This window comes from Triturus cristatus, chromosome 3_2, assembly GCF_964204655.1.
Source record: "Triturus cristatus chromosome 3_2, aTriCri1.1, whole genome shotgun sequence".
Classification (NCBI taxonomy): domain Eukaryota; kingdom Metazoa; phylum Chordata; class Amphibia; order Caudata; family Salamandridae; genus Triturus; species Triturus cristatus.
The window spans coordinates 64,881,331-64,953,419 of record NC_140584.1 but is presented as its reverse complement, the minus strand read 5'-3'; positions in this window follow the sequence as shown (position 1 = coordinate 64,953,419).

The following is a 72,089-nucleotide window of genomic DNA, read 5'->3' as shown; positions in this document are numbered from 1 at the left end:
TATATAAAATCACCCGGTAGCACGTGTCCGCCTGAGAGAGTGCTTTCTGAGAGCTTCCCCATCGAACAAGGCACATGGCAAGGGTGCCCATTATCGCTGCTTCTCTTCGCATTGGCAATGGAGCTGTTAGTGGTTTGATTGCGTTGTGATATGACCCGTTGGGGCATAGAAGTGTGTGGCCGCCTCCACATTGTCTCGCTATACGCAGATGATGCACTACGTCACTCACCCAGGGAGATCAGTGAATGTGATGTTTGACATTGTGACATTGAATTTGGGCTGATATCAAACCTATGAGTTAATTCTCAGAAATCGATGATCTTCCCCCTGGCTGGGCTGGTGTATGTGGACCAAGTGACCTCCCCCCTGCAAATGGGCTCCGATGGGAGTGTGATCCTTTCCATTACCTGGGTATAGCCCATGCAGTGGAGGCCTTTTATCTCCCCCAACATGGGGAGGTTGCTCGGAAACCTGGAGACATCTAATTGTTTTTGGAACCACCTACCTCTGTTTGTAATGGCTAGGGTGACCCTGAGTCGGATGGTGCTATCACCATGCTACCTCTATGTCCTGCAGAATTCACTCTGTCGTATGCCGAAGTCTGTCGTATGCCGAAGTCCACCTTCACTAAGTTAAACTGTCTTTTAGTGTCCCTGGTGTGGGCTGGTAAGAGAAGCAGGGTGAGGCTAGAGATCCTGCAACTAGACACCGAACTTGGGAGATTGGGGCTTCCAGATCTCCAGATATACTATTTTGCCGGACTACTGCATTGCACGGCCCCGTGATGCGCAGATAGCCAGAATGGAGAGAAGGCTCTCTTGGCGGAGTGGGGTGCTAGCACAGACCTTTCTGGGTATATGATGCACGGAACCTGGATGGATGCCCTATCAGTGTTTGCCAAGTAGCAGATGTCTGGGAGCAGACAGTCACATATGTGCTGTGTAGGGTTCTGTAAACCAGGTTTCTGCCCCTTAAGTGCTTCCACCAGATCAAATCTGTGATTGATCTGATGCAGTGGTATGAGGAGGGCTGTTGTACAGCTGGTCATCTGCACCCTAATGGCGTTTTTCTCACATTTGAGACGGCAAAGAGACTCTTTAAACTAGTGGCTGGCCAATTTATACAATAAACCAAGATATCTCACACAGCGGGCGATGTCTGGGTCAGATTCTCAGCAGAGCCTGAGAAATCACAGACACTGCGGCTGCTGCTAGACCCAGGTTCCTTAAAGGTCATGATAAGCCGCTTGTATAAAGCCCTGAAGGCTGACAGCAAGACGGACATGTCTGATGTCAGGACGAGAGATCTGCCCAAACCTCTCACGTATCCCAAATGGGATGTGAAACCAGAGGCATTTTTACACATGACGTGGGAGTGTTGCAGGTTGTGGAGTTATTGGGAGGAGTTATTGCGGATGCCACAGGAAGTTACTCTTGTCTGATTGGAAGCCTCGATTAAATACTGTCGGCTGCATGTACTCCCTCCTCCTAAGTGGGGGACGCTCACATAAATCATAGGTTCACCCTGTTGGGTTTAGTGTTGGCCGGACAGAGCACAGACATTCACCCGACCCGGCCCAGTCCACCAGAGGAATGTCAGTGTTGGCAGATGTGCGTGAATGGGTATTAGCGGAGGAGCAGCAGTTGCAAATTGTGTGCACTGATCAAATATGCCAAGAGGGATTTGGAAAAATGTGGTACTATGCTGGAGCGATTAGATGCAGGGGGTCCCTATCCTCAACTGCCTGCCCCTGGGGACACACAAAGCTCAGTGGTGGTGATAGAGGCGCCATATTACTCTAACATTTTTAGGGGTGCATCATAATTAAGGCTCCCTGTTATCCGTTTTTACGGATTTATACAGATAAATACAGACAGAAAACAATGTGTTTCCTGTCTGCATTTATTTTTAAAAGTGGATAAATACAGAAAATTGTGCTTCTTTTAAGTGACTCTCCGTGCTGCAATTTCTTTAAATAATGGCATATGTCAACATACATTTATGGTATAAAGCTAGTATTTACCAGTGGATGTATTGTTGTGTAATATTTGTCAGCTTAAATAGCTAAAACACGACAGACATCAAAGTATGAGTGCGCGTCTATCAGGAAAAAAGATATGGAAATGTACAGTTTTGCAACTTCATTTGTACCCAAAACAAGAAATAAATATGGATAAATACAGATCAAATGGCCCAAAAATAAATATGGATAAATACAGACGGAAATGGACAAAAAATAAATACCATAAAACCGGGAGCCCTAATCATAATCATTGTTAGTCCGCACCCATATATTTAATGGCATTGTATTAATGTGTGGCTTAGAAATGTAATACTAAAAGACGCATATAATAGTGCGAATGGAAATGTCATCATGTCATTTATGGTGCTCAATGTAGTGTTTAATCGACAATGTACTTTAGACAACGCATGATGAATTGGTTCCCGTATAATGTGATGCATTAGGTTTAAACATGCACCATATTAAAGTCTGCACGCGTAGTTTGCTTATTCATATATGAACTATAATGAAATCAATGTATATAGTGTGATTCTAGAAATGTGTGTTTAAATTGTGTAAAGGCCTGATCGCATATATGTCTAAAAGAAAGGCCTGTTCATTTCTTATGTTAGCTAAATATTGTAGGCCGAAAATGGTTTCCCTTGGTAAGGCTTTGGGTTCCAGAGATGTTAGAAAATCTCAGAAAAGTGGAAAGTTTCTCATTCCCATGTTTCTGTTGCAGGTGCAAGGACACCTAGCTTGTTAGTGAAACTAACACTTTGTTTCAGGAGTTGGGATGGCATGAGAAGCCAACATGGGAGTATACTGGAATGCAGGGATGATACTTTTGGCGGAGAAGGTGCCTGGACACAAGGCCAAGCTAACTGCCTCTGGATGGGATACAAGTTTCAGTGGGAAAGTACTGGAAGAAGACCTGGCTGGAGAGGTGTGACAGAGGGCGTATTCTACGTTTTTGGGATTTTGAATTAGGGACAGTGCCCCGTGGGTTGAGGAGTTGAGGTTTAGATGGGAAGCTAGAAGGAGCATCTTAGAACGAGCTCTTGACAAAGTGAGTGAACTTCTAAGGAAGTCTTCACTTCTGACACCTTTTATCCTCTTGCCTGGGGAAAGGCTAAGTAGGGATGTCATCTTAGAGATAGAGTAGAGATGGACTAATTGATTTCCTTTTTAGGTTAATGACGTCCAATATAGGGACTGGAGTTGTTATTGGCAGTCTAATGCTTCTTGAACTGACTATTCTTCTTATTCTGAGTCGAATGAGACTCCTGCGTAGAATCTTGTTTGTATTAGTGCCCATTTATTTTCTTAACCTCATGCTGAGGTGCTTGTATGTGCAATCATTTTTGGCTTTGTAATAAATCCCTAAAATTTGAGATTCGGAGTCAGTGGTCCTTTAGAGTTTAAATTCGATTTGTTTGATTATGTGCTAAAAATTGGTTTTCCTCCCCTGTACACTTTTTAGCAGATAAAAAGATCCTGGCGATCTGAGAGGATTCTTGGTAATGGTAAGACAGATAAGAATCCGACTTTATCAGTTGGTAGAAGAGTAGGATGGTTATCTCTCATAGTGAGGGGAGATCTAGATTAAGATAAGAGATTACCGAGGCCCATAAAACTCGAGCGATGGTGACCTGTTGGGTGGTGAGCGGCAGATGACGGCAGCTGATGGAAACTGACAGAGAGCAGCGGTGGGGCGAAAGCAGCAGTTCATGGTAGAGTGAATATGAACTGGGTGTTGTGTTTTGTAGATTGCGGTGTTGAGTTGATTGTGCGATGTCTTGCGGAATTGAAATGAGAGTTGAGCGATTGTGAGATCAGGCTGTGAGCACGCGCAGCCCGGGGATTCTTAGGCTCGATGAGTAGTCTGAGAAGTTGTGGTGTAGAAGACACCCAAGGTGGAATTTGTTAACCATTGAGAGGGGAGTCGTGAGACGTCATCGATTACCCAGACCGAGATAGGGGGAGCGAATATGTGAGTAACCGACACTGGTAGTGGGTTGCTGTATGTGGAACTTTGAGCGCTTGAAACCTATCAGTTGAGGCGATTGTCTGGTCATTTCGTGGACAGACAGTTGCCAGGTTGAGGTCAACAATTTCGAGAGACTGTCATAGGCATTCAGAGAAGTGATTATCCGGTCATTTCGTGGACAGATAATTACTTCAAAGTGTGAATGGGACGAATGCAAGGTTGAGAAGCGAATTGTGAAGGAGGGTAACTGCTGCGAGCGGAGGAAGTGTGACGTCAGAAGGTGTCGCGCTGCGATAGGTCGGTTGGTGTGAGTCGGGCTGCTATTGGTGGATTGACATCAGGAAGTGAACAAAAATATTGTGCGCGATTAAAAATTAGTTCATCATGAAATGCTTTAAAGTTTTATGAGAATTGTGTAGCGGTGATAGACATGTAGTTACTCATGGAGGAGAAGAGGCCCCTCCCGAGGATACTCCAGCACATTATATGGCACCGAATGTGGGATTGCATACTATAATTTGGCTTGAAAATTGGCATAAAATGACTCACGGAGAGGGAGAACTGACTTTCTGCCGATATGGTACTTTCAGGTTGGATGTGTTATATCAGTTGAAATCCGTGATGTCTTCTTTGCGACCTCTGCCTAGACCGACCCAGTTTGAGGCACTACATGCATGGATCAGAGCAGCGTATGACAGGAAAAGAGGCAGAAGTCAAGAAAGGGTGAAGAAGTTGATCAGGGCATTCCGAGATGCAAGGTGGGATGCACTAGAGAAAAGGTGGAGAGTGGAAACGATTGAGGGGGATAGATTGCACCCACTACTAGAGAAAACAGAAAGTGCAAAGGCAAAGAGCGTTGAAGAGGATGTTAGTGATACGGATGACAGCTTGGTAGAGAGGTTGTTGTCGGAAAAACCCCGCCTCCGTTCAATCCAGATTCTTATGAAGGAATGTCGACCCCAGCAGAAGGGACTAGTGGATTACAGACTCAGCCACATGTGAGAGTAGTATGGAAAATTTCTACAGGAATATAGGACATGAGAAGCCAGTCTTTAGCAAGTACAGAAGCTGCGAGAGGTGTGAGGTTACCGGATGCTTTAAAAGTACTGGTTACCATTGGACCCATTGTGTCTGTCTATGACCCAGATCAGGCGAAAATTGGCAGTCTAGCACAGTCAATTGCAGGAGAAAGCATCACTGCTGAAGGAAATGGCACAGAGTGGAAGGGAACAGGCTCCGAGACCAACAGAATAGAGCACACCATTACCAGCCACCGCCGACTCCTCTCGAGGACAGGTGGGTGTGAGACCAGTGAGACCAAAGTATTTAGCCGAGTCAAGATCGGACCTGAGAATGTGGGTATCACCTGCGAGGAACCAGAATGGTAGAATAACAGGGAATGGTGAGCCAAATGAGTCAAGGAACAGACCAGGTTCTGGGAACATGTCAGTAGAGGAGGTCTAGAGATCAGAGCTGCGAGGGGGATGAAAGCAATGCAACAGGTTGTCGAGAACCATTGAGAGGTGCCATGAGGGCACGAATGTTAGGTGTAGTGAGATTGAAAGCAGAGGTAGATGAAATAATAAATGGAAATTTGGCTCTGGACAGAATAGAGATTTATGAACAAGATGAGTTGCTTTTTGTAGCCAAGGATGTGACTCGTAAGGCAAGGACTGCACATGACAAACTGACTGATTTGGCCAAAAAATACGAGGTAGATCTGTCTAAGACGAAGTCATTGCAAGGGAGCCATAGGTTGCAGTATAGTGATCAAGAATTGGAAGAAAACATGGTCATAGGACTAGGGACACACATCAGAGACCTAATTGTAGGGATGCGCGCATGGATTATGCTTGACAAATGGGAAGAAAGGTGGTCTGAGAAGAAGAGTTCCAAAAGGACTGTAGGAGAGACGCCACCTCCAAGTGGAGGGACGCTAGGTGTAGGGAATTACCCTTTACGGGAGGTACAGAATGGAGGGTATGTGCATGTGCCTTGGAGTAGGGGTGATTTGGCTGCATTTACGAATGATTTTTCTCGGCTGAGGGAGAAGCATGTAGAATGGTACAAGCAGGTTAATCGCTTTGTCAAACTCTCGAAAGTGTTGTGGATTGATTTGAACACGTTGTTTGATATCGTAGTTCCAGGGGATTTGTGGTCCGCATGCAAGGTTGCTGTTGAATGGCCGACTTCGGAGCCAGAAAGGGATCTGGTCACAAATGGTCCGTCACCCCTAGTTATGAAAATGTTTGAGCAAGTGATTATATGCTTAAAATTGAAGATCTCGCCGCCAGATATTGATTGGGTTAAGATAGATCGGACTGTTCAGGAACCAAAAGAGACGGCGCATGAGTATTACAAACGCCTTTTGCAAGCCTTCAAACAGTACAGTGGATTAGATGCTTTAGAGTCTAAGGACATGGGACAGTTTGTTTCGAAATTTGTTTTGGGACTGAGGCCAGAGGTTAGTCTCATGATACAGCAACATTTGGGGCCATATGTAGGAAGCCCAATACCCGTCGGTAACGGCCGATTTTCGGTAAATATCCCGTTACCGACCGGTATTCAGGCTTTTGGTATGTAGGGGGCACATTTCAGGAATCGGTAATTTTACCGATTCGGTAAATACCGAATCCTGAAATGATATGTAGGGGGAGTGTGTGGTTGTTGTGGGGATTCGTTATTTACCACCAACTAAAAGTTGGTGGTAAATGACGAATAGCTGTAAAAAATCATTATTTTGCACTTTGAAGTATGCAATGTGGCAGACATACGTGCCCTTAGGGCATGTATGTGTGCCACATGTGCACACATGCAGGAATCAGGGGTGCAACAGGGTGTCACTGTGACACCCTGCCACCCTTGATTGTGCTCCCCCCATTACCGAATCGGTATTTACCGATTCAGTAATGGTAACTGGCTTCCCATTGATTCCTATGGGCCTCCTGGCCCATAGGAATCAATGGGAAGCCAGTTACCATTACCGAATCGGTAAATACCGATTTGAAATTACCGACCCATTCCGAATCGGTAAATATTACCAATGGATTACCTACATATCATTTACCACTTCATAAATACCGAATCGGTAAAATTCGGTATTTATGAAGTGGTAAATGTTAGGCTACCTACATATGGCCCTTGATCTTTTGGCAAAGCAAGCCAGTGGATGAAACCTTGCGGTATGCCCGATACTGCAGTGACGAGATAGATTAGAAACACAGGAAGTTGAAAGATAAACTGATGCTTGTCCAAATGCAAACGGCTCAAGACAGGGAAATAACCAAGGAGGAACTCAGAATGTGCAAGGTCAGGGAAGGGTAAAATCTGTTGATCCCAAGACAGGAATGGATGTGGCGACATTGAAGAAGACCACTGCGTGTCATCTTTGTCACCAGATTGGACATTGGAAATGCGAGTGTCCTTTGAACCCAACTAACCAGGTGCAGCAAGTGGTAGAGATAGTTCAGGTACCTATAGCTGAAGCGGTCACTACAGTGACTAGACCAAGGTTGTTGAAAGGAGGGACGTTCAGTCTGCAGGTACAAGTTCCTCAGCCACCGAGGGTTCAGCAGGGAACTCGGATCTACCAACAGATGCCTCTGTTTGAAGGGTATGATGAGTACAGCCCTGACCCATTAGCATGACGGTGCCTGAGGGGGGGAGGAAGACTGCACACTTGGAGCAGTCTTAGATGTAGACCAGAGGGGATCGTTTGTGGAGGCAGATGTTGACGGTCACCCTACCACCTTTTTGGTTGACACTGGTGCTGCCCGTTCTACTGTAAGATCAGCAGTAGTCCCTAACCTAAACCCTCTCGGGACAATCGATCCAAGTTGTTGGAGTAGCAAATAAGAAAATGACTAGTCCGTTAACAGAGCCGATTCCTGTGTTAATAGGAACCTTCCGAGATCGCCATCAGTTTGAGGTGTGTGACTCGAGTACAGTCTGTTTGTTGGGAAGAGATTTACTGTGCAAGTTAAATTGTACCATCTATTGTACCCCTAAGGGAGTTGAAGTACAGACAAAGGATGATGATGCAACCTTTAAGGTTTCCAATCAGCATTAGTGTATAGAAATGTACCCAGCGCTGACAGTGGAAAAGCTTCCACTTGATCTGAGAGAGTCTGTGTCACATGAGGTGTGGGACTTCACCGGAGAAGACATTGGGTTGATCAAAGGTGTAGAACCAGTGAAGAATCAGGTTAAACCGAATGTAGATTTCCCTAGGACGCCTCAGTACAATTTTTCACCTGAGACTATTGCAGGGATCAAACCTGTAATCGAGTCCATGATCAAGCAGGGAATTCTGAAAGAGATTATGAGTAGCCCATGTAATTCACCTATAATGGGACTAAAGAAACCGAGCGGGAAATTCAGAATCGTGCAAGACCTGCGGAAGATTAACACGATAGTTGTTCCATGTTGTCCAGTGGTACCGAATCCATCTGTGATACTGTTTCAGATTCCATGTGAAGCTGAGTGGTTTACGGTGATTGATCTGTGTCAAGCATTCTTCTCGATACCACTCCATGAGGAAAGCTAATTTCTTTTTGCTTTCCAGCTGGAGAATTGTGTGTTAACATGGTGTTGTATCCCTTCAGGGTATACAGAGAGTCCATCTATCTTTAATCAGATCTTGAAGAAGAGTTTTGAAAGTCTCTTGTTGCCACAGAACTCAGTTCTCATGCAATACATCGACGACTTACTTATTGCGTCAGAAATGGAAGACACTTGCAGGATCGATACTATCGCTCCACTGAATCATTTGGCAGAGAATGGACACAAAGTGTCGTCAAACAAATTGCAGTATTGTTTGAGTGAAGTACAGTATTTGGGTCACCGAATTGAAAATGGCAAGAGGAAAGTGTCACCAGATCGCATTGAGGCAATTATGAACATGCCTGTGCCTACCACACAGAGAGAGGTCAGAATGTTCCTGAGGATGGTTGGCTACTGTTGCCAATGGATTCCCAACTTCTCTTTTGAGGCGAAGCCTTTGCAGCGGCTGACGCACGAGGATGTGAGTGATCCGGTACCATGGGACAACGACTGTCTGATGTCGTTCTTAGAGCTGAGAGAGGCCATGTGTCGTGCTCTGCCTTTGGGAATGCCTGATTACAACAAGGATTTCTCATTGTTCTGTTGTGAGAGAGAAGGTTGTGCATTGTCAGTTCTGACTCAGAGTCATGCAGGCATCCATAGAACAGTTGCTTACTTTTCAGCTACTTTAGATCCAGTAGCTTCTGCATTGCCCGGAGGTCTTAAATCTGTTGCTGCAACAGGTGTTAGCATTGAAAGATGTGAGAGTATTGTGATGGGGCACCCCCTGACAGTCTATGTACCACATTCTGTTGAGTTGTTAATGACGAGTACCAAAACACAGCACCTCACGAACAACAGATTAACACGTTATGAGCAAGTTATACTTGCCGCAGAGAATGTGACCCTGGGAAGGTGTTCTGTTTTGAATCCTGCGACATTGATGCCTATTCCAAATGCAGATGATGAAGATTGTGAGGACCATGATTGTCTCAAAGTGACTGAACTATGCACCAAACCGAGACCAGACATTGTCGAGAAACACTCCCAGATCCTGATGAAATTTTCTTTGTGGATGGTTCATGCTTAAGAGACAATGTTGGTCGACTAAGAGCAGCGTTTGCTGTATGTACCATCACCGGAGTTGTTGAAGCTGCTTGTCTAGAGGGAGTACACTCCGCACAGGTGGCCGAAATCATTGCCTTGACTCGTGCCTGTTTGGCTGCTGATCAGATTCGGATAAATATCTACACTGACAGTCAGTATGGGTTTGGTGTGGTTCATGACTTCAGGCAGTTATGGTCACAGAGGGGTTTCATGACATCTTCAGGTTCGCCCATCAGAAATGGGGAATATGTGAGACAGTTGTTAGAGGCATTACAGTGTCCCAAGGAAATTGCAGTTGTCAAATGTTCCGCTCATGGAAGGGGGACTGATTTTGTCTCTTTGGGTAATAACTACGCGGATGAAGTTGCCCGCTTCTGTGCAAAACAAGGATGTATTTTTACAGGAGGTTACACTGGAGAGAGCCAAGAAAGAACCGAGCTCAGCATGATGTTAGCCATGGCAGACACTTGGGAGGAACTAAAACGATTGCACGATGAAGTTACTGAACATGAACGAGATGGCTGGATAAGGTCAGGTTGTGAGAAAGGAGATGTGGATGTGTGGGTCTCAAGTGATGGTCTATCTGTGTTACCGGAAAGTTTGTTGAGCCCAATGGCAAGATTGAAACATGGTGCAGTACATCTTGGCAGAGATGCAATGGTGCGAGTGTTTAGGCAGACATGGTACAATCCGAAGTTTCGTGCGGTTGCTGAAGCTGTATGCCAGAGGTGTGTTACGTGCCAACAGATGAATGCAGGAAAGAAGACTGTGGTTACTTTGAGTCACATTGGGAGGTCAGGAGGACCTTTCAATAGGATGCAATTGGATTTCATTGAGATGCCCAAATGTAATGGGTTGAGGTACATTTTAGTTGTGGTGTGTGTTTTCTCAAGATTGGTGGAGGCTTACCCAACATGCAGATGTGACACTCTCACTGTAGCTAAGCTGTTGTTGAGGGAGCTTATCCCGAGGTTCAGTTTCCGACCTCTTTGGAATCAGATAGAAGGACACATTTCCACAGCGAAATCATGAAGTTGCTTTGTGCTGCATTGAATGTGGATCAGAGCTTACATTGCAGCTACCAACCAGAGGCTTCTGGGATTGTGGAGCAGGTTAATGAAACTTTGAAAGCACGATTGGCAAAAGTGTGTACATCAACGTCCTTGAAATGGCCTGATGCATTGCCTTTGGTCTTTATGAGTCTTCGAAGTGTTCCAGACAGGAGAACTGGGTTGTCCCCACATGAGATTTTGATGGGGAGGGTGATGCGATTGCCAGCAATACCAGCTACCGCTCTAATTAACATCACTGATAACTTGATTCTCGATTACTGCAAAGGACTGGCTAATGTGGTCCATTCTGTGTCTCAGCAGGTGCAAGCAGCAACTGTTCCAGCCTCGAGTGACCTGTGCCACGACTTGTGTCCAGGGGACTGGGTGCTTGTTCGTAAGCACGTGCGGAAGAGTTGTCTGGATGTTCGGTGGCGCGGCCCATACCAGGTGATACTGGTCATGAACACAGCAGTGAAGTGTGGAGGGTTGACGAACTGGGTGCATGCCTCCCATACCCACAGAGTTCCAGCACCCTTGGAAGAAACAGCCCCTCTCGTGAATGAAAATCCAGCTGAGGAGGCAGGGCAATCTGAGAGGGCAAGTCAAGCTGTGAGGGTGGCTGACACAGCTGGTTGTTCACTGGATCGAGCTGAAGGGGGTTGCGTCAATCAAAACCCCGAATTTGACTCGGAAGGAGAAAGTATTGCTGTGGGTGGAGTAGAGTCAAATTCAGCAGAAGAAGGAAGTAGTGCACAGGGTACCCAGGGAGAGAGCAGAAGTTCGACCAGAGCAGAAGAGGTTTGGCCCGTGAGTCAGAGGCGGCTGAACCTGAGGTTGGCACCTGAGAGAGACCTTTCCCCAGTTTCTGAAACATCTAAATCCGAACAGAGTGACGCAGAACAAGCTCGGGGAGGCCTGAGGAGGTCCAGGAGAGCAAGAGGGCCGTGTCAGATACACCACACCGGAGTAGATGTACGTTAAGACTGATGACAGGAGTAGTGAGTTCGGGGAGGTTGAGGTTCGTGACTGTGTTCAGCAAGATCCCGAATGTAAAAATCGACGTGGGATTGGTGGTCCCAGGTCCCGAAATCGAAGTAGTACTGACCCTAATGGTTCTGAATCCCCCACTTCTGAATAAAGTCCGCGAACTGATACTGCAAAGATCGATCTTTCCAATGTTTGGGTTTGAGGTACCGACCCATGAAGTGATCATTCTTCGTCTTGAACTCTTGCAACATGTTTTAGAGATTCTGGGAGCTGATCTTATTTTGGACTAAAAGTGAACTTTGTTGTAAATAAAAGTCTATAAAGAAGATAACCTAGGCCCAAGTGGAAGAAGAATAAACTTAGGGACTTTCCGCAGTGAAGACGAAAGAGGGCTAGGGAAGTCTTTTTGTGGACTGTGTAAATAAGGAACTGAAATTGCAAAGGGGATTACCAGCTTCTCGGAGTATTGTTCGAACTGGTTAGCAAGCGACGTATGGACGAGAAAAGAGACTCTTAATTGTTTGCAGCTGAAACCAAAAACTTTTGGGAACTTTACGATATCATGGATGCTGGAGATACCCATCGTAGGTCCAAATTAGTAGTAGGTACACTTGTAGGTGGAGTGAGAGTCTCTATAATCACAGTAGTTGTAGTTTTGTATACTGTTCCACATGAGCAGGGAGCGGAGGTACAGGGGACACCTACACCTACCACTCCAAGCCAAAAGTAGGTCACCATATGATCTGAAAGAGCTTTATTAATCGAAGAGAGTCGTAGATTTCATATAGATTTGTCTAAAGGTGATTTTAAGCTTAATGCGTATGCAAGGCTGCTATATAAGTACGTGGATGCGATAGATGCGAAGGACTGCGATGTGTGTATGCAGTTACCAGCTTCAGTGGACGAGGATATTAGATATCATCATCTTCCACTGTCGTATGGGATTTCAGGTAGTTTATTGCTTAGTATATTTTATGAAAGAGGTGAATTTGAGTATTTTTTTTCCAATTACGATGCAGTGCTTCCTGAAGTTCCAGCTTACAAGCATCTGAATAAGTATGACTATTACAAGTCAGAGGACAGGCTTAGGAAGTACTTCATACCGACTTTGGAACTCATCGGCATAACCTGACCTGCTCATTATCAGATGTAGAGAAGAAGTTTGTAGATCAGGTAGAAAATAGATATACAAAACTAACACAAACACAAGACACAGGAGACAGTCCAATAGATTGGACTGACGAAGAAAGATCTCACAGAACTAGAGGGAGTTATGGTCCTATAGCATTGGACAAGGAGCAGAGAGGAAAGTTGTGTGTGAGACGTTATCAGACCTATTATGAAAAGGTTCTGGTGGGACAGAACATGTGTAATCATATTTTCACTACAGAAGATTCTGCTAAGAACTTTTTGCAGGGCTCTGTACAAGTGATTCCAAATGTTTATGTGTGTGGAAAGAATGCCTGTGTCAGGTTGCCTGCGAATTGGTAGGGTACGTGCTATTTAGGGATTATTTTCCTGAAGATTTACCATGCAAAAGATTTGGAGCTTTTAGTAGATGGACACCATCCGAGAGTGAAAAGAGCTGAGAGTGCAGGAGCAGTGATTCGAGATGTGTTTGGAGCGATAATACCAAGTTTTTGAGTGGTCTTGAATAATGTGAAGATCAGACGATTGGCGACTGTGGTTGATGAGTTGTCGATGAATACAGCAAAGTCACTGTTACTTGTGGATGGAGAGATGTTGTCGATAAGAACGATGGTTTTGCAGAACCGCCTTGCTTTAGATGTTTTGTTAGCAAAAGAGGGCGGAGTCTATAAATTGCTGAAGGTCCAGGAATGTTGTACATATATTCCACTTAGTTCCATAGGTTAGGATGCGCCTTAGCGAGCGCATACCGCCATGGAACTTTTTTCGGTCCTGAAGAAAGCTTAGCGAACGTGCAAAAATAAGCTGAAACATGTCGACCATTTGTTTATATTCACTTTATCAAACCGGATGGTCCTGGTGAACCTAACCAGCCAGCTAACATCCGTCACTCTCTTTTAACGGTCACTGGTTTCTCCACCATTAAACTTCATTTTTGGATAGAACCCGTCACCTTTTAAACTGCACTTCACTCCCAAACACTCACATCCCTGTACCTGCCCCAAAAAGACCAGCTCCGCTGTAAACCAGGCGTCGTAGCACACCAGGGAGGCACTCGGCCTCCTTGGTGGGAACCCGATGATGAAGCATGTCACCAACCAGGTTGGTGAGTGAGGGTTCTTTTAAAAGAAACACTTTTTTCCTCTGTGCTACCCTAACTTTTTAAGTTCTCATAGTTGCTCTTTTGTTGATTCTGTGTACATATATTTCAGACAACAGTAAGGATTTGGAGAAATATATAAGTTTTTTTTTTCAAATTCAACTTTATTCGACAATTCTGTCATAAAAGCTTGTAAAAAACACCTTATACTAATTTTACAGTATGAATAAGATAAAAAATTGAGACAATAAATACAAATATTTACATAATAATAAAACTTATAATAAGATATTAAATGAGAGACATTTGTCGAATGATACTTAAAAAGGTCTGGATACAAACCTTCAGACCAATACTATGATATAAAATACGTGCTATAAAATGCCTCCGCATCCCCAATATTCCTAGCTGAAAACAGCTATCTCTTAAGATATGGGTGGATGTTGTTTTAGCGCCTTGGCTCGAATGGACCCTGCCCAACCTAAGAACTTGGCCAAAGCTATAGCAATATGAGGGGACGCGTCTGATCGAAGAACTCTGAGTGCTTCCTCGTGCTTTCTGAAACCCAGTATTCTACATATGGGGATAACCCATGCCCTTCGAGGTCCAGTATAGATAGGGCAGAAAAACAGGAGATGACTTAGAGATTCCTTGTTATCTGGGCACCATGGCCATTCTTCTTTTGAATATCCAGCCCATCTGCTTGTAAACGACCTTAATGGGAGGGTGCCAGCCCTCAGCTGGAAATATAGTTTCCTATCGTGGGGTTTCGTAATCACATCCCAGTATTTTTCTAATGCCGGTCTTTGCTTAAATTCTAAAAATTGGCCTGTTAGGTGCCTTGTGGATCTGCTCATACAAGCCTCTGCCATTACCCAGTCCTAATACATATTCTTCAGTGTTTTTTTTTATGGGAAGACTGCATTTTGGGGATCATTCCACAGTTCGCTCAGACCCATCCTCTCAAGAAGCAATCTAATCTCTTTTAGGCAAGGGATTTTGTGGAAGGTGTTGGCCACTATTACATCCTTGAGACCATTGGTGTAATGTTCTAGTTCTTCTATGCACCAAAGTCTTCGCCAATATAATAGTGGTCATAGCTTTGCAAAATCATTTACGGCCTTCCTACCCAAATCCAACCGAAGAGGGTGCGTTGGGGTACTCACTGGGACTCCAACCACTTTACGTAGGAATGAATTCTCTACCACAGTCAGTTGGTTCAGATTTGCGAATCCCCATAGCTCTGCTCCATAAAGAACAGAGCTCAAAACCTTTAGCCCATAGATTTCTAACACCGGAGCAACGGGCTTCGTACAGGAGGTTTTAAACTTCCCTAGAAGCACCCCCACCTGTTGTTTGAATTTAAGAGTAGTCAAATTGAGTTGATATTTCCAGCTCATGTCCTTCTGTAAAGATACGCCTAGATATGTGAAGGCATTAACTTGCTCAAGCATAATGTTGTTCATGCTAATTTTGCCCCTGAATGATCTATGTTCATTGAATGACATGAATTTAGTCTTCCCCGTATTTATTTCTAGGCCACGGATTCTACAGAACTCTTCAAACCTCTCTATAGTTTTCTGCAGACCACTGGGTGTCTTTGAAATTAATAGGGTATCGTCCGCAAACACGAGGACATGAATGTGAACTCCTGATAGTACTGGGGCGTCGGAGGGGACCTGGGCCAGGTAGTCGGCCACCCCGTTGATGAAGAGCGAGAACAGGGTGGGTGCCAGCACAAAACCCTGCCTCACTCCCCTGGCAACGGGAAAGATCTCCGTGACCTCGCCCCTTGATCCCCACCGCACCCAAGCGTGGTTGTCCTCATGTAGGCGGACGATTAAGGACAACAGCTCCAAAGGCATGCCCAATTCACCTAGTACCTGCCACAACTTACGGCGTGGCACAGTATCGAACGCTGCCTTCAGGTCTACGAATACTGCATATAATGCTCCCCTGCCCAATAAAACAGTCTTCCAATAGATTGTCACAAAACGGAATACCTGATCTATTGTACTTGTGAGGGGGCGGAATCCTGCCTGCAATGGGGTAAGTATATGGTGTTCGTCTATCCATAACTGGACTTTCTGCAAAATCAACCGTTCTATGACCTTTTGAATGGAATCTATAAGGCTGATCGGCCTGTAATTGCCTGCCACCGATTTATCGCCCTTTTTGTAGACGGGTATTATTTCCGCTCCCTTCCATGAGGGCGGGATTCGAGCACCGCATGCGACTGCATTAGCGATTATTTGTATGTAACTACACCACAGCGATTTATTGTACAAAAACACATCAGCGGGTACGCAATCAGACCCTGCGGCTCTACCAGGTGTCACTGTATCTAGTGCCCTTGTCACATCGCCCAGAGTAAATACCCACTTGATGAAGGGTTTATCATTGAAGGGTCTACTTTCTAGTTCGTCTGGTGGTAATGCGTACTAGGGTTTAAAGTACTCCACCCACTTCTCCTGGGCAACATTGTTCTGTGGGGGATCTGGGCATCCACCCTTTGCCCATTTAAGTTTATCCCAGAATGCTTTCAGGTTTTTATCCTTACACGCTTCCAGTAAATCACCCCAGCTATCCTGTTCCCATTGTTTTTTAGCGGCTCCGACAGCTTTCCTACAGTTGTTCCTTGCCCAACGTACTCTATCCCCATCTCTGTTTCCTAATGCAGTACCCAACTCAACCCTGGCCTTGCGGCAATCCTCGTTGTACCACCTGTGGGATTTTCTTATGTTCGGTTTCCTAGACCTACCATACCTAAGAAAATAAGACTTCAGGCGATCAAAGAGGGCTACATGCTCCTCCATCACCATCGTCTTCCATTCCTGGCTATATATAAGTAATATTACTACGATTCATCATGAGATAGAGGATTTGACTAAAGAGGGGGTTTGGGAAAAGGTTGGTAAAGGATTTAGTCAAGTGGGAAGTTGGTTTGCCAATTTGGGGAAAGGATTCCTTGGCTTTGTTTTAAGACCCCTCATAATCGCTGTGGTTTGTGTGGTTTACTTGTGGGGATTAATCAGAGCCTATAAGTGGTACAAGGGAAACAGAGTTGAGAGAGCTCTTAGAGCGTGTGAAATGCCAATGGCCAGACTGCAGGACAGTCAATATCAGAATCTTAAGAATATGGAGAGACTCCGACGGGGGAGGATGGCAACAAGTACTGTTTAGGTCGGTTCTTTCTCCAAGGGAATTGTGAAATGGTGTGACGACACTAGTCATCAAAGTGGGGAAATGATAGAGCGCCGTGTTACTCTGAAATTTGTAGGGGTGCATCATAATCATTGTTAGTCCGCACCCATATATTTATTGGGATTGTATTAACGTGTGGTTTAGAAATGTAATACTAAAAGCAGCATCTAATAGTGCGAATGGAAATGTCATCATGTCATTTATGAAGCTCAATGTAGTGTTTAATCGACAACGTACTTTAGACAACACATGATGAATTGGTTCCCATACAATGTGATGCATTAGGTTTAAACATGCACCATATTAAAGTCTGCACGCGTAGTTTGCTTATTCACATATGAAGTATAATGAAATCAATGCTTATAGTGTGATTCTAGAAATGTGTGTTTAAATTGTGTAAAGGCCTGATCGCATATACTTTTAAAAGAAAGGCCTGTTTGTTTCTTTTGATGGCTAAATATTGTAGGCTGAAAATGGTTTCCCTTGGTAAGGCTTTGGGTTTCAGAGATGTTAGAAAATCTCAAAGAAGTGGAAAGTTTCTCATTCCCGTGTTTCTGTTGCAGGTGTGAGGACACCTAGCTTGTTAGTGAAACTAACCCTTTGTTTCAGAAGTTAGGATGGCATGAGAAGCCAACATGGGAGTATACTGGCATGCAGGGATGATACTTTCGGTGGAGAAGGTGCCTGGGACCCAAGGTCAAGCTAACTGCCTCTGGATGGGATACAAGTTTCAGAACAAAAGTACTGGAAGAAGACTTGGCTGGAGAGGTGTGACGGAGGTCGTGTTCTACATTTTGGGGATTTTTAATTAGGGACAGTGCCCCGTGGGTTGAGGAGTTGAGGTTTAGATGGGAAGCTAGAAGAAGCATCTTAGAACGATCTCTTGACAAAGTGAATGAACTTGTAAGGAAGTCTTCCCTTCTGACACCTTTTATCCTCTTGCCTGGGGAAATGCTAAGTAGGGCTGTCACATTAGAGATAGAGTAGGGATGGACTAATTGATTTCCTTTTTAGGTTAGTGACTTCTAATATAGAGATTGGAGTTGTTATTGGCAGTCTAATGCTTCTTGAACTGACTATTCTTCTTATTCAGAGTCGGATGACACTCCTGCGTAGAATCTTATTTGTATTAGTGCCCATTTATTTTCTTAACCTCGTGCTGAGGTGCTTGTATGTGCAATCATTTTTGGCTTTGTAATAAATCCCTAAAATTTGAGATTCGGAGTCAGTGGTCCTTTAGAGTTCAAATTCGATTTGTTTGATTATGTGCTAAAAATTGAATTTCCTCCCCTCTACACTATTTAGCAGATAAAAAGATCCTGGCCACCTGAGAAGATTCTTGGTAATGGTAAGACAGATAAGAATCCGACTTTATCAGTGGGACCGACCCCCCACAAGAGCCCTAATACGTGAGCCCACACAGATGGTGGGATGTCACTTGTTTGAGCTACAGACACAGCAGCCATGATCTGAACGAACTGTGTTCATTTCTGTCTCCTGCAGCACGGAAGACACACCCGCACCTACGAAATCGTTTGAAGGAGAATTTGGGATGCACACCACTTATTCTACTCCCACCCGCTGTTTTATCTTGAATACCTTTGCTTTTATCTCCGTACTTTTAAATGTTTTTACATTCACACTCTCTCTATTTGCAACCACATTACTTCAGACATTCTTCTAGGATAGATCTGTGACATCTCTTTCATGCACAGATATGACTCCTCAACTATTTTTCCAATTAATATTGTTTTGTGTTAAGGTGGATTTCTGGCAGCTCAAAGTCTCTTTTGTATTCTCTTCTTTCTGCATTGCACTAATAATTTGATGAGTTATGTTGCCACACTTGATGGTTAGCTCTCTGAGTCGTGTTACAAATTGATCAACTGACTTTTTCCAGAGGTTGCGAATAGAACTTCTGCCTTTGCATGGCTAAGTGTAGAGATGTTCCAAAATGCATAGCAAGTCTTTTTTTTTACTTTCCTCATAAACATTTTCAATGGTAGCATTGCTTTGCCCCACAGCAACTGTCAAGGACTTAAACATGTTGACCTTTTTTCCCAGGGCATTATTTAGAAGAGCCCTTTTCTTTGTAGGCCTTAAATTTAAACAAAACAAAAGCCTCTTAATAATTTTCTTAAATGTTGGTCAAATTTTCCTATTCTGTGGGTGGTGGACCACTTTGGGCTAGGAAATATGGTAGTGGCATAAAAGTGTGCATGTTTGAAACACTATAGTTTTTTTAAAGTCCTTATTCCACCTCAAGTAGGCATGGATCTTTACTATTGCTGTCCCTCATGCTCTTCTGACCCAATTTAGTCAGAAATCCATACATCAGCCTCCAAAGCACAGGCTCTTTCTTTTACTGTCACTGAGTTCCGCGGGATAATCATTCAACTCAACTTGGGGCGGTTTCTTTATATGGGCGTGGGGGCGTTGCCCCCCTGTTTCTTTGCTATATTTAAAAATGTTTTTGTTTAATCAGTACTATTCCGTCTTTTTTTTACTGCATTGCGTGCTGCGCGGCATCACCGTCACCGTGTGGGAGGGCAAACCCTCTACTCCTAACCTGCTTGGTGATTGGCAGGTGCGGCCCGGGCCTTCTTGGGATGAAGTGCGCATGTTGGGTTGGGCGCCAGCCTTGCTCTGCCGTGCCAGACATGTGACCTTCAGTCCTCGCCAGGCTCTGCAATGTAGGAGACCGGGGGATTGCTGCCGCAGCCCCAAGGCTCCAAATGAGCGTTGGCAGCCCCTGACCCGGCCAATGGCTGGGTCAGGGGCTGCCAACGCTCAGCCAATCCTTGAGCTGCTTTAGTCGCGGGGGTAGGATTTAGCCTGAGGGAGGTGAGCTGCACACCCGGAGGCAGCATCTCACGTCACGAGTGAAGGATAAGGAAGGAGTGAGGGCCCCCATACCTCGGGACAGGAGGCTGAGCAGAGCCGGGAGAGCGGAGCATGGGGCCAGGGCTGTTCCGCTGCTGCTTTGCGGTGAGTGCGGCGTAGACCCCGTAGGTTGTGAAGTCAGCTCTGCAACACCTTACGAGCGATCACAAACTCAGAGGCATCCAAGATCGCTATTTAAAGGTGCCAGATTAAAAAAGTGGTATCCTCGGTATGTTTATGTGGTAAGTTTGCGGTACAGGTTAGGTATTGCTTCTTCTGCACGAAGCGCCTGGAAATGTTTCAGGTTAGTGTGCACTACACAAGGCTACTGACATGCTATTAGGTACTTGTTAATGGCTTTCTTTGCGATGATGTTTACCTCCCCACTGTGACCCCCTGCCCCCAGTCCATTTCTGCAGGTCGCTGGCCCCTTTACTAGCGAAGCTGCTGCTATTGTTACCCCCGAAATAGATCCCAATAACGTTAAACCCCGAGGGAGCAGCTGCCTGCGGGGAATGCGCAGGCCCGAGACCAGTCTGCTGTGCTGCACTGGCTTGTTTTATACCGTTGTTGTGCGAGCCAGACCCTTACCGCTTGGAAGCGGTCAGGCAGCTCGCACACGCAGATGAACGCTGTTCTGCAAGAAAGGCTGGAGGCCATATCACTGGAGCATACATTGAAAATGTGGTGGGTTGAGGGTTGACTGCAGAAACGTTCGTAACTTTATCCGCCTTTCATCTTCAGACACATCTATGGAATTAGTGAATAACGACTATGTTGTTGACCCTCAGAGGCACGTTGTGTCTAATTAATAATAGCAATAGCAGAGATATTCACACAAACTAATCTTCTGTTGTTAGTATTGACCAATGGCATTGCCCCCAACGCCCTTTATCTTCTTCACATTGAAGCGCAGCTACGATGTGTGCACCTTTCCGGACGGCCCGCATGGGCGTAGGAAGTGTGGGGGACGCGGGGGATATATCCCCCCCAGATTTTGGAGTGGGGGGGACACGGGGGACAAGGGTGGGGGGGACGAGGGGACAAAGGAATTTCCCCTCTCCCTTCTGTTATCGCAGGGCCATTAGCACGCGAAAGCGCTACCTAATGGCCCTGCACTTGACCTGCCTGGAGTCAGAGGCCACCCGCCCTCTGCCTTTTGTTATGCTGCAGGAAGGCTCAGCCGTTCTGGGAAGGGCAGAGAACGGAGAAAAAATAAACGCTGTCTCTTTTCCTTCATGGCAAGGACCGTGTCCACTACTCCTGATCTGCCTCTGGCAGCCCTCCTCTCTTTATTCCTCCATCTCTTTCTGTCTCTGTCTCGCTCCTGCTTACGTGCTGATTTCAAGAGGCAGCTCTTAAGGTACTCTCTCTTGCCTCTCCTTTTCTTTATTTGTTCCCCTGTGAAATTGATCCAAAAAGGCTGAACACTTTGGCTGTAAATGTCCTCATTTTCTGACCGTTTTCTATTGAAAAGAAAAACCTCGGAATGGAGAGAAAAAATAGTTAAATACCTAAATAAAGCAATACAGAGTGGACAGCAGACAGGCCAGACTGTTATTTACACCCACACACATTAGCGCCACTTTACAGAGTTTGCCAGTGAAAGCGCTACTTTCTTTTTATCTTCTTTCTTTGAACAACATTGTTTTCCCAGGGTGGGTAAGTGCGCCATTCCTAAAGGGACTACAATACCTGGTTGATGGGTAGAGTGGAAACGTTTAATATGATCGTTTTCAACTTTTTAATTATTTTAGCTTATAAAATGCGGCTCTGTGTTTGGGGATGTGGTCTTTTTTAAACCAAACTGCATACATTTTGAAAGGATATAAGCAATGGACATTGAAAGGGGTCCCTTCCTGGTCCTGTAGCCATGTCTTGAACTTTTCAGACAAAATCACTTACTGATTTCTGAATAATGAGTTTAAAACCGTTAAGGTAACCATGTTTTTTTCTGATTACAGTTCACATGCTTTGCTTATTCTTGCATTCCCTGTGAGTGTTTGCTTTTTCCAGGGTGTTATTCATTTTTTTTCAGGCAGCATTTTACTGTTGTCTAGTGCATAATTTGAATTTAGTCGCAGCACAGTTGTGCTGAAGGCAGTGCGAGTTTCTCTCAGTGGGGCAGTATGGTGTTCAGTGTGGGAGAGAATGTGGCACTCTGGCCAGAGCTGCTGAATTTGGAACTGGAGAACCATGTTCAGACCTTCATGACCAGTTCACCATACCACAGGTGGACCTGTCCACCACAATCCATACTGCAGTTCACTTCCAGTCTTACGGGCAGGCATATGAAGAAGCACATCCTAGATCGACAGTGAATCTGTCACTGAGGTCACAAGACCCTTGAGGCCAGTCCACCTCACCCATTGGTACCTCCATTGGCCTTTTTCCAGCACTAGCAGTGCAACTTGCCAGGGGTTGGCAATGTAGGATTTGCATGCACACCAAACTTAGGGGGTGATTATAATGGCAGTGGGACCGCCACGTCACCCCGTCGGTGGCGGTCCCACCGTCATTGGTGACTGCATCACAGCCCGCCATATTGCGGGTGGTTACCTGGCGGTCGGAAAGACCAACCACCACGCACCCGACGGGCTTCTTGAGCCCGCCGGTGTGGTGGAGGGGCTCGTGGTTCCTACAATGCTGGTGGTGCCTACCATGCATCGCAGCAGGGATTACGATGTCCCTTACCCGCCAGCTTATCAATGGCGGTTCACCTGCCATGGAAATGCTGGCGAAAGGGACATTGGGGGCCCGTAGCAGGCCCCTTTACCCCTGGCCCTCAGACATGGGTCCTGGGGGGCATCTATGATGCCCCACAACATATCACTGCACCATGTGGCAGGCACCGATATATTTAACATGTTCCTTTTTTTTTTACTTTGCGGCGGATGATGCAGCCAGCAGCACCTGCTGCAATGTAAAAGATAGGCATTGCGAACACTGTAGTGGCAGTCGCATTGTAATGCCTATCGTGGGGCCTCCACCTTGAAGGCCAGCAGTCCCATTCCCCGATTCGATGGCGGTGGTACTGAAGTCCGCCTGCCATCGTATTAGGCTCCTGAGGCTTGAGCCGGGAGCGAGTGGTACGCAGTCACTTGGTATCGTACCCTGTTATTTTATGTGCTATCTTGTTAACGCGTCGTTTCTTAAACTTTGTTTACTCTGATAAAGATTGAAAACATTCATTTTTAACTTACCTAATTTCACCTGTGGCATTACAAGTGCTGTTGAGTCGCTGTGAGCAGTGGGCGAGGCTTGGGGGCTTGGGGCTTCCACTTCCTCCGGACGGTCGGAGTAGTTTCGGCCATCTTGGATTGGGGGGAAGCAAGCTTTACAGTCACCCAGGCCGGATCCTCCCAGAGGCCTATAAATGCAGGCGCACCTAAGGCAAACCCGTCTGCGCCGGTCCGACGCCAGGCGCCGGGCTCTCTCTCACATGCGCTATTGACCGAGTTAGGTACTCGCGGGATGATCTCATTGCCCTGGCCTCTGCAGGAACACTCTTATCATTGTGATCTTTGTTCACTTGATTTGCCTCTAGTACAGAGGGACGTCTGCCCATCAGGGTTTAAGGAGTTTAGACTCCTTAAACTTAACTGCCGTTCCCTGATAAAGCATCACGCTGAAGTTTTTGACCTTCTGCTTGAAGAATCCCCTGATGCCCTCTTCCTTACGGAGACCTGGCTCAGCCAAGATATCATGGCAGTACCTTGGCTGGCTCTTCCACCTGGCTACGTGTTAAAAACGCTGAATCGTGAAGGGGGAAGAGGGGGCGAGGTGGCAGTGGTAGTCAAGGAGGCCCACACTGTTAGCCTGGATAGGGAAAGTATAGTGGGTTGTGAATGCGCCTCCTTTAAAATTGGGCTAACTCACAATTTTACACTGACGGGTCTTCTGATATATAGACCTCCCGGGCCGGCCACCGGCTTTAGGGAAGATCTTTTAAATAAAATGGGACACTTCGCCAGCAGGGCAGCAAATTTCACTATCCTGGGCGATCTTAACCTCCATTTTGAAAATGAAGAGAGAGCGGAGATCGGTGTTTTTTTGGCAGATCTAGAAGCTTTCCAATTGAGGCAGCATGTGATCGAAGCTACGCACGTAGCAGGCCACTTGCTGTAGCCTGTTTTTTCCAACCTTCCTCGGATTCAAATGTGTACTCCAATCCCGCAGGCCTGGACGGACCACTTCCTGGTCTCCTTCTCCTTACTATTGCAGATTAGGACAGACCCTATCTGCCCTACTAAGCTTTTTAAACGCCCTTGGTATCGGCTTGATCCTCGGGTCCTCTCTGTCTGGCTATCTGGCCATTTACCTCAGATATCTTCGGATGTTGACGTGGCTAACCAGTGTTACCACGATTGGCTGACGGCCGGCTTGGATAACTATATCCCAGCCAGATGGAGTAGGAAAGGTCGTGGACCTTCTAATCCATGGTTTGACGACACTCTGTCCCTAGCAAAGAAGGGCTGTAAGCGACTGGAGCGTGCTTGGAGACGCTCTTATGATGAAACAGCAAAACTTGACTATCGAATGGCCCTTAAGCAATATCATAAGGGTATTCGAAGAGCGCGGGTGGATTTTGTGGCCAGCAAAATTCTGGGTAGCTCCAACCCTGCCAAGACTATTTTCTCTTTGTTGGGGGACATGAAGAGTACAGGTGCTATTGGGGCTTCGCCTGTCACTTCTAACCGTCAATGTGATGAGCTAGCCCAGTACTTTGTTAAAAAGGTGGAACTGATTTATCTGGCTCTCCCTAAGGCAGCTCCACTGCCAGAGGAAGATGGCTTGCGGGGGGGAGCTGTCATGGAGGGTCGTAGTTTGGCGACACTTCCTCCCCTTTCGCCTCAGGAGTTTGAGGCACTATGTTTAAAAATCAAATCAGGCTCCCCGGCCGATCCAGTAACCCCTACCCATTTTCACCAGCTCTATTCCTCCATATCAGCCGTGGGCCTGGATCTGGCTAATCTGTCGCTGGGGTCGGCATTAGTCCCTCGGGCATGGAAACATGCAAAGGTCGTCCCCTTGTTAAAAAAACCTTCTTTGGACGTTGCCAATCCGGCCAACTATCGACCTATCTCCCAATTGCCTTTTCTGGCTAAAGTTGTGGAGGCTCATGTGAATTCCATTCTGGCCAACTTTGTCGAGCAACATGCTATATTTGATTCTACTCAACACGGCTTCCGGCCCAGACATCGCACTGAATCCGCCCTCCTAGCTGTGTCAGAAACCATTAAGAGCAGTCTTGATATTGGGGACTCAGCGGCCTTGGTCCTTTTGGACCTAAGTGCCGCTTTTGATACGGTGTCCCATAATATACTTCTCAAGCGTCTGCAGGATATCGGGATCAGGGACTCAGCCTTGGCCTGGATTAAATCATTTTTATCGGAAAGATCTTTCCAGGTCCTGGCACCCCCCTTTTCCTCACAGGAATTTGCACTACACCAGGGGGTTCCACAGGGCTCCATTTTGAGCCCTTTATTATTCAATCTATACGTCAGCCCTCTGGCAGTGCTGGCGAAAGAGAGGGGGCTGTCGCTGGTGTCGTATGCAGACGAAACCCAATTAGTGATATCCTCTTCTAGGAAATGTACCTCCAGTTTAGATAATTTTTTTTTTTTTGAAACCTTTATTACAGAATGCAAAAGATATACAAAGATGGGCCTACAACCTTCAGGCCGGCCGCTAGCAAACACTGAGAGCATAAAATACAGTCATTAAACACAAGCGGCAAGTGATAAAAGGTCCCAGAAGTCGAGGGAAGCGTTGGCGGCCACACCGGCCGGACCCCCCAAATGGCGGTTCCATTTTTTATAAGAAACCACAAACAAATCCACAAGGCAGCAAAAGTCAAAGCAGCATTATGAGCTCCCCTGGGGAGGACCCTACCGATCCACAGGAATAGGGGGGGGGGGACAGGCCGGGACAGAAACAAAGTAGACACAATGCCCAGAACCAAGGTGGCAAGCAGACTAGGGAGACTGGGCCACTGCCAAGTCAGGCGTCAGCGGCGGGGTACAAATCCCGCCACGATAGGAGTTCCAGGGGCCCCACACCTTCACCCATTTCCCAGGCTTACCTCTCGCCACATACACTACCTTCTCCCGAAACATACACCAATCCATGTTGTCCTTCCACACCGAAACCGTTGGTGACCTCTGGGAGCCCCACAATTGTGCTATGTCACGCTTGGCCACCATATATCCCAGAGTTACCCACCACGTCTGCGGCACCGTATAATCAGTCGGCTCCCACACATTTAGCAGACATCTTCTAGCCTCGGGAAACAGCGCCACATGCGTGACCGCTTGCAACACCGCATGTACACCACGCCAGAATCGCGCCACCTCCGGGCATTCCCACAAAATATGGATAAAGGTCCCTAACAAACCACACCCACGCTTACACAGTCCATCCACGGCATATCCCATACGCATCAGACCAGGCCCCGAAACATAGACCCTGTGGAGTATTTTGAGCTGAAGTTTAGATAATTTTAAGGACGATCTGTTAGCTATTTCTGATTGGATGGCAATTAATTGCCTTCTGCTTAATTCTGGCAAATCAGAGATCCTTCTATTTGGAAAGGATAGGGAGCTGTGGTCAGATCTATATTGGCCGGATCGTCTAAAACCTGCCCCACTTCCGAAGGAAACTGTAAAAAATCTTGGGGTATGGTTTGATCAGGGACTAACCTTTGAGAAACAAACTAAAACGGTTGCGGGGGTCTGTTTCGGACTCCTGTGGGGTCTAAAGCCTTTGCTCGGGTTTTTCCCCTCCTTCAGTGCGCCAGACTATCGTCCAGGCATCTGTCCTTTCAAGACTGGACTACGGCAATTGCCTATATTTGGGAGCTACAAGAGCCAGCGTTAAGCGCCTCCAGAGGGTCCAGAATGCAGCAGCGCGGATTTTGGTCTCATTACCCAAGTATTGTTCAGCTGCACAGGTTCTCCCTAAACTCCACTGGTTGCCAGTGGACAAACGGATACAATTTAAAGCACTGTGCATCTCACACAAGATCCTGTCTAAACAGGCCCCGCCAGGCCTTCTCCAGCTGTTGGAGGCTTACACACCCAAGCGCCCTCTGCGTTCCGCTAACCTAGCTATGGTCTGCACCCCTCGAGTGTGGAAGGCTAGGGCAGGGGGGCGCTCGTTCCGCTGGCTGGCGGCAAAATTATGGAACTCACTCCCGACCCCTATCAGAACCATTTCTAACCATCTGCCGTTTCGTAAGGCTTTGAAGACTTGGCTTTTTCCCACTTCTACTATTTAACTGCCTCGATTTGCCTTGGTTCTCGTCTCTGGTCCTTGTGCTGCGCTGGGACGCCTCGTTGCTGGGGCAGCCAAGCGCATTATAAATCTGCAATAAATAAATAAATCGTAGTCAGCCCCTATGTTTGCATATTATGAATACGATTCAGCGGGAAATAAATTGATGTTTGCAATTTAATTGACTTTGGTTGGCCTCTTATTTATGAGATTTCCCTGTTGAATGTGCCTTTACATTATACATTTTTGGTTGTATGAATTGATTGCATACTACACTCTCCTACAGGTATTAATTTGAGTGTCATTAGGAGTGTCTGAAACCAATTGTTTTCTTAGGAATTGTTTTCTTTACTAACCTTTGCAAAGGGCCCTAAACTTCACAGCAACACAAGTCACATTTCTTTTAGTAATTTGGGATCCGTTTGAGCTACAAAATTGTTTTGGAGGAAATCGTTAGATTATGCAGCAGATGATGTATTATGTGGCAAATATGATACAGCCATAGTTAAGTGGAAAACATTTTTCCACTTAATTTTGCCCCAACATTGTAGTTTGTAAGTTCCCCAAACCCAAAAGTCGAGTTTGGGCACAATTTGCATTTTAAAAGCAGCCCTATAACACAGGGCTACTTTTAAACTGACCTCAGGCTTCAGCAGTGCACACATGCAAGCGCAGAAAGGGCTGCTGGCCTCTAAACTGCCATGCCTTATTATATTCTAGGGACTTAAAAGTAGTTCTAATCCCCCTGCCCTATTATGTACTAGGGCCTTATAGGAGAGGTCATGCCAATCATAGGGGTACCCTAACCCATAGTGCACCCTAGTGTTTGTAGGTGTTTTCACTGTATTTTTAAGTGCCTCTTTCAGAATAGCACTGGCTGTTTAGGCAGAGGCCAGGGTCAGTCAGTCAGGTACCACCAGTACCAGTCAGCAAAAAGTTGGGGAGTGCCCAGGGCGGCTTTGCAACACTATAGAAACACAAACTCAGAATGTAAAACATAACACCATGGTTGGGGGGGTTCTCTTCAATAATCAGAATTGATTTCTATCCTAATGAACTCATTTTCCAACATTGGGATAGGGAAAGACTGGGGAAAAATCCTAACGTTCTAATCTATACATTGAAGTTTTTATGCAGCTCTTTGATGACGGTTAATAGCTCACTGTTCAATGTTAGGAATTTAACTTATAAAGTTCAAATACCAAAAGAATATCTCAGACAAAAGCAGTAACTCACTGACCTATTGAATTAAAACTTTCACTAGACAAGCCTTCGATCTCCTCTCTCAAAAAAAGAACATTAATCACCAAAGTTATCTTCACATTTTTATTGTTGCCTGAAAATTGCTGGAGACCTGGAATGCAGCAGCAGGTACTTTTCAAACCCTAATGCACTTGCAAACACGACGCCCCCACCCTAAGTCAGCGGCCTTTGTTTGCTTTGTGCATTAAGATGCAAGATTCATATATATGTTTTTTTTAAACATTTGGTCTCATTACTATATGAATGTAAATAACAATAAAGCATACATGCAAACTGTGACTACATGCCTGCTTTTCTCAATATTTCACTTCGAAAGTATGCGATTGTATTTGTTTAACGGGCGGTGATTTGTATAGGGTCACTGGAAAGTACACAAGGTTGTCCCTGTCCCCCCCAGAATTTTTGTGTCTCCTACGCCCCTGCCCGCCTTAAACATTCACAGGGCTCAACTTGATTTCGGTGGAGTTTTACTAACACGACGGTGAAGGCAGCTGCTCTATTTAAAATCGAGATGATACCACAGTGTCAACCTAGAATGCAACTGTCGCAGCAGATAAAAAGCGCCAGTGCACTTCAGTCACACAGCACCACATTGTCTCCAGCTTCATGGCGCTATCTTGTAGTGAGGTGCTAATTGCGTATCTCTCAGGAACACATTTACCAATTCCAACTCTGCTAAAGTTACTTCGACACAGGTTAGGTGATCAGTTATGTCATCGTGAATGAGTTCATTTGTGTTGTGAACTAAGCCAGCGATTCTGCTGATAATTGTGCATTTGAGGTCCTGAGTGAACCGAATACTGATGATATTGATAAATCAGCAGGTGATGTCATACATGGGTCAGTCAACACAGTTGTTGACAATTTCAATAGTTTGGGGAGAGGTTGTGGTGTAATGGCCAGAGCTGATGACTTTGACCTTAGAGAACCATGTTCGAGTCTCGCTGCCCGCTCAACAAATCCGTGATTCTGGGCAAATTACTTAATCTCCTGTGCCTACAAAAAATGAATGTGTCCTTGTGTAATGAAACTGGTGCTCATGTAAAGCGCTCCGGGTCAAGTTTGCTCTTTATAAAAAGTGCAACAAAAAAATATGATCCAAATATCAGTCGCAATTGTAAAGCAAGAAACATGGGCTTACAGTAGACCTTCATCTGATGTATGACATAAAAAACGGGCCCTCCTAACATTCCCTAAAAAAAAGCTAGCTCGTTTATAATGTTGTTGTGTTGTTTATCTGTATTTTTTTCTGTGCATTCTGTGAGCCATGCCAGGTGGTTATGAGGGGCTTTGATTGAGAGCTCTGGCGCTGAGGCTGAAGCTAAAGCAAAGTGTATGAACTGTAATTCTGTGTGATTTTGGTGCACAGTTGTCAAATTTTTTACAAGGCGAAAGGAAATACATTGCCTAAATGTGAGTGAGTGCGGTGTATGTTTGGAAGAAGTGACGTGTAATCACTAAATTAATTTGGTTTAAAATACACCATTGGGATTCTTTTTTTGTCATTTGTTTCTCGGGAGGGAGACCCACCCAGGACCCACCCAGGACCCCACATTTGTCCATTAAACTTGCTTGTGTTGCTCGCTATTTAAAAGCCATACCCAACTTTTACGCTCACCACTTTCACATGGACCACTTTCACATGTCACCAGCCGCTACTGCGATTGTGATTAGCCATTAACCAAAACACCATATTTGTTGTCAGGAAAAATGATTAAACAAACAAAAACAATATATGTGTACTAAGATAATAATCACTTCTGAAAAGGTAATTCAACTATGAGGAAAGCCTAAACATGATGGTTCTCTTCACATTTTTAATGTGCTACACTTCACTTTTATCTGTGCAAAGCCTGGAGCTGTGTAATAATAGTCTGGTTTTTATATCTATGAAAAAAGGTTTCAATGCTTATGGAGAACATTCACCTCCCTCCTCAATGCTAATTCAGTAGGGAAAGGTCCTTGATGCTGACACAGTGAAAGGAGACCAGGGATCTCCATTAGGTAGAAACCTTTCTTTTATGACGTATAGTTTTATTGTGAGCTGAGACCGGGGCAGCCATAGATTCGCTATGAGGCAGAATGTGGATGCAAGCCTGAGGAGCAGTAATTGGCTGTCATGTTTTTGGATTGCTGGGGAAGCCTGTTGACATGTAGCAACCACGGGAACCGTAATGCAAAACATGGCTCGCTCTGATGAGACTGGAGGCTTGGGGTAGCAGCTTACATAGCACTAAGAATCAGCCTCACCTTGCCACAAAATAGTCCCTGGAGTCTTTTGATGTCACTGGGGCTGAGTGACTTAGAGCCAACAAGACTTATGCCCAACAAGACGCGGCACTCTGATTTCAGTGGCGTAACATTAGCCCCTGTGATGCCGGGAGGCCCAAGCTTCAGGGGACCTCCTCCGGCACTGTGCTTGGGCAGCGGGTCCCCGTCTGAGAGAACCTGACTGGGTCAGGGAGAGGAGAGGGCCTTCATGTACGTTGCAGGGATTCGCCTTAAGTTTTGTTATGCCACTGTCTGACCTTTTCCCACAACAATCCACCAACGGCTTCCTGTGAGTGCAGCTCCACAAATGATGTGTCTACCTTCCTGGAAAGACTTAAGGATTGTAGCCAAAAATGAGGTAACCAGCTCCAACACCACCTTCATTGAAAATGTAGTCTTTTTCTGATGACAGAAAAACGCTGTGGAGCCACCATGTCTGCCCAGCTGTAACTGCTATTGTCAGATGCCACAGGTCAGGTTGCGGTGCTAACTTACATACACTACAAGTTTAGCAATGGCAGAGTGTTATGGAAAATGACTGAAGTCATTTACAATAAATGAATGTGCTTAAATGAATTTAGTTACATTTAAAATAGTAAATGAATGACAGTAACTGTGATCAGTGGGCTGGAATGTGTATAGATCGGTGGATAAAATACGCTGTAATTGCTGAAGCAGCCCATGCAAGCAACTACCGAACTATAACATTTAATAAAGGTGCACTTATGAGGGTCCGGGTAATGCACTTAAAAAAAAAAAGAAGGCAATGTTACAGGAAGATCAAGGGATGTGACTTCCTGAAAATGTTCCTTACTGTAATGATATGGAAACATTCTAGTCCACTGGAAAAGTAAGCTAGTGAAAAATGTGAAAACATTCTATCTTTATGCATGAAGGGTTCCCACTCTCAAACAAATTGCACCAAAATAGAAAGACTTTTTTAGTTATAATACCTTTATCTGTAGCTTGTTCCATTGGGAAAGCAATTAGTGGATCGGAATGTGCTAATGCTGCCCGGGTTTTCATGCATTGCTTTAATAAATACAATCTAATCTACCAAATCTGACAGATTGTGTCACATGCTGCTTACTCTAATGTACATATCTATCAGTGCCTGACCTAGATAGGATCGCTTCAGGTGAGTGTAGGACTTTTTCTCCACGTATACGGGAAGTTTCATTTTGGTGACATTCCATGTTGACATGGCTGACAAAGGAATTTATTTATATGCCTCACGGGCAGAGGCAAGAACACGCTATTTTGGAATTAGTTCATGGCCACGATATTATCGATTTTATAGAAGAGGATTGTTATAAAATTAAATACCACGAACAAACACTGTGGCAAAGTACTAGAGCAGTGCTCAGAATCCTTTGTGTACTTTTTTGTTATTTTACTGTTCAAGAATATGGGAAGCAGAGTTCCACCACGCTTTACACAGAAATGGAGATCATAATATAACCTCTACACCCCAGAACAGGACTACCGGTGATTTCAAAACGTTCTATGTTAATTTTATGTTAATATTAATAAATCATTATTTTACATACAACGTGCTACTAGACTTAAGATATTTAAATATTATACGTTTTGTCCCGCTGATGAACTTGAAAGGCCACCAAAACGTACAATTCTCTGAACTTGAGGTTATGTATAGATCACAGCAGTAATAGCTTAAATTGCTCCCTAATGGACTGAAAAACTGTCTCATTCACCATCGTTATCTCAGTTATTTATTCATATCCTATTTGGAATCATAAGTTGGCAGTTAGTGATACAATACAAAATATTTCTTTAAAAAACACACAATGGGGCATAAAGCCCTTTTTCGTGCTCACCCACACTGCCTAAGCTCATGGAACCTTGTATATGCAGTTTAGTTCCACCATTAATATATTTGGCTTGAGTGAAAATGTAATTACATGCATGAGATTCGTAAGATTCCCAAATTTCATTTACAGTGAATTCACAATATTTCTGAGAATAATGTACTACACGATTTCACTTTTTTTTAAACCCCAGTCCAGGCCTCACAGAAATAAAGTCTTGCATGTAACAGCGTGAGACAGATTCACACAGAAAATGCCTTGCTGAGAGACATGTTGTGCTCGAACCAGTGTCCTGCCAGTAAGTAGCTCGCAAGACTTTTTTCTAAAGGTGTGTGCTAGATTAAAAATAAGCATTTGCAATGCAATAGGTCTCGCATTTGCAAGAGTTTAAGCTATTGGCATTGTAAATGGCCATGCCTTTTATTTATCTGTTTTGATAATTAACACATAAATAAAAGGCATTTTCATTTACAATTCCAATAGCTCAAACCCTCCTAAACGTGAAACCTATTTCATTTCAAAGAAGCGGCCGCCATTGTCCCGGGCTGCTTGGAAAGTAAAGGTGCACATGGCGCGCTGAATGTTGCAGGAAAGCATGTCGCTCCTGCAGTCGGAGAACCTCATTAAGAAAAATAGGGCCAGATGTACGAACATTGCGATTTGCGAGTCGCAATTCACAATGTACAACAGTGTCTGAGACACTGTTAGCGATTCCTAATGGGGTCGCAAATTGCATGCCTCATGCATATTAATGAGGCACTTGCAATTTGCGACCCCATTAGGAATGGCTGGCCCTCCCAGGTATGGTGGCATGCTGGGCTCAGCGGACCTCCATGTCTGGACCTGGTTTTAAATTAAGAAGTTTTCTTTTGTTTATTTTAAGTGCAGCCCGTTTTTCTTAAAGGAAAACGGGATGCATTTAAAAGAAAATTAGGAACGTGTGATAACTACCGCAAGAGTAGCTTATCGCGTGGCAAGATGGGGGCTGCATGAATGCTGTGTTTGCAGCTTCCACCCCGTAAACTGGAGATTTAATATGAACACGGAATGAAACTGACCTATGGAGTTGAAATCGGGCTCTTCTCAGGCCAATTCGTGCACTTGGTGTCAGGCACTTTTGCGGGACTCGTCGACCGCACTGGTTTTCAGCTGAAGCAAAAGGCCACCATAAGTGGTAAAGCTGCCCAGAGATCGGGCAGAGAGCAGAGCAGGGTGCGTGACCGGGGGAACAAGAGGTCCTTCCTCTTCCCGGAAGATGCCGGCTGGCCATGGAGGTGAGGACGCTACTCCAATGCTCAACGAGAAGGAGGAGGAGAGCAAACCCGGACGTCAGACGCTGGAGCAGCATCCTCAGGAGACGGCAGGGAAAACTAAACAGAGCAAAGTCCCAGGGATGTTCTCAGGACGAGGTCTCCTGGCAGAAAGAAGCTAAGTGGGAAAGAGGGGCCTGACAGTAAAGAACAGACTGAACAGGCTGAGCTGAGAGGAACTCCTCTAACTGTGAGTAATGCGAGCAATGCAAAAAACGAGACTGTGGTTCAGACCCATATAAAATGTAATGATAAGCTGATAGACATCTTTAGTGCACTGCCTGATATTTCTACGGGGTTAGGCGACATGACAGGTCTTCTTGAGGGGCACAAAGGGGAAATAGATTTGCCTACGGAGCCTAACATCATTTTGGGCAACTTTAAAATCGCAGGGTCACCGGAGTCTGACAAGTTTTATTCCCTCACCAACGAATCTGAAATCTCTCTGGGCAGTGAGCTGGGGAACTCGGATCTTGATAACTCCAGAGAGGGGACGGATAGCTCCAAATCCGAGCCCATTACTCAGAAACGACACTCTGCAATGAAAAAACGAAGAAACATTAATGAGAAAATCTCTCATGTTAAGGGGGACGAGTCAGATTTTGTCCAGTCCGGCCAGATGAATTGGGATTATTCGGGTATTCTTCTGGAATCAGAGGCCAAAGGAGCAGAAGAGGATGGTACGCAGAAGGAGACAACAGCATCATTTTCTGGCCCGAATGTTAGCTCCGAATCTTCACCTTCAATGGGTTTGATCTACTCTACCCTAAAACAAATGCAAATTGAAGCCCGACAGGAACATAAAAGGGCCCACATGGCAACAATGAAATTGCAGGGGGCCATAAGGAAAATCAATAAAGCTTGCTCTGAGATCACGGAGCGGACCTCCGCACTGGAAGAACAATTAGTGGCACTCGAGGCTGGGGCTGAGGCTGGTGGGCAACATACAACTGCTAATGAGGCCAGAATGACAGACGTCATGTGGAAGCTCGAGGATTTTGAGAACCGACAGCGACGAAACAACTTGAGGATGCTCGGGATCCCTGAAAATGCGGAAGGAGAGGATATATTTGTGGTTTTGTCTTGAGGTTACTTAAAGGAGCTTTCCCGGAGCTGAAGCATTGGGACTGGGACTCAGAGGTGCAAAGAGTGCACCGATTCCCCCTCATACTGAGAAAGAAAAAGGGACAAGGGGCTCAAGACGATAAACCAAGAGCTATTCTGATTTTCTTTGGTGACTTTTTGTTGCGTCAGGCAGTTTTTGATAAGGTCTGACTAGAAGCCAGGTGCTCAGCGGAGGGGCAAACGTTTTTTGTCAGGCCAGACTTCTGCCACACAACGGTGGAAAGAAGGTGGCGGCTCAGACAGCTGACCACTTCCTTTCAGAAAGCTGGATGTGAAGTATATTTATTGAGTCCTGCCTGCCTGAAAGTTATATATAAAGGGGCGATCAGAGTGTTCAACTCAGACATTCAGGCCCAAGAATATTTGCAGGAAATTTCGGGTACAGGGAAATAATGAACTCCTTTTTCAACTCCTTCCGGTCAAGATGAATTGTTTCTTCTTGTAATTCTCTCCATTTTCTCCGCTTATGGATTTTATTGGTTTTGTGGTGGGGGTGGAAGCTGCATCGGGCGACTGCAGGTGCAGAAGGCATCACAAGGGTCTTCAGACCTATTTTGCCGGGGTTTTGAGGGTGGGTAGGTGGGGCTGGCGTTGGATCCTTAATCACGGGCTTAGTGTGTAATGGGATTGGATTTCTGGACATAGAAAATTGGCTCTTTCTCATGGGGATAAATGGGTAAGGGCACAGTGAGGATTGCTTCCTTGAATATCTGCAGTTTAAATATTCCATTGAAAAAACGCAGAATTAATGAGGACATCTAATATCTGAGAGCAGATATTGTGTGTCTTCAGGAAACTCACATTGAAGCTGGCCGTGAGAAAGTTGCTGAATTGGCTGGATATCAATTAATTACTAGTACTTCCAAAGGGACACAAACACGGGGTGTCGCTATCATGGCCCGGAAATGATTAGCTAAGTTTTCACGTACAAGCGCTGACAAGATGGGGAGATGGGCTATTGATCAATGTGTTATGAACGCTTGCTCTTTTACTTTATGCTCTTTGTATGGATCTGTACTGGATGATCCTGCTTTTTATGACTGGTTGAGTACCAAATTAGTTGGCTGGCCTCTGCCTCTTATCATCTGTGGTGACTTTAATATAAATATAAAATAACAATCCGGCCTTTTTGGTGAAAGAGCGTATCAGGGTCGTAAGCCCAAGGTCTATAAGTCTGTTGCTCACTTATGCGCGCTGCATGGTCTATTGGATATTTGGGCTATGTCTAAATGTGGAGATCCTGGATACACTTTTTTTTTTCTGCTCCCCATCAAGTTCATGTTAGACTCAATTATTTTTTTGTTTCTCCTGTAGTTGCACAGAAAGGTCAGATTTATAAGTACCCTGGGTTTATGTCCGATCATAACCGCCTTGTACTTGAAATAGCTATACAAAATAATCCACCTCGGGTTTCTCGTTGGACTTTTGACAGGGTTCTGTTGTCGGATAGTGGATACATGCAGCATATGAAGGCCTGGATTCCCCCGATTTATACTGGAAAACAAGGGGAGTGCTCAACCAGACATCGCGTGGGACTCTCTCAAGGCTGGGATATGGTGGGAGACATCTAGTTACCGGTGGGTGGAGCAGAGGAAGAACAAGACATTAGTGCATGCCTTATTTACGGAGTTAATGGAAGCCAAAGGTCAGTTAGTCATGGTGATGACGACCGGTGGGGATATCGAGAAAGCACAAGCCAGAGTAGCTGTGGGGAAATCCGCAGTAACAGAGATGTCGACTAAAAAGGCAGCCGGTAAATATATCGCCTGGCAATGTAAGCTTTATGAGAATAACGAAAGGGTGGGACATCTATTAGCTAGACGTACAAGAGAGAGTATAGTCCAAGGAGAAACCTTAGAAATAAGGGATCCTATCTTGGGCACAATTACCGATCCTGTAGCTATCCGCTCGGCATTCCAGATATTTTATCAGTATTTATATAACGAAGTCTCTCATTTTGACGATTTAGAGTTTATGGATTATATCTCGGATTTATCTTTTGAAAAACTCACTTCGGAGGAGGTTGAGTCTCTCCAGGCCCCAATTTCAGAGGAGGAAATAAGGGGTGCGGTCAACTCCTTGCCAAGTGGGAAAGCGGCCAGGACGGACTCAATCCAAGGGGAATTTTATAAAGCCTTTTTTACATGTGTTAGTGAGTTGCTGAAAGAGATAGTCACTAACGCCCAATCGGGTGGGGAGGCTCTGGATTCCTGGAGATATGCTAATACAGCGTTTTTTCCTAAAAAAGATAAACCCACCACTGAGCTGGGTCTTATTGTCCAATCACGTTAATCAATAGCGATATAAAAATCTATGCCAAAATATTTGCTTGTCGCTTATCTAAAGTGATCAAGAGACTGGTTTCCCCTGTCCAACATGGCTGTGTTTCCGGCCGCAACACCACAGATCATATTAGGCGGACAATTGCACTGTTTGATGCCTCAAAAATAGCCAGAGACCCTATGGCTTTAATCCTGCTGGACGCAGAGAAAGCCTTTGATAGGGTCTCCTGGCCTTTCCTATGGGCTATATTAGACAGAAACTGATTAGGTAGTGGATTTATTAAGGCTGTCGAGACAATGTATCGTAACCCAGTCGCTCGAGTGGCTGTAATGGGAGATATGTCAGAGCCGGTTTCAATATGTCATGGAACCCGTCAAGGGTGTCCATGCTCACCTTTCTTATTTGCGCTGTATATCGACCCCTTATTAGGAAGATCGTTCTGGCTTACGCTGACGATCTGGCCATTACCACTCCTAATCCTTTTTATGCCCTTATGGATATTGAAAGGGAAGCTGCTAGTTTCAGTCGGCTCTCCCGTTATGTGCTTAATCAAAGCAAAACTCTGGTAGTAATAAATGGATCAGGTCAGTTAGACGATCCTAGGGTGGTCCCCAATGCAAAATATCTAGGGGTGGTGATAACAGCAGATGTGGGGAACATTGTTGATTTAAATTTAGGCCCATTATTACGGAATCTCAAAATTGATTTCACCCGAATGAATAACCTCATGCTCACATTAATAGGGAGAAGCAATGTGATCAAAATCCTGTTTCTTCCCAGACTATTGTACTTCTTCAGGGCCATATCATTGGAAGTAGAAAGCCCCTGGTTTAAATACTTAAATCAGAGGGTGTCTTGGTTTTTATGGGTCGGGCAACGCCCCCAAAGAGCTCTGAAATTTCTGACTTTGCCGAGAGAACGAGGGGGCTGGGCGGTCCCTAACTTTCAATTATATTATTGGGCGGCAGTACTCCAACAAATGACGACACTTCTAACCGCTGATGGAACTAGCCCAGAAGAGGGAGATCTGGCATCAATTTATGAATTGATAATGGGCATTGAAGCTTGAGGATGTCTTCTACAGCAGATTGAATATGGATATTTTAAAAGGGCTAGATTTAAGTTTTTTTTGGGAGCATTTAAGGTTTGGACAGCCGTTCGGAAGAAACTTGGGATCGGTAGGCTAAATAAATACACCCCTTTAGTGGACAACACTCTGCTCCCAGATATTTTCAGGGATGGTTATATGTTACAGTGGGTTCAGAGGGGGGTGAGGGTTATTGCAGATCTGGTAGATGAGGGAGGGATCCTCTCCTTTGAAATAATAAAGGAAAAATGTGGTATTTGCAATATTCATTTTTTTAAGTATTTACAAAGTAGGGATTTTTTTGTTAAAAAAAGAGGGGGAAGTGTTGGCTTCAGTCGGGTAGAATTTGTTGATTTAATGTTAAAATCTTCTCTCTCCATCACCAATATATATAAACAACTAAATAAAGAAATGATAGACGACTTGGCAAAACACGCTGCTCGCTGGTCAGAGGTTCTATATATGACAAGGGATTGTGAAGACTCCCTTTTCTTAGCGCAAACTTCATTTATTGCTGCTAATTAACAGATCCAATGTTAAAAAACGTGGTTTAATCTTTATATTACTCCGGCGAAGATCGTTAAATGGGGGGGGGGTCCAAGGGTGCTCACTTTCCACGGTGTGGCTGCTTCACAGATGATCTTATTCATTTATTTGCAACTGTCCCAAGCTGGAAAATTTAATAAAGGAGGTTGGCAAAATACTTGAAGCTCAGCTCGGTTATCCAATCTCTACCTTACCAGGCTTATTAGTTTTAGGAGTAAGCGATATGGAAATCCAGTGGGGACATCAGATATTCTTTTTTATAGCCATGTGTGGTAATGCTATGTCTGATGTCATCAACTAAGTAGAACCCGGAATGTAGAATGTAGTGTGTTGTGAGTGGGGAGGTTCTGGAGGCGACAGTTACTGGGATGAAAAAGTGGCTGGGACGTTTACTGAGTTGTACTTCGAAAATAAAGAAGACTTCTGAATCTCTTCTAATACCTGGGAGCTTCGTTATTACACTGGCGACGAGGATGGGATCTACAAGAGAGAGAAACCCTCGATGGACTCTTCGAGTTTCGCTTGATTTCTTGAAGAAATTTCTCCCTGAGGTGAGATTCAACCTTTCATGCGTCCTAACACATCGCGCTGTTACTCTGCCTGCTTCGCTTGGTCTGCTTCGCATTCTCTCGCCTTTTCATGACTCACAACTTGCAAATTCATTCACGGCTGCATTCTGGATTTAGCGCGTTATGACAACAATTACATCTTCATAACGTATTTACAATTACATCGTCATAACTCACCCTGCTAAATGTTCCGGTTTTCGTTTCATCGCGCATGGAGTTGCTGTGAGTCCGTGATGATTTGATTTTGACTTTCAAAATTCTACCCTGCGCTGTATGCGTCATACCCAAGTTCGTGTGACTCTCTCTTAAAGGCATTTCTTACATGTCTGGAGTCTTCTTCTTTACACTTTGCTGAAGGTATAGACGATTGCTATTGGCATTACCTTTAAGACATTTCTTAAACCGGCAACTGGCAAGAACCAATACAAGTCGTGGGAGCCCTCCACGTGACCTCGCTAATGACTCTGTTCCCTTCTGTATCCTAGCAACACTACGAAGGTCGCTTCACCGCTTGTCTTTATCCTTTGCTGACAAGCACAGCTGCTCGCTCTTTCCTGTGTCTTCTGCATCCCAACAACACCACTACAAGTGATTTAGTTCGCTGCTTGTCTTCATCTTTCGCTGACAAGCACAGCTTCTGGCTCTTTCCTGCGCTGTGTTTGTCAGGGAGTTTCTCTGGTTCCTGGGGCAGATCCTTGTATAGTTCTCAGAGATTTAAAAAATACTGATGTCTCAAAAAACATTAGGAGCGTAGAAGTCCATGATAAAAAAAACATTTGTGCGGATAACTTCAAAACGGATTTACAATCTGAGTTTTCTGAAGTCTTTAATGAGAGTCTGGGCTGTCTTTCAAATTATGTTCATAAAATTGTTTTGAAGCCAGGTTCATGTCCCGTTTCCTGCAAGGTACGAAACGTTCCCTTTGCTATGAGAGATGCTATGCGTCTCGAACTTGAGAAATTAAAACGTGACGGTATTATTGTTGAGACCGAAGCTTGCCAGTGGTTGGCTCCGGTCGTTCTTGCACGCAAGGCCTCCGGTGAGGTGCGTCTTTGTGTGGACTTGCGCGCACTTAACCGTGCTGTGATTGCGGACAGGTACCCACTTCCCAATATTGCCGAAATGCTCACACAGTTAGAGAACTCATGTGTGTTCTCCACTCTGGATTTGCGTGCTGCTTACCATCAGGTAAGAATTGACCCGAAATCCATGGATCTGACAGCCTTTGTCACCCCGTTTGGGACTTTCAAATTCACCCGCCTTCCATTTGGGCTCGTTTCTGCCGCCTCTGTTTTTCAGAGAGTCATGGAAGATGTGTTGAAAGACATAAAGGGGGTTAAAATCTACCAAGACGACGTGCTGATCCATGGCTCTTCTCAAACTGAACACGATTCAAGACTTAGGAGTGTCCTTGAACGCTTTAGCAAGAGAGGGTTGACGCTCCGTGAAAATAAATGTAGGTTCAACCTTAGTGAAATAGAGTACCTTGGGCACAAATTGACTTCTGATGGTGTTAAACCTAAGGAAGGTTTAGTCAAGACCATAGGTAATTTGCCTGTTCCTCAATCTCGTGAGGAACTTGTAACCTTTCTAGGCATGGCTGAGTACTATAACAAATTTGTGCCCCATTTCGCCACCCGCACTCATGCTCTCAGATCACTCCTTAAAAAGGGTGTAAGATTCAGTTGGACAGCTGAGTGTCAAATTGAATTTGAAGAACTCAAGGAGGCTCTCACGTCAGCTCCTTCCTTGCAAAGCTTTGACACTTCCTTAGATTCTATTTTAATCACTGATGCTAGCTCCAAAGGTTTAGGGGCGGTCCTCAAGCAACACAAATGCGGGAAAGAAGTAACAATCATGTTTTTGTCTAGGGCACTTGTTGGTCCAGAATTACAATATTCTGTCATAGAAAAAGAAGCGCTTTGTATTTACTGGGCCATCAAAAAGCTTAAGAAGTTTCTGTGGGGCTCTTCTTTCCTTGTTCATTCAGACCATAAGCCTTTAAAAGATTTGTTTGGCAAGAAAGATCTCAACGCAGTCTCTTCAAGAATCTGCAAGTGGATCATTGCTTTGCAAGATTTTGACTTTCTTGTCAAATACATCCCTGGTGTTGACAACAAAGTTGCCGACTGCTTATCACGGTTAGTACCGGTAGACCATGGGATAGGTGACACTGAAGACTGTTGGGAATTTGACACATTCAAGGTGTGCGAAATTGTTGATGGCGTTGTTTCAGAGTTAGAGTGGCGGGAGTCGTTAAGGAATGATGAAACCTTACTTGAGGTGTGTCAATTTGTGTCTAATGGTTGGACAGGCATTAGATCCTTATCTGAGGATGCTAAGAGATTTTGGAATGTGCGACATGAACTCTCCTTGCACAAAGATCTCTTATGGCGTGGCTCTCGTTTAGTTCCACCTAGTTCTTTGCAAGGAAAGATTGTTCGTCTTGCACACGATGGTCACCAAGTTATGTCTAAGACTAAGGAGAGGGTTCGGATGCACTTCTGGTGGCCTGGGGTGGATATTATTGTAGAGAGAATGGTTAGGGATTGCTTGGAATGTAGAATCTCTGACAAGGGTTGTAAAACGAGAACTCAACCCATGATTATTCGTGATCCTCCCTCTAGGTGTTGGCAGGTCGTTGCCTTAGACCTGCTGGGACCAATTCATTCCAGCTCTGGCCAGAGTTTTGTTTTAGTTCTTGTTGATATGTACTCTAGATGGCCAGAAGTAAAAATCACTCAGAGCTCTGAAACTAGAGACGTGATCAAATTTTTGGAAGAAATATTTTGCAGAGAGGGTCTTCCTGAGACTTTGTTAAGTGATAATGGTGTGCAACTCGTCTCAAAGGAGATGGAAGAGTTTCTCTGCAAAAGGGGTATTGTTCATAGAAAATGTTTCCTCTATCATCCTGAATGCAACGGGATGGTTGAAAGGTTCAACCGTGTTTTGAAGGAAGCTATACAATCTGCTAAAGAATTAGGGCATGACTGGAAGAATGCTATTCAAGAGAAAGTTTTAGCGTATCGGTTAACCCCTCATTCCACAACGGAAAAGGTTCCCTTTGAGTTGTTTAGAGGGCGTACTCCTAACACTCAACTATACCAATCCTGGATGAGGGGTAATGGTTCTGAGGTTTGTATTCCTGAAGATCCCCAGTGGAGGATTCGTCAAGACACAAAGTCTAACAAAATGAAGGCAAATTTTGATGTTAGACATGCGGTTGCTCGTACATTAGTCAATGTTGGGGACAGTGTAAGGGTTAAGTCTCCACTAAAGAGTGGGGGTAACAAATTCTCTATTCCTCACAAAGTGGTCAAATTGTTTAAGAATGCTGTGAGGCTTGATGATGGACGTATTTGGAATCTCAATAGAATTGCTCCTTTACGTAATGTTATCCCTACTGAGGCTCCTATTCAAGTGTCTTCCCCTGTCCAGCATTCATCTCCTCTGCGTAGGAGTTCTCGCACCTGTTCCATTCCTGCTAAGTTCCAGGATTATATTTGTGACTAATGTTCTTTCTCTTGTTGTTTATTGGTTATGTTCGGGGGGAGGTGTGTGGTAATGCTATGTCTGATGTCATCAACTAAGTAGAACCCGGAATGTAGAATGTAGTGGGGAGGTTCTGGAGGCGACAGTTACTGGGATGAAAAAGTGGCTGGGACGTTTACTGAGTTGTACTTCGAAAATAAAGAAGACTTCTGAATCTCTTCTAATACCTGGGAGCTTCGTTATTACACCATGACTATTCTTAGACTGTGCTTGGCCACAGCCTGGCTGGATACCGAACCACCCACTGGGCAGCAATGGCTGGGGAGACTTCTTGCTATATATCAATCCGAAATAGATGTTTATGAACGCAGGGGATATAAAGCTAGGAAAAGGGGTAGAGAAATTTGGGTCCCAATTAAGCAGTGGTTGGAAGGGTTTCGGGCAGAGTAAGGTTATAGTAACTGTAGATTTACCGGTTGCTCTAACAGCTGGACCTGTGCCAGTTTCTCGTGATACACTATCTCTTCCTGTCCCTACATATGTAATGTAATTCTATCTCTCTTTTCCTTTTTTTATTGTATTTTTTCTTTTTTATGGATCCAACTTTAGGGTGGGGGGTTGGGAAGAAGGGTGGAAGGAAAAATAAATCAAATTTCTTACTTCTGAGAGACTTTGAAATGTTTGTATTGTTTACGTGATGAAATACAAATTTGAAATTTAAAAAAAAAGAAAAAAAAGAAAAATTAAACATTTTCGGTTTTTATTTTTTAAGAGCAGGCACTGCCTGCCCCAAAAAGCTATTTTCCTCTGCATTCACAAAGGGGAAGTGGTCCCCTGGGGACCCCTTCCCATTTGCATGTGCTTTATCACCCTCTTGAAGAGAGCTGTAAATTGCGAGTGTTCTGCGACAGCAATTGCGGTCGAAAATCATTCTTACATAGGCCTCTGGCTCGCTATTATGAAGGGACACCCTTGGAACGCCCCTTCCTAATAGTGACTCGCAATTCCTATTTAGCGAGTCGCTAAATAGGGATTGTACATGGTCCTATTGGATTTTGCATGCGCAAACGGGTCGCAAACCCATTTGCGCATGCAAAATAGGGTCGTACATCTTGCCCATAGTGCTTACAGACTAAATAAGGCATACTCCGTAACAACAGAAGTAAGAGGGCCAGTCCTCATGGGTTGGAGGTTGCAGATGAAGACAAGGCAGTACTAAGGAGGGACTAACAAGCCTATTAGTGAATCAAAAGCTAGCATTTACAAAGGACAATGCGAATGAAAAATATGGGCAGAGAGTGGGAGGAGCTTCAAATCCATACTCGAATACAGCATGCCTCGCAGAGCAGCCCATGCGCTGCCCCGGCTGGACCTGAAAAATGATGTGAGATGATGGGAAACCACATTTTACTAAGAAAGCATAATTTCAAAAAGCTTTCATGGCATTTTATTATACACTGCTATTGTAAATACCTGTGCACCTCTTGTTGAGAAGGTTCTGTGTTCTGTAGGCATTTACCATCATACCATGGGTACCTTACTTGTCTGCTATCAGTTATGTTGTACAACTTCACATGGAAATTTACTCTATATAGAATGGCTGGAAAGACTAAAATCTGAGACTACCGGACCCGCCTCAGTACACTAATTTCCCCTTCTGAAATCTACTTACCCTGCTCACCTATGTTTATGCTCAATAGCAACTCTATTGCAAATTCCCCCTGTGTGTCTCATATATACTTTACAACAGTTATCTGTCAATATTTCTCATAAGAGAAGGGAGATGGACAGGAGACTCTTAGAATTTAGAATCACTTGGCACTGCTCAATGAAGTATGCTCTGTGTATACATTATGCCCAATGGATTTTAATTACCCATCTACATTTTAATATCTCATCCCACATACATAATACCATTCATTCCATTCTGGATTGGACTTGGCACATCAGATGTTTGAAAATAGCAAATTTTTGATTTATGATAATTTCAAGTTCAGGATAGAATTGCATTAATCCAATGTCATATGGCTAATCTTATGCGTAACGTTGTGTTGGAAATGGACCTGGTATCCGGGCGTGTTCCCCTGCCCCGAGTGCCCAACTGCGAGTGCCCCTGCTATCCTGACCTTTATTTTGGTCCTAGTGTCATGCTAATCTAAGCGTGTTTGTTGAATTCTAGGTCTGTCCCTGACTATATGAGGTCCTGGACCTGTTCAGTGACCTGGGGACACAATAAGTATGCCTTCATTGTGGGCAGAGGACTATTATCACTATCCTGGATAAAGCATATAAAGCAGGGTGGCAACATACTGTGTTTTGGAAGATTATTAGTGTGACCACACCTTTTTATCTCCATCACCAGGAGTGAGATATCCAGCGCTGAATGTGCAAAGTTCCACGGTGGATGCTAAAAACCATGAGCTCCCATGCCTTGTGTGTGTTTAGTACATGTGTGTGTAGTGTGTGTAGCACATGTACTAATAATGAGTACAGAGTACGAAATTATAACTACAGAGGCCAGTGGGGTTAAGTTTTGATAGCCCTGATCTGCATTCTCTCCTAGAAAGTTGCAGTCTGCTGCCTCCATTCCTATGGCATGGGAGAGTGGGGATGGAGATCCAGACACTGAAGTGGGAGAATGGAGACGGGGCTACCCTTAATAATTCCATGAGGCCTTTTGTTGGCGCATGGCTGCTGATGAGTTCTTCCTGAGCATTGCGATTTGGTTGATGGTAGGGGTGGAAGGTGTAACTGTAGTTTCTGTTATACAAGGTGAGGAAGTTTCTGGACCCTGATTACTGCTTCAGCTGGACTGATGACAGCCAGGTGCAGAAACTCACATTTCATTGAGCTTGTACTGTGGGTGCTCCAGTCTAGAGACAGTCCCAGTGCTACCTGCTGTGTGAAGCATCATTCTACATAAAGGATGGCACTGTAGGAGGAAAGTCTGTGCCAGAGGAGAGAGGTCCAGTGTGTCACAGAGACGGAGGGAGGCCCATAGATAGCTAACTACCTAAGAGCCAGCACTGTAGATGGTCTCTCTGGGAAACCATTTCAAGTATAGGTGTCTCTCGAACGGATCATGGCTCGTTTCACATGGATACTGCATAGACCCGATCAGGGCTGCATTTACCTCGACTGGCAGAGGTGAGACAAAACTACCAACCCTGCTGACCAATGAAGCCACAGCAGTGGGGCCTCCACAATGCATTCAGGGGCCATGGCCCAAACATAACTTGCCCAGCACTTCCCGTGACACTCTTTGCTTGCTGTGGCCTCCACCTACAGAAATGCGGCATGACCATCAGACCCACTCAGAGATCGATGAAAAACACTATTACATACCAGGGGCCGTATTATGTATTGGTATTGTTTGCGCCCAGCGTACCTTTGAAAAGGTGCGCTGGGTGCAAACAAAGCCAATGCGTACCATTATGGTGAATGCGCAGCCCTGCGGGCAGCAGCAAACTTGTGCCGCCCTGGGGCGGCGCATTCATGTGAAAACACGGAGCAGCTGCTCCGTGTTATCACAGTGCAGGTGGCACCCGCCTGAACTTTCAAAGGGGATTAGAGATCCCCTTGCAGGCGAGTGCAGTCAGTGACTGCACCCACCTGCAAAGGGATGTCTGGGTGGTCCATGGGACCCCCTTTAGCCCCTGCAGAGGGCTGCTCTCAGGGGGCGCACTGACAGTGCACTACCTTTTAAATGTCGCTTTTGGAGCGCTTCTTTGACTCTGCGCCCGCCTCTGTAATATGGCGCGGGCGCAGAGTCAAAGGAATTCCCTCATTTGCATAGGGCACGCCCCTATGCAAATGAGGGAACACCCTCTGTTGATAGCGCCGGCGCTTTAAGTGTGTCAGCGCTATCGGTATTATAGAATGGGACGCACAAGCATCTGCGCCCCCTTCTATAATACTAAAGTGCCCCAGGGGCACGCAAAGCGGGCGCAAACGCCTGTTGCGCCCGGGGCACCTTATGCAACACGGCCCCAGATGGGCTTTAAGATGGTCTGTAGGAAGCAAGAAATAGCTGAATATGGCGGCTGAGCAGCGGTGGTTTTTTATGGTATGAATGACTGCTTAAGCCAAAATTCTCTTTTTTTTCCAAAACTGAAGCGTCACACTTCATGAAGCCTGAAAAGTAAAAGAAAATAACCTACATAAACTTGGAAATCAGCAGCTTCTGCATGTTCCAAGATTAAACCCAGTACGGGCAATGGCGTAGCACAGGGTGCTAAAGGTCCTGATCCAAGCACGCTAAATGCTTCCCAGACCCTAGTTAGGCAGGAAGAACAGCCATAAATGCGGTTCAGTGGTCACTACTGGACCAGGCACTATGGCACTGACAGATGGGTCCGCTCGAAAAGTCTGGTGTGTGGGTTTTTTTATGGTCATATGGGCCGCGACTGGACCAAAAAAAACAGCCCACATACTACCTCTATCAAGCTGGGGGCCTGACTGCCTGTGAGACTGCCCGAAAGCCCTCTCCAACAATCTTAACTGGCACATCATACCTCTAGTTCAATGTGCCACTGGATCTGCTGTACTGTTGATAGCTATACCCTTGAATTCAGGTAGGAGAATGCCGATTTTTAAAGCCCAAAATTACTTTATTTCAGCATTCTCTGCCTATAATTGCCCCAACTTCAGCGCAGGACAGTGAAGAAAATACATTCTCCCACATTTTTTTTTTAATTAGCTCTCTTTTCTGCTTTGAAACGTCAACCTGTATTCAGGAACACCCCAGGTCCTATGTAAGTGGTAGCCACACTTTTATATGTTGGAGGCCGAGAAACTCTGGTTCCGTGTGAACGCAACAAACTAAAACAAGCATTGGCATAGCCAATAGGTCTCGCCTTTGGAACCTTATAAGTGTTTCGTTGTTTAGTTATCCAGCACAATATCCTTGGTGCAACAACATCAAGTGTTGCATGGCTAAACACTTATAAGGTCCCAAAAAACGAGACGTATTGGCTATGCCAATGCTTGTTTTTTTTTAACATCCCACTAACCTCGGTTCTTCTAAGTCGCCCAGCCATTTCCCTGCATTCTGGCACATGCAGCTGTGTGTTTCGTGACATACTTAGGTTTTACCTGCCTACTGGTTAGATATTTCCTTTGGCAGCTCGTTCATTAAAGTTTGTTCACTGTTTTCACCACATAAACTCCTTGAGTATGCATGCATGGTTCTTTTGTATTATATATTACTGAAAAACAGCTTCAATTTGGATTGGTTTAGGTGCTGAAACTACTAAAAATAGTAAATTAAATTCCAGTCATCTAAGCCACACCAAATGAATACAACACACCTATGTCATGAAAGTGTGTGCCAGGAGATAATGTATTAGTACAAAGGAGAGGCACAGTTCATGTCAGTTACAGCTTTCAAATAGAAGCATCCAGGTGTTTAACAGTCACACCTGCACTAATGGGGGAACATGCAAGAGCTGCATTAAAAGAAAGCAATTCACTTCAAACAGAAGGAATGTCAGGTTTCAAATAGCCTCTCAACAGGAATGCAAGTGAAATTTGTAGTCTGAAACAGTGGCAGCAGAACACAGAACAATTATGTTCACCATCAGTAAGCTCTCGGCCACTCTCCAGGGTAGAGAAGTGATATCAAAAGAAGTGAGAATCGTGCGCTTTTGACTGCAGAATGGAAAGCAAACTACCGAAACTGAATGATAAAGCAACCAAGTATAATGTGATGACCGTCATTCAGAAAAAGTACATTTCTGTGCCTTTGACAGTGTTCTGTTATTTAATAATACACCTGTCACAGTTCCGAGTCATTCGGTTGTCAGAGTGCAGCACGTTGACACATCCAAATATGTGCTCTATATGTAAGAAAAGTCATTGCTGTTAGAAAGTATGAGGGTGAAAAGATTCATTTACAAATTGCTAAACCTGTGTCTTCGTTAATATATTTTTTGTAATTGCGGTTTGCACAGTGACCGTACTGCCTCTTGGGAATATTAGAGTGCCAACATAGGGAAAGACACTGAGGGAAGAAGGGAAGGGCGTACACTAGTCAAAACACAGATGGACGCAAACTTTGCCAAATGTTTCAGTGATAGGCCAGACCTATTGGCTTTGCCAGTGCTTGTGCTTTTTTATTTACCGGTCTGAGTTGGATCAATAAATAAAAAGGGAAGAACATGTGAAAGTGTTTTGTGTGTTTTTTAAAGAAACGGCATAGATTGTAGAAGCAACGCAGGACACAGCAGTGAGATGCAAAACAGAGGGTGCAAGGGAAAGCCAACAACACCGAGTGAGAGCAACGCGGAGTGCCTTGCGCAGAAAAGCAAATGGAGGAAGAGAGAGAGGAGGAGCTGGGTAAAGAAGCAGACAGGCGAGAAAGCTACACAGGGGCGGAAAGCAGACAAGGGTGATCGCATCACAGAGTGGCTGGAAGAAGCACGCAGGCAAGAGAGCGCGACACGGAGCGCAGCGGCTGGACAGAACAGAAGTACAAAATGGAGACGCTAGAAAACACATGCACTCTATTGGCATGCTTAACCAAAAATGAAACAAGCGGCCGCACCGCGAAAGTGATCGCGATCAAACATCAAAGGGGCCGTGGGGCCGCGAAAGTGAAAGTAATCGCGGAAAAGCATGGCGCGCGCGCCCGCGCACATGCACTGTGGCTCTAGGCTGGCCTGGTAGCACTTTTTGGAGCCCTCTCAAAAAGTCTCGCCAGACCAGCGCATGCGCTGGGTCAGGCGAGACCTAAAAATGCACGTTCAAAAACAAAAATCTGGACATTATAAATAGCTATGCAAGACATCTTATGGTGAAGTGTCCACAGATTTGGGGGTTTACTTATTGCCATTGTCAGGGCACTGTACATATGTAGTCAAATGTATACTATGAATCAGCCGTGGAATTTTGAAAAATGTGCGAAATAAACCTTTTTTCATACGCAGTCGAGGGGACATTTAGGCAGTCCATATGGCGCCCAGAGGATATTTTATTTATGTTCTTCTGTGGCCCATGCTACAGCTGCTGCCAGATAAAAGAACACTATACAGTTTAAGCTCGGGTAGCACAGTGCTACATTTCACATAAAGTGATTTTATGCAACAACAAAAAAGATCCCTGTCCCTAACACAAGCGCATATAGCACTTGTTCTCTGCTGGGGCCGGGAAGGAGGGTGGTGTGGTCGTATGTTATCTCATGTTAAATGTGTCATACGCAGGGGGATTTTGATCACAGGCGGCTGAACTAAAGGTCAGCCCTGGTTTCACGCCCAATGATGTATCTAATCTCCAGTGTATAAACAGGGAGATCAGACGAGAGCCGCTGCTAAGCGCCCACAAGCTGCTTTTCCAGAGCCCGGGTGTCATTTAAGCTATTTGGAGACATTTCTAATACACCTAGTAATACTGCTGTCACACTCCCTGTCAATGAGGGCTGGCTTCCAGAGTTGCACTGCCTGTGAGGACAGCATGGTAGCAGGTGTAAACCTTGGATCCTGTATGGGACACTTATTTTGGAGATGTGAGGGAACCTTTGAAAGAGAGAAAGGAGCCCAGAGAAAGTACATTTGCAACAGAATTACAAGACATGAGGAGTGTTTCAGTGTGAAAGATAGGGATATGAATCCAATAAGATGCAGGACTCTATAACAATCAAAAAGATGAAGCTAACGGATCGTTCACAGAGAGTTCTGGAGTGGTCCTCAGGAGGCAGAGGATGTAATCTGCAGAGATAGACCTCGGTACTCCGGCAGAGAAGCTGGGTCCTCGACTCCTTCACCCTCATTCTTTTGAAAGCAGCGAGCCCGGGGACAGATGACTTGGAACCTTGTTGCACTTTTGAACAGTGTCCTGGGATAGTTGGCAATAATGACCATGGCCTCACTAATGACGTCAGCAGTCCCGGGCCTACTTTACTCGTTTGTTTGAGAGTGGTTGACCTGGGACAGCGGACAGATGGACCCGGTACCAGTTTGCAATTGAGAACAGTTATTTGGACATGTTGTAATTTGCCCTGGCTTCCTTCAGCAGTGAATAGGGGCGTGGCTTATTTAGTAAGATGGGGGGGGAGGGGTGTGAGCTTCAGATTTTCCGATAATCAGGCTTGCGTATAATGTTAGAATACATTATACGGCAAGCAGGGTGCATGAGAGGGGGCTAAGGGGACGCGGAAAGGGAAAGGAATGTGGGTTGGTAGGAGTGCTAAGAGAGAGAACACAATATTATGTAAAGTAACCAATATTTTTGAGGACTTTCAAAACAGAGAGGGAGACAGTGTGTGTGCGTTTTTGTCTGTGTATGACCTCTCACAATTCCCTACTGAAAACACCTGTAGCCAACTATTTATTGAAAATACATTTATAGGGGATGTAACACCCCAACACCCCCCCATTCCTCCCCCCTCCAAAAAAAACTACCCTGAAACTACGCTCCTGGCAGTGAAGTGGTTAGGACCCTGGCAAACCTCACCTGCTGCAGAAAAGCTGTGAGTCAATGAAGACAGGACTGTGCCCTGGGCGGACCGTCCCCTGATCTGAACCGGATGCCAGGTAACTGGTAACCCTCCATGACATAGTCTCCTCCTTTCTTTTGGGGTAAAGAAAGATTATGGCAGCTGAGAGACAGACAGATGACCTGTTCCAAGTTGAGAACAGGGAGCAGAGAAGCTCTCAACTGAATGGGATCTTATTCAGCCGCAACACTGTGTGGGGGCAACGAGGCATTAGTAAAGGGGGTGCTGGGGTAACTTTAAGTTGTCCACAAACGTATTAAGGCTAATATACTGGAGGGAGAAGGCCGCCCTTTGATAGCTTGCCCAGTGTCCCATTGGGAATCACAATCAGGGTCCTGGGATAGTGGTCACTCGTTGCTGGCCTTCTTGTACTGCAAAATGGTGCGCTCCAAGGAGGACTGTGGCAGCTGATACATTCCTAGTATGCCATGTTCTTTACTTTAAAACTAGTGGCAGACTAATGTTAGCCTTCCTGTCCTTCTTCATCCTCATTTACATAGGTGAAAGAGGAGTGCGAAAATGTACTTGATACCGAAGAGGAGTGTGAAAATGTACCTGATACCGAAGAGGAGTGTGAAAATGTACCTTATCAGCAGCTCACATATGTGGACAGGCCACTGTGGTTACTATCACCTGTCCATGGCCTCCTTCGGCCACAAAATGGTGTGGGACAAGGAGGACTGCGACAGCTGACACCGAGTTTGCCACTGGAACAAGGATGTTGGGGCAGCTGTCCACTGTCTCATATCTCCATCACCATATTTCCTAAGGAAAGAGAAGGACGCCTAGGACAATTTACAGCCGAACCAGTCCCTTGTGTACAACAGAAAATGGGGCATTTTGGCAGCTGACCCTTGTCATGGACTTTCTATGGCCATACAATGATCCAGGCCAAATAGGACATGCTGTTTGCTTTTTTTCAGTCACAGCGCTGGGGACAGCTGATCTAGTGCCTTCCTCAGAAATGCACACAGAGAGCTGGGCCGCTACCAGGTGCTCTGTTAAAATATTTTAAACCCTTATTAGACAGACTTCCTTTTTTAATCATCATTCAATAAACGTTATTCGGTCGTCAGACCTCAAAAGTACAAACTGCATATGCACAGCCCAATAAAATTGTAAATATTTTTTTTTTAAAACCTTCATAAGACATGAACACACAACAAATTGTCGTTAAAAACATAATCCTTCATTTAAGTCTAAAACTGTACAATGATTGCTTTAAAAAACTACTAGCTAATCAATTTGGGATGCCTGCTAGGAATGATTTACATAGAGTTACAGTAGTACTTCCGCTAGTGCAAGGCACATAAAATTCAAGACTTCAATAATAGCTCAGTGGCTGAACTTCATCATAGTTGGGCACTAGTTCAGCCACCAACAAGTCTGCAGGACTATATCGTGTTATAGGCCTATTAAGGTGTTGACATGATTAAACTCGGGGTCTTCCGTCTAATTTCCCACATCAGGCCCGGGAACTTTGCAATTGCGCACACAAATATCTAGTATCTGATTCTAGTATTCGCAAAGCTGCCCCTAGTCACGAGTTCCAAGCTGTTTACAGACGGGTACTAGCCATGTCGCCCTGGATCTAAAGTATGTAGGGCAGGCATAAAGGACATGCCCAGTTTATTTAGTCAGAGCAGAGCAAGAAGGGCAGCCTTTGTTCTGGGCAATGTCAAATGACCAGGAATTTACAAATGGATTTGTAGGCAGAGAGCCGTCCCTGAATTGTATATATAGTTTCCTGTCGGCCGGCACCGGGATAAGAGCGAGGTATCCTTTCAGGGTACAGGTTAGTTTAAAATCCGTAAATTCCTCAGTTAGTCTACCCTGCCTGCTATCCCTGATTTTGTTCTTCGCTACCCAGTACCAATACACTACTATTATTTGTTTCTTAGTTAATGGTTCTGGTAGTTAATACTGCTTCCCTTGACCCCAATGCTAGTAATAAGGTTTCTAATATTTCTAATCCAGCCTATTTTTTAACAATCACTGTTAGGTCATTCGCTTTATCAAAGCCCACAGCTCTGCCCCATAAAGGGTGCTGCTTACAGCCTTATTTTTAAAAATCTTTAGGGCTGGTGCAACCGGTTTTTTAGAGGAGCAACAGTGTCCCTTCCTTAGAGCCCTGGTTACCTGTGTAAACGTAAGGTAGGCCTTGTTTAGGTGTTGTTTCCAGGCCAAACGTTCTGACAGTTTAATGGCCAGATATTCGAAGCAGCTCATTCTCTGTAGGGGAATGCTGTTTAAAAATATGCACCCTTTGAAAGATCTGGGGAGATTCAACATCATCAACTTTGTTTTTGATGTATTTATTTCGAGACACCTCTCGTCGCAAAAAATCTTAAATTGATTTAATAGGATTTGGGGCCCCATGGGTATTCTAGAGATGAGAAGAATATTGTCTGTAAAGAGAAGGGTTGCAATTTTCTCCTTCCCTAGAGAGGGCAAATCTGCTGGAATTGCTGCTAGGAAACCAACCACTTGATTGATGTACAGCGAAAACAATGATGGGGCCACAACGCAGCTCTGGCAGACCCCCGACTAATCTTTACAGGATCAGTGACTTGGCCCTGGCCGTCCCATCTCACCCTGGCATAATTATCTTCATGGAGATTTATGAGTAGTAAGAGAATTTCTATGAGAATCCCACGTCCTTAAGCACCAACTAGAGCTTGTTCCTAGGCACGAGGCCAAACGCCGACTTCAGGTCTATAAACCCTACATACCTTTGGCCAGTAGCACCACGTTCCAGGAAAGGAGAAGAAAACGGAAATCATGATCAATTGTTCCCGTTTTGTGGCGAAACCCTGCTTGTAATGAGGACTGTATTTGCAAATACCAGGAGAAAATTAAAAGGTGGTCACTGTACAACAACACATTTAATGAAAGTGTCATTGCTTGTCAACAGCATCATAATACAATTTTAAATCTCTTCTGGTGTGACAGTTTTAAAAACTTGCTGGTTGCCCTAATGCCCCCTGTCCTCCTAAGGACAGAATATGTATTTGCTAGATCCCATCTTTTAAATCGGGGAATATGTCTTTTGCCTTCGTTGCCCGAGCACAGAGGATATTTTTTTGCAACCATCCGACACCTTGGCAAAGGGTAGGGTAGGGGTAATATATGTCCTTGCTCCAAGTTGGGGATATTTTTGCCCCATTCTCTTTGCTCATGGCAGATGGTGTTTCCTCATTGTGAGAAGTTGGCCTGGTATATGCTGTCTACTAATTAAAGTGGGCACCTTGCACCAGTCCAAACAACCCTTATGGTGATTTAAGAGGTCAAAGATAACCTTAGAAAGCTATCCAAGTGGTAGCTGTGGAGAGCAGCCTTCAGGCTTAGTCTTGAAGGAATGTTAAGCAGCTTGTTTTATCAAAATGCAACCTTAATGTATTGGTTAAATGAAGGGTGAACCACACAGTAGTTATAATTTATTATTATAACACACCTTAAACACCTCACAGTATCTGCTACATGCAGATAAACACACATAAACAATCATAAGTATCACTAATACACAGTGGTCTACAGGGGGAGACCAAACCATATACTAGAATAGTGGTATACGAACCACGACTCGAGACAAGACAGTGTCTAGAGGTTGTAGAATCACTGGGACCCCAAAGAACCTCCCAAGGTTAGTAAGGAGGGACCCCATGGAGGACGGGGGCAGTGTGAGAACAAGACTGCATGCTACGTACAATTCAATGGGAGAGTCGCAGTTGCAGTTTTAGTGTTTAGGGACCCTTCCCAGTGGATTACTAAGAAACCCTTTAGAACCTAGAAGGTTGGAGAACCACCCCATCTGTGGATACTGAAGTACAAGAGTTACCTATCCCAGGGAAGCCGGGTGCATAGGGCTGAAGTGGTGTCGGAAACCGCCGTTGTTCTCAATGGGAGTCCTCAAAGAAATGCCACTGCTTGAAAGAAGAAAAGTGTCCGGTGGAACCCACAGGTGGATTCTTGATGGAAGGAGCCTGAAAGCAGAGGGGACACAGTCTGGGTCACTCAGGAGTGACCAGGGTCTCGGTAGAAGAATGCCCACCGATATCGGGTGCTTCAGGTGAAAAGATGGAGACCTTGACTCTACAGCTGCAGTGACCAGGAGAGGTCAAGGACAACCAGGAGCTGGATACTAGCTGTCCCGTAAAGGATGTTGTGTGATGAGGGGTCGGTGTCTGTCGGGAGCAGCAACAAGCCTTGGCAGTGGCAACCCACGAAGAAGGTCAAAGAAGGTTTGGGTCTGGTCCAGCAAATACCAGAGAACTCACCACAGCAAGGGGAGTCAGGGCACGCCTGGAGCAACCGGGGGATCCCAAGAAAAGCAGTGTTGTCCCTCAAGTGGACCCACAAGCCAAAGGCACAGGAGTCGCGAAGGGGACCTCTAGCAGTTTCACAAAGTTGTCTATGTCGAATCTAGGGTTCCACAGCCAGGTAAGCCCTTTTGTACCCACGGGAGAGGGTTGGACAGATTCAGGGGACCCTCCCAGGGGAGGGTCAGGACAGTGGGAAGGATACTCTCATGTCCTTTGTCCAGTTTCACACCAGAGCAGGAGCCAGAGGCTCCTGGGACTGGTTTGAACTGGTCTATGCACAGGGACACCAGTTGTGCCCCAGATGCAGACTTTCAGGCACTTTGGAAGTGCACCCACCCAGCCCCAATACACTAAATCCTGTCTGGGAGGTGGTCACATCTCCCTTTGACAGGATGCCTATTGTGCTGCCTGCACGAGCTCGGCTCAGCAGCAAGAGGGTCGACAGCAACCATTTTGAGTTGCCCGGGTCGAGAAGGCTGGTACCGGGAAGACCAGTGACCCCACAAAGCATGCTTCAGAAGGTTGGAATCATACCTCCCACACCGGTTACCAGTGTGGGGGTATGATTCCAAGGTGTTTGATACCAAACACGACATGTGTTGTTGCAGCCATTTTCGAGATAGCATTTTACACGAGCATATAATGCACCTCTACCCATATGTCTGGCTGCGTCACCGACAACCCGGGAGAATGGTCTCCGAAGGCTGCAGAGGGGATCTGCTCATGCAGGGGCACATTCGCATGTAGAACCCAGCACCCTGCCTTCAGGATTGTCAAGGTCTGCTAGAGGGGTGACTGATAGGTTTTAAGTGTAGTGACCTATAGATATAGTAAACCTATATCTAACGTAAGTGGTGCATGCACCATCTTACACAGGCTGCAATGGCAGGCCTGTAGTTCCATTTTGCATGGCCACTCATGGGTGGCATAATACATGCTTCAGCCCATGGGAGGCCTCAGGGGTACCTATGCCCCGGGTACATGGGTACCATATACTAGGGACTGACAAGGGTACCCCAGTATCCAATATGGAGTGTACCTAATTACATGCATAACATTTCAAGGAGAAAGCAGGTAGACTGGGGTCCTGATTAGCAGGACCCCAGTCAGACTAGTCAAGAACAGTGTAACATCAAGAAAAAAGTGGGGGTAACCATAAGAAGCAAATCCTACTTTCCTGCACTCATGAAAAATAGCCAGCTCCAGGGGCCAATGATTGCTGCCGTGGTGTACTTTTCACACTTGAATATAGGAAACCATGGTAGGTGTCAATGACCCTGGTCTTCCACCCTAATTAATTCTCATCTAAGCTTTTAGCTCTCTGTTGTTGACTACCTATTTTGAACAATACCAAAACAATCAGTGGGCTTTGACCGAGCCCATTGCTTCCCATTGGATGCCTTTCTTGTCTCTTTTACTGGTATCTTATTCAATGACTTTCCTTTCTCTTCTTGTGTTTGTTCCTTCTTTTAGAATCTAGATTCTTTAACATCCTTTTGATTGGATGATTTGCATCCTTCATCTTCTGACATTCAGAGAGCTACTTTTCTCTTTTGATTTTAGAACTCCGTGGGAGAGCAGTGTTTTCTTAATAGCTCACAAATAGAAAAGAAGAGAGGGACCCCTTTGACCAGACCAGGGTAATAGGGTGCTACTGGCAAGTAGAAATACGTGTTCCTTGGTGGAACATTTTACACAAACACTAAATACAACGCTGGATCTCAACGTACCCAGCACGCAAATATTTTTAGCCCATATGTTACATCATAGAAGGTTGTACATACAACTATTGCATATGTGAATTATATGTTAAAATATATTTTTTATTAAAAAAACAACAAATATTGCAATAAAAGACACCATAAAAATAATTGCACTCACATCAAATTCAAAAAATTCATTATCATTAAAATCATCAATTTCATACACAGAGAACTGAATAATCTTATATTCCTATACAGTCGAGATTATGTGTCTTGTACAAAAAAAACTAAAAAAACATAAACAATCAACAGAGAGACATAAACAGACAGTGCATTTTTGTCATCTAGTAACACATCCGGTCTGAAAACTACAATAGTTAGTCCTGGATATAATCTATTCTTTTTATCTACAGGATAAGCTAGCTCCACGGACTGTGTTGAATGAAGCGTCGACGCATTTCGTTGGTTCTATTGGTATCCCATCTTTTTCAAGACAGTTATAAGTCTCTCTTTTATGGCACTGTTTGGTTGCCTATGATTTCAATCATGTGTGAAGTGAATACAATATATATTCATTTAGTATATTCAACAGAATAGGTTGCTCAATACCCACTATTCTAACAATAACTTCGTTTCACGTTAATGCTACCCAATCTTTCATTGATTACATTCTTTTCCTGTTTCTATAATTAATTGAACACTGTTCAAGTTTTGATACCTCAAAGAGTATAACATGCATCACATCCCCATCATTTCAAATGTCCCCTTTGGCTCAATCAGATGGGCTCATTCTCATATATGTTTATAATACCATGTGGAGCCCACCATAGTCTAATTTCAAGGGTGGACCCCCTAACCGTTCAGTATAAAGATGGTCATGAATTTAGGACAAACAGTATTTTACCTTATTTCATGTTACTGACAGGTCAATTCACTTTATGCATGCTGAAGAACACATCATTATGCATTTTTTGTCAATATTGTTCAGCTGTTCGGTTTTGCCGATGAGACATCTACTAACAATGCCAACTTTCCAAATGTTTGCTTGTTTTTTTAATATTAACAGAGTGCTGTCCAGTGAGCATGTGCCAAGTGCAGGTGCATTTCTTGACCTTCTGTTTTTGTAGACAACTGTACGTTGTTCTTGAAAATTAATGAACCTACACAGCTCTGGAACAGGAGGACTGGGCACTTGGTTATTGCCTAAAAACTCAAAAGCAGCTGGATGAAAAGTCTCAAACCAATGACAGGGCAAGAAAATCAGATATACCCTACCTTCCTGCATAACTTTGTGAACTGTTGAGTGGTTTTTGAGTTATTCATGGAGAAAGTTGCCTATGGCGATTTCCATGTTATTTGGGAAAATCAAGGGATATGGAAACTGCCATATAGCCTTAGAATCATTTTGCCATGCTGAACACTTGCATTTTTAAAGCTGTTTTCACCAGTTTGGTTCAAACTGGTAAAGTGAGGCCAAAGTTATTCGGGGTGCAACAGTTGGATTTCCAATGGATTGAGTTGTCAGCTTTAACTACATAGACATAAATGTACTTCGAAAATATTGGGGGGGGAGGGGAGGGGAGGAGGAGAGAGAGAGAGAGAGGGAGAGGGAGAGAGAGAGAGAGATCTGCTATACAGTGCCCCTTTTTAAGTCAAAGTCTACCAGACACAGCTGTCTGGTCTATTTACGACCTCTTGTGTGCAATTTGAAAGCTTCCTTGGGAATGCATTTCTCAAATTGCTTACTATTGGCTTTGTGGCTTGTAACCCACAGCTGCTTGTTTCTATTACTGGCTTTATTTGCTTTAGACTGGATAGCTTGAGTTTGTCTCTCCGAAGAGCATCACTTTTTATTACTCTTTCCTTCCAAGTACTATTTTTCTGTAAACAGCCCTTTAAATCTTGTTCTCGCCTTGTCACATTTGCTGTGTGTTAAACGACAGAGGTCAAATATCAGGCTCTGTCTTCTGAGGGAGCTTGGTGTTTACTTGTATTTCCCTGACTTCAAAGGCAGGGAATACCTGTGACAATCCAGGTGAGTAGCCATGTGAGAGGAGTGGGTGTAGGATGTAATATTTTCTCGCACCCAACAAGAATGAACTGTGCAGATAGTTCAGAATATATCAGAATTAACAAAGTTCAAAAGAAGCACATTTGTTTTGCAATTCTGAAGTGTGGAGGAAACAAATATTTGAATATGATCAAAACACATCAATACATTAGGTGATGTCTTTCCACACATTATTATTTTGTGTGCAGTAAAACTGTACATATGTGCATACATAATGGTAATTTAATTTGAAAATGTGTTGTCTGTAATTGCAGTGTGCTATACACAATGCATACTCCACAGTACGCCACTCCACTTTACAGCACTCCACTCAACAACACTGGACTCCACTTGATGCCCTTTCACTCTACGCCACAATACTCCATTCTACAACACTCCACTCTACAGCATGCCCCTCCACTTTACGCCCCCAACTCTAGAAAACTCTACGACACGCCACACATTGACACACCACTCAAATCAATGCCACTCACTCCACAACTCAACACACCATTTACTCTATGCCACTCCACTCTATGTCCCTGCTCTCCAAACCACTTACCCCACTCCACTTCAATCCACCCCAATTTACTCTGCTCCAGTATACCCTAATCCACTCCACTTCAATCTACCCAACTCTACTTCACTACAATCCACCCCAATCTACACCACTACACTCTATCCAGTCTGCTCCACTTTGATCTACCATGATCTGCTCCAGTCCACTCCAATCTACTCCACTTAATCTACCCAAATCTACCCCACTTCATTTCAATCTACCCTGCTCCACTCCAACCCAATCCAAAAGAATCTGCCCCAATCCACCTGAATCCACCCCACTCCAATCTACCCACTCCACTCCAACTCGTATCTAGCGCACTCCAATCTACTCCACTCCACTCCAATCTACCCCACTCCACCCCAGTGTACCCCACTGCACTCCAATCTACTCCACTGCACTCCAATCTACCCCAGGTGAGTCCAATCTACCCTAATACACTCCACTGCAATCTACCCCAATCTTCCCCACCCCACTCTTCCCCAATCTACCTCACTCAAGTCTACTTCAATATACCCCACCGTACCTCAATCCACCCCAATCTACTCCTCTCGACTCCAATATACTTCAATCTGCCCCACTCCAATCCAGTCTGCCCCAATCTACACCAGTTTACCTCAAGCCACTCCACGCTAATCTATCCCTCTTCACTCTTACCCAATCTACTGCACTGCATTCTACTCCAATATATCCTCCTCCACTGCACCCCAATCCACCCCACTCCAATCTACACCACCCTACTCCAATCTACCCCACTCCACTCAACCATATCCAATCCACACCAATTTACCCCAATGCACTCCACTCCAATCTACCCCACTCCACTCTTTTCCAATCTACTGTATTCCACTGTACTCCAATATACCCCACTCTGCAGTGCCCCAATCCACCCCAATCTATCCAACTCCAATCCACATCACTTCAATCTACCCCACTCCAATCAACCCCACTCCATTCCAATCTACCCCACTCACTCATCCCAATTTACCCCACTACTCACTACTCCAATACACTGCACTCCACTGTACCCCAATCCATCCCAATCTACACCACTCCACCCCACCTCACTTCATTCCCTTCTACCCCATTCAACTCCAAGCTACCACACTCTAATTTGATCTAGTCCACTCTACTCTACTACACTACAATACAACCCAATCTACCCCATTCCAGCCTACCTCACTCTACCCCCATCTACCCCACTACAATCTACCCCAGTTTACACCACTCTACCCCAAACTACCTCCCTCCACTCTACCCCAATCTACCCCACTTCACTCTAATACAATCTACCCCATTCCTCTCTACCCCAGTCTACCTCACTCCAATCTACCCCAATCTTTAGCCATGCTGAACAGCAGCCACACTGGTGGACAACATGACTAAAACAAATTGTCAAAGCCAATAGCTCTCACATAGGTGAGACCTATTGGCTTTGCCAATACTTGTACTTCTTACTGTGGAGAGCACCTACTCCAGAGACCTCTTGTTTTATTCCCGGCTCACCTATGAATATTGTGCTTTCTCTTTAAGAAAAACCGTAATAATGCTGTACAATGTGTTACAGTGTGCTTTGTGACACTGCACCTGTTCTTATTTCAAGAGCTATTTTCCTCTACAGCTTTACAAACTTAACAGCCGACTTCTGATGTGAAAATTATACATCTGGCTCTATCCTGCGAGATTGCTCCGTTTCAAAATCCAAAGGGTCTTATTACGAAGAATGAAATATTACCAAATATATTTGCATTTGCAAGAATGAATCTCCCCGAAAAATGATATTATTGTGACAACATGAAGTAATAAATCCGAAAAATACCTTTTTTCAGCTTTCTGAATACCAAGTCATGACAAAAAGTATGTCTCCCATCAACTTTACACATACATTTTCTAAGCTTTGGAGCACATATATTATTAATATTTATAATCATGGGTACAAAGGTAAGTGAGAAGATGACATAATGCTGCCTACCGGAGTCCAGGGTCAAGAAGCATCCTGCTTGGGGGCTGGAGTGCCACACAGGATATAGGCTTGTGGGCACTGGCTGTCTTCAGGGTACATGGGCAGGTGGGATTTCAGCTTACCCATGCTTGAGAACTGCTCGACTGTGAAATACACAATTTTCTCATGTGTGATATGCTGTATTGGGGAAATAATGCTCCTGGGCGCTATGCCAGACCTGGAAGTACAGGAATAGTTCTGGGTTTCTCTTCAGAATTGCCTCTAAACCCAGATGCTTCTCAGACAATATATTTAGGGAAAACATTGTCTATAATGCATCGTTAGGGCTTAGTTTCTTGAGGGGGAGTTCTCCCCATACCAATCTAAGAATAGATCCGCTCACTGTACTTGTTTACTGTGCTTACTTGCACAGTGTGATATGTTGCTGGTATCGAGATTTCTTTTACCGCCCAGTGCACCTTCAGCATTAATGAAAGTACAACCTGACTGCCTACTGTCAGCGTGCATGACTAGGCATGTATGCTCCATACAGACACATGTGTAAATGGTAATGATCGCAGTTACGGAGCCAATTTTAAAGGGCTGTGTGAAAACGCAGCCACCAGTAGCGGTACGTGGAGGGAGTTCAGTGGGGCAGTGAGGCGGGGCGGGGGAGGGGCAGGGTGGAAAAATGTAAACACCGGAATATGCGCGCCGTGCATCGCAAAATGCGATGAAGCTCGCGCAACAAAATTTGTTTTATTTATTTTAATGTGTACTTACCTCCTTTCATCCATATTCCGGTGTTTACATTTCCCCGCCCCGCCTCACTGCCCCACCGAACTCCATCCACGGACTGCTACTGGCAGCCACTGTGATTTTGAAGCTGGAAGCTTTTAAAGCCTTCATTCTGGTAAACACCCCTATTCCAACATCCAGCACCACCCTCCGCAAGTCGTTGTTACGACTTGCGGGGTAATGGTTTGCGCTGTTAGAACGCGGTTGTTGTAACGACCGCGTTGTAACAACATGCGGGGTGAGGGAAAGCGGAAAAAAGAGGCATATTCCTTCATTCTATTCTCCTGAAGGTGAGTGAGGTGCAGCAAGAGAAAAGAGGAAGCAATAGGAAGCAATCAACTATAAGGACAGAGTCGGAATGGCCTATAGGACAACCAGGCAGTGCATGATAGGCTAGTCTGACAGACCAGTGTGTGGGCGGCTGGTTTTTTAGCAGTATCAGGGCCGGTTTTATGGCCAGCTGGACCAGTCTTTATTGTTGATTTGCCTGATATTACCTCAGTCATTGCCTGCAGGAAACACAAATGCATGCAGTCTCCCACACCTTGTAAAATACCTATAAAGTATGTCTTTAAAAGCTAAAAATTAGCCTGATCTGCAGATGTGGGACACTTTTTTTTTGGCTATATGGGTTACTAATGGGAGCCACTTTTATTTTGGTGCCGTGGCCTATTTGTTGTCCCAGTCCGACCCTGTATAGAGGGAGTTTACTCAGATTACCAGACTAAATAAAAATAGGCCGAGCAAAAGGTGAGGAATTGCAGGAAAGTCTGATAGTAATGAAGGGCTGCTCAAGATTCTTGACATTGCATGCCAACTACAAATCTGGCTGGGATGAATACAGTGATTGAGAACCTTGGACACCAGTTCTTAAGGACATTAGGAACCCATGGTTCATCGCAGTCCTCTCACTGACCTGTTGCTTAAAAGTCAGGGAATGTTCTTTTTTTTTTATATTTTAGACTCCAGCCACGGCCTGTGCAGGTAAGAGCGGTGAGACTTGGTGATTTGACAGACGACCTAGAGGGAAAATTAAATAAATAAATACATTTCCCGCATCGTCGTCATCTGTGGGGGACCCGGCTTACCGCTCTTACCTGCACGGGCCGCCACTGTTAGACTCCGAAGAGTGACAAAGCACTCAACAGCACAGGATAATAGGATAAGGACATCTGCAGGACTAATAGGAATGACATAATATTTACATTAGAGAGGCAAGTGAGAGCTATAGACATTTGTGGTTCAATTCAGTATAAGACTTGTGCATTTTACACTATATATATGCAGTTTTTGTCAGTATTGACTAAGCATATATAGAGACCTGAAGTACAATAGTAAGATATGTACATATTTAATAGGCAGCAGTTGTGGAAAGATGATGGGAGGACTATGTGCTTAGTAACTGAAAGAGACAGGGAGTTCCCTAGAGCCTGAGTGGTGATGAGACTTGATATAATGTGGCAAAATACGTCCGATGAACTTTACATAGTGTGCCTATTAGTGAGGTAACTGGCCCAGACCTCCCAGGATTTAGTGGCATGGGTTAGGAAATTTTGCTGCACAAAAATGTTAATTTTGTGGCAGACTAATGAGTTTTTTGCCGCACCTTTTTTTTTGTGACATTTCATCGTTACATCCAAATAAAATGGAAATCTACAGCAAAAAACATGGCGTATGCTCTCCTAATCACAACATGTTGCCTGTCACCTATGCTCTAATCTCATCCTGCAAGATTTAATGACAAAGCATCAACCTTGGATGTCAGAGATACCCATCTACTCGCTGAATTGCACAGCGCGAAACTGAAAAAAAATCAACGATCAATCCCATCTTCCTGCTTCACCTGTGTGAGCCTAGGCAAATGCTCGATTACACCGAGTTTTCTTTTTGTTCATTACCAGATATGAGAGCACATTAAAATATGTGTGTCCAGGATGAGCGCTGTACACAAAAATCTCTCTTGTGTTTGCTGTAATAATCTGTGATATTGCTCCAGCTTCCTGCTTGACCGAATGGTGTGATTTTAGGCAAATACATTTTTCACTAAACCCCATTTATTTTCATTACAGGTATGAAAGCACATTCAAACGTGAGTTCAGCATGTGCACTATACCAAAACCTTTCTTGTAGATGGATTGAATGATTATAATGTTGTCATATAAATAGTAACAATATAGACCATATGTAGTTGGCACATGACATCTGACTTATTCTCTTGGTTCACTGATGGTATCGTTGTTAAGGTGGAGGGTACATGAATATTTCTGAAACTACTACTTTTAATAAATGTTACTCAATGTGGCAAAATAATTTAATGAATCAAAGTAAAAAACATACAAATATTTTAAAAATATAATAAAACAAAAAAAAAATTCTTACGACTTTTTTCATAGGGTCAAACTAGAACCTTGACTGGCCTCCACCCAGTAATTCGCTGGCTCCCCATTTATAATCAGTACAGCTACAGAGCAATTACTTCGCGTTGGTGGAAAAGGAAAGAAAGATGCATGTCTTGAATCGGTATTGCTTTGTAAATAAACAAATACTGCTGTTTTGTTTATAGAGCTGTGCTATTACAGAGCATTTATTTTTCATTCCTGTTACACTAACGCATAGTAAATGCTCTATAAGGGTACTCCTCTAAAATAAATCATTACTGTTAATGCCTTTACATGTAATGCCAGCGCATTTTCCAAGTGCGTGCTCGCAATTGTTGCACACAATGGTGTTTTAACAAAAATAGGTGACTTCACTCAGCCAACAGGCTTCTTTTTGACATTCCCAGTAGGGCACCCACCACTGACAGCATTATTTTCCTCAGGGGCACGATGGCTTCAAGCAACATGAATGTCATGCGTGTTCATGCCCCAGGTAGGCAGGAAAAAGCAAGGACGCATGCGCTGTCTGCCAGGCTTCGAGCCATGGCTCCTCTAGACTAGGCCTGGGCCAAAATTCCGTTTGCGGAAATTGCGATAATTTGGCATTTTCGCGTTCCGCGGAAAGCGCGAAAATGTCAAAATTTCCGCATTCCGCAGCTTAGCGATAATTTGTTTCTTGCTCGCGCTGTAAAATAATACATTCTCGCGTACGTGCAATCGCCTTACCTGAATCCCCGCGTTCGCTGACAAGTTTTCCCGATCCGGTCGCGTTCTCCACGAGATGTTGGATTGTTGGTAGCCATTTACGTTGTCTCTCGACAGTTCGCGCCCGCAGTAACGTCATGCGTCGCGCGATCACGTCTTTCTTCTCGCGATCATGCACCGCGAGACAAGTGAAAACAAGATGGCCGCTCCCACGAGCAATCGCATAGGTAAGTTGGCGAGCCGCGACCACGCAGAAAATACCGCGAACCGGCGGGAAAAAAACTTCCGCATCTTCGCGATATGTTTGCGGAGATTTTTAACATCTTTGCGATAATTTGCGAAAGTGAATTTCGCAAATTCCGCCCACCCCTACTCTAGACTAGGGGCAGACCTTAGGTAGGGTGCCTGTCTTCTGAAAGTGAAACTTTCAGTGCGGCTGGTTCGGCAACATGTGAAAGCCAAGAGCAGATTGCTGTTTTTCAGTTATTGGAGGGAGGCCATAAAACTATAGATAAATCAGGGAAGCAACACTTGTCTGTTTTTTTCTCGCAGCACCGGTGCATGAATGTGCGGTCAATTTTGCGTAAATGTGTGATTCGCGAAATAGCGAGAAGCTGAGAGTTATGACTAACCGCTATTATACATTTATTTTTCCATTTGTTCAGTTGGGCGAAGCTCCTCTGCCTTAGCGGAGGAGCCGCCACTGCAACAACAGTACAAAAGTGGTGCAATAGTATGGAGTGTATTTCACTTAAAGGCATGAATAACAAGCATTGGTAAAGCCAATAGGTCTCGCCTTTGGGAACTTATAAGTGTTTAGCCAAAGCTATTGGCTTTGCTAATGTGTTTAAGCTATGTTGTGTAGTAGTGTGGCTTGTGTGCAGCACGTTACAAAGTTTTAATAAAAAAAGCTGGTGGGGAGTGGCCCTGCAGAAGAATTAATGTGGGAAGGATGCTGCTACAGGAGAACGTTTATTATGTGGATTTTCTCATAGTGATGTGATGAGGGAATCGTGCTCTGGAAAGGAACAGCAAGCAGGACTGGTGCGCACACGGCGCGGCATCATATTTCAGTGTTTATGCACTTTCAGTCGCTTGGTATCACTTCGAGGCTCCAAAGCATGAGGGGTGGGTGGAGGTGAAGGAGGGGTCCACTGACGCAGAGTTGGCTCTTATATTGGGGCACACTGTGTTAAGTTAGAGGGGGGAGGAAGCAGGTGGAAGGCGTGAGAGGGGCGGTGGGCACACATGAACAGTGAGAGACGAGGGTTGAATTTACTTCTCAGTGATCCACAGAGCCAGAGCAGGGGAGACATTCTGTGAGAGCAGGGCCTTCACTGCAGCAGGGGCATCCTACCGGGCATGTAGCGCCCACAATCCGAGCAAGCACTCTATGGAGGGGTGCGAAGAGACACAAGGCCAGTTGGAAGCAAGTGGTCCACAGACCTCGGGGCATCCACAGTCCTTGCAGCCGTTTGCACAGACATCAGAGAATGAGCCTCACATGACCTCACAGCAGGGGTGGGGTGCAGTCCTCACAGAAGCCTCACATACCGCAGAGCAGGGAGTTCACAGACCTCAGAGCAGGCGGTCCCTGGTCCTTAGAGAGGGGTCGACATCACTCAGATTATGGGAGCCACAGGTCTGACAGCTGGGGGTCCACAACCCTCAGTGCTAGAACGTCTAAAGACCACAGACCTCGCGGCAGGGGGTCCACACGGCAGGCCTGAGAATAGGGACTTCACAGATCTCAGAGTAGGGCACCCACATACCTCAAATTAAGGCATCTACAGACCTCACAGTAGGGCATCTATAGACCTCAGAGTAGGACATCTTCTACAGACCTCGCATTAAGGAGGCCACAGGGCAGGCCTGACAACAGGGAACAATCTCGAGTAGGGTGTCTACAGACCTCAGAGTACGACGTCTACAGACCTCAGAGTAGGACGTCTACTGAACTCACAGCAGGGCTTCATTGAACTCAAACCGAGGGGTCTGTGACCTTAGAGCAGGGTACGGACCGCTCACAGCAGGGGTCCACACTCCAGAAGGGCAGGCAGCAGTGATTCTCCAGCTCCCCGAGCTAGGAGTTCACAGCCCTCAGAGGAGAGTGGCACAGACCTCAGAGCATTAGTGCACCACCCACAGCGCGGGGCAAACCAGAGGCCATAGAGTAGGGTGACCCACAGTCCTCACAGCGCGAACATCCTATGGCTGTGATCCTATGAAAGCAAGAGTCCGCAGACCTAAGAAGACGGAGCCCACAGTCCTCAAAGCGTGCAGATGCCCTGTCCTTAAAACGGGAGCCCACAGGCCTTAAAGTGAGCTGAGAGTCCACAGTCCCCATGGCGAGTGGTCTGCTGACAACACAGCAAGTGGTTCACTGCCCTCAGAGCAGGAAGTCCACAGACCTCAGTGCAGGGAAATCCATAGTCCTGATAGAAGGTGGGACCCACTGTCCTTTGTAGAAGGGAACCCCCATCCTTGGAGCCAGGAAATCCACTGTTCTCAAAGCATGCAATTAAATGTGACAGAGCACGGAGCCCTCAGAGGTTTGCTGAAACCACAGACCACGGAGCAGGCGATGTCCGACACCGATAGCTATGCATGATGGACGGCAGCCATGAAGAAAGATGAAATGGCACATGTACGAGCAGAGGTAGGCAGGCAAACAACAACAAGCGCGACCGCGAAAGTTAAAGTGACCGCGCTGGGTTAATTAGTAACATGAAACCAGGAATGCATCTTCCAGCCTGCCCGCCGTTGCTCGCGCCCGAGACCCAAAGGCCATGGGAGTCAATGTTTAGAGAAAAGGCGGGACATGCACCCGCCTTTGGCCAATTGCATGCTTTCATTTTTGAAAGCCACACGCAAAGGCCAATAGAATGTGTGGAACTTGAAAAACCACACGCCCAAGTTTTGACAAAGTCTGGAGTGATTCCAAGAAGCTTCCGCATGGAGTAGCGCATGCGCGCTGTGCTAGGCTCAACCTCAAATAGGGCTGCTAAGGCAGGTTTAGCAGAAGATCTATTTAGCTTAGCTTTGAACATTTTCAATGAGGGAACAGGTCTTCCCTGTTGTTTGACATTTCGGATCCTAACTACATTTCCTGAGAAGGTGTGCTTGATGGTGACCTTTTTGTTTTTAAACAACGTGTTTTAAGATGTTACTTTGATTTACATCTTAGGTTGTAGTTTTTATTAGATAGTTCCATGTTTTGGGTGAGGTGGCACTAAATAAGCTGTATCGCTTCATATCTCATACAAGTTGTTTAAAAAGTGAAGTGAAATTCCACTCTTAACAACTTTAGGAAATTTAGAACAGGAATGATTCTATCGAATTTTCTCATATTGATGATCAACCTGGCTACAGAGTAGAAGACTGCTTTCAGAGGGTTTAGTCAAGACTTGGGTAGTCTGGTTAGTAGTGAGTTCCTGTTCTGTATGTGAGTTATCACCATCGCCTGTGCAATGGCATTGATGTCTTGATTCAGGATGGAAGGTGTGTTGTTGTGGAGCAGCTGCAGATCAGATATAGCACATTTAGTGATTTCTTTCATATGGATGTCATGATCGTGGAACTAACCAACGTGATGTGTAGGGATATGGCTAATTTCAGCATCGTGTGGAGGATTTTTAGAGACTGTATTTTAGCGATTCAGGCAGGAGGAATGACTTAAATGTAGGATTAATCCACAGCATTGTATTAGTTAATATTGGAAAGGCACAGACTATGCTTCAATTGGTAATTTGTGCAACTTTGAATTTAGGGGTTACTCATTATACCGAGTGTTTTGGTGGGCTTTTTGCGAATTCAAATTTGCATAGATCACAATTATTCCTAATCTAAGTATCTTGGGCACATTTGAAATTACTCATTTTGCATTCATTAGATTTTTTATTTTATCTGTTTATTGGTTTTTAGGAAAAGTAGAGAAACATGTTACAGGTTTGAAATTTCAGTGTTAATACTCGCCAGACATACATCATTATTGCATGAGAAAGCATATGTTAGTTAATCGAGTGAGCAAAGGCGCATTCAGTAAGTGGGCAGCAAATGTAAAGTGAGCGCATGTGTAACACTTGTGATGCCCAGTTGGCTAGGATTCGTAGGGCATAGTAGCCTGCGTTTGATGCTCGTGTTATTCCCAATGTAGGGTCTAAAGCATGCATGGTAGATATAGGTGCAAATTGGCAGTGAGATTATTGGCAATGGCAATCGCCAGAGGGGTAGAAGGGTAAAGGAAAGGACAATGGGAACTGGGGAATTAGTTCTGGCCGCCTTGGGTCCCTCCGGGCCGCCTGCACCTCCTCCTGGCTTTGATTAAGAATAGTAGCATGCACATTACCCCTCAGGTAACCCAATAGGACCTGGAAACTTGATGCCTTGTCCCCAGCACGTGTTTTTTATGCCATACTTTGAGGAACTATGCCTGGCATTTCTACCCAACATGTGGTGGTTGAGAGGTTAGGGTCTGGATGTCAATCATTACGGAAGTCCTGTAGTTTGGCGTCCCAGTTGGCAGCAATTGGGATCTTGCACAGTTTTTAGGGTGTCTTCCTTGTGCAGTGCGTTGTTTTCAGCTTGTGCCAATATCAACAGGGATGACCTCCAGGCTATCATGAAGGGGGTTCGGGCCACTTCCATTGTCTGGTAATTAGGCGCATGGCCGTCACTAGCCCCAAATCAATAAATCGAGAGGTGACCCTCTCTCCCCCTACTTCTATGGAATAGGCCCAGGATGCATGTCTCCCATATGTGTGCTACCGTTCATATGGTGCATGCTGATAATTGGGTCGGTACTTGTTGCCGGTAGGTGGCGAGGGATGGGCATGTCCAGAGCATGTGAAGAAAATCAGCATCTAGCAAATTACATCTGGGACAGTGGGCATCTGTTTATTTTTGCTGAGATTAGATAGGTTCGTTGAATCATGCAATATTGGATGAGGTGGAAGCGAGCATTCCCGGGAATAGGGATCCGACTTTCCAATATGGCAGCCCACTTTCAATTGTGCACAGGCAGTTCAGGTCAGTATCCCAGTGACTTCCTAGGGGCGTGAGAGACTGCACTGTGTGGTGGCACAGGGAATCTGCAAACCATTTTGTGAGGTGCCTTCCCGTTCCCATGACCTGCAAGTATTGGACAGTGAGGTGTGTTGGGAGTTCCCTTGACATGTCTCCCCATGTGGATCCCAAAACTGTCATCAGTGATTTGTGTAAAAGGAACTGACCCAATGGCAGTCCATCTTCTTCTACTAGTGTGTCATAGGGTGCTAAGGTGCCATCATGGTAAATATCCCTAGGTCTGCCTATAGCCAAGCAGAAAGTTCAGCTTGTAAGGTGGCCCCACCACCCCTAGGCATGCCCAGCAGGAGTAGCGCAGATGCATTTGTGATGATGGATCACTTGAGGTGTAGACTGCGATGAAAAAATGTATGTGCAACCTACGGGAGCAATGAGTTTTGTTACTTCCCATGCCTACAGGGGTGAAAAAGTGGAAGGATCAGCGAAAGGGACCAAGCCGGTGATAGCGCAGCCGTGTCTTGAAGTTGGCAACCCCGTCACCCATTTGGCCACCCATTTAAGCTGTGAGGCAAGGTAATACTGTGCCATATTTAGTGCAGCAAGCCCACCTTGATCAGTGGCCAGCTCTTCGCGGAGTATTTAGAGACCCGGAAGAAGCATCCTAGATTGAGCGATGTATTGCTGGCTGGCATGAACCCATTCTCATCGGTGTGGACCAAGGATGGGACTAAGGGTGTCAGGCAGTCTGCTAACACTCTGGCCAAGATCTTGTAGTCTGTGTTGAGCAGCACCGGTCATAGGAACCCAGGGGGTGAGGTCTCTGCCCGGTTTGGGCAGGGAAATGAGCAGGGCCTTGCTTGAGGATCTCAGAAGGGAGCAGGCTGATAGGAACATTTCATAGAGGCCGAGTAGTTGGGGGGAATGAGCAGGGCCTTGCTTGAGGATCTCGGAAGGGAGCAGACTGAATTGAGGCCGAGTAGTTGGGGGGGCCAATACAGAGACATAGGCGTTGTAATATTCAGCTGGCAAGCCATCCATTCCCGGGGACTTG